Here is a 72089-nt window from a genome sequence, read left to right on the forward strand (position 1 = left end):
ATAATCAAGTACGATGAGTTGTGCAGTAATGTAATTACTAACCAATATCCACTATGTGTTAACTCATACTTCATTTAAAAAAGGTTTGCAATTGAGAATACTACTTTTTAATTTGAAAAGATAGCACAAAAATGTTATTTTGAAAGGTGTATTGATATTCATATCTCTAAACTGAGAATTATTGTATTGAAAAGATTCTCGAATTCAATGCAATTTTTACATCAAATTTATCTAACGCACACAAAAAATGTTTAAAGCGTATGATCACTTATAGTAAGATTGCTAAATTTGAAGATTAAAGTATATTTAAGAGCTATAGAATATTGGAATCATTCATAATTGGAAAATAAGTGTTTTATGAAATATAGAGGACAAATTGATAATCATAATTTTTTTGAAATTAATATAACTTAATTTTTGATCGGCTCTGATTGAGGCCAAATTTTTACACTGTTAAAACATAAATTTTGGGGATTATTTTTGTTTTACTAACAAATAACTGCTTAAATGCTTTAAAAGATATATGATATCGTTCATTCTTGGTCCCCATAATTAGCCAATTTTTAAAGTGTTTCATGTTTATTAGATTGTTTTTTTTATATTTTAGAAGATTTTATATAGCACATAATTATAACCTAATTATTTTAAAATTAAATTTGAAAAATATAGCGACACTTTGAAAAAGGAAAATAGTTGTGTTCCTTATTTGTCCTAAATAGATAAATCTCTGGCGAAAATTTATTGTTTGTTCATGCATGCGTGCAATATTTTACTGAAATAAAAAAAAATGTCTAATAACTAGCCGTTTTATGCTAAAAATGGGAAAATGGCAGGAATAGGTTAACTTTGTGATGCCATATTTCTAAAATGTGGGCATTTGGATCAAAAGGAAAAAAAACACAACTTTACATATGTATGATTTTCATTTTACATTATAGCTCATATCACATATAGTCTTTTGACTTAATTGCAGATCTATAGCAGTGTTTTACCTTTATACCAGTTAAATTTCAATAATTTTTTTTAAAATCAGAAAGTGGAAGAGCTTCATTCAAATGTTCAATTATGTTATATTTACATGCATGATATATTATACATTTTGTTTGCATTTAATTTGGAAATTTCCAGAAATCACACTTCGCATTGCCACGGCGGAAGAGCTCAAATTTAAATGCATCGCAAGTTTTAAAAATACGAATTAATTACATTCTAAGATTAAATGAAACGTTTAAAATAACCTAGCCAATTTGAAATGAATTTTTAGTTGGGGGCGAAATAAATAAACAATAGATGTTAATAATATGGCTAGTTCATATATGTTTGACATCCCTGACGAAGAACTATATAATGGTTTTACAGCGGCGATACACAAATATTTCATACATTACACATTTCACATTAAGAGCAGTGTGAGGTGCAATTTTCATGTAAAAAATTATTTTTTGCAAAATGTTATTTTCTATTTAAATGACAACAAATTTCATGGTTTTGAATTTTGGTAGCCATATTTTGTGAGGAAAAGTCGTTAAATATCGTTAATTAAAGCGAAATTGAATTATTGTCGTCCTGTACAAATATTGATATGGTGTACATTTCTTAGAAGAGAATTGTTTTAAAAATTATGGATTTGTTTAAATCTTATTGATCATAAAAGTTTAAGCTACATGCATACTTGTTATTCTAGCAGGTTTTTGCAGCAAAATAAAATTCTAAAAATTACAGCTCATATTGCTTTAACTTAATATAAATCTAAGCATTTAATACTTATTTTGGATATATCGTCGGTCCTATTACACACAAGACATTGCATTTAAATTGAAAACCATTAGCATTCACTGTTTATATATACAATTACCTCTAGTGTCGTCAATAACAGAGCGAACAAAATAAATATGTAGCAAGATTGATAGTACTATGGGCAAAATCTGACATATACAGATAAATAGAATTTGTTCCTGGTAAATTTGCTTTATACAAACAGTACATTTATAATGAATTAATTTGTTTTTAAATATGTCATTTATTTTTCTGTATTGCATCTCAAAGATCACCAAATACGCTTTGTTGCTACAACCAATACCTGAACAATGTTACCAACACCTGTACAGGTAAGGAGACTTAAAGCCAATGTTTATCTTTTTGTATTTGAAGGAACATACGTTTGCCCTATTATACATTTAATTTTTTCTGACAATTGATAATTCCATATTTTAGGCATAGAACATATCTATAAAGTAATCGCAAAATGAAAAGATTGTTTGAAGTTATCAAGGTCAGCTTGGTTATTAAATTAAATTTTCACACAGGTGATTGGCGGTTAGCCAGATTGTGTTACGAAGACTGAACATATACATTAAGGAAGTCCTATACTCGGCACTAAATGGGCTCAATCATTAAAAGCTTAGCTTTAAATGATAAATATACATTCTAACAATACATATACAAAAGAAAATATGTATGTTTACATGCTAGTTTGTTTGTTATCACCTCTCAGACGGGTGTACCCCCTTGCGAAAATTATTGACAATTATGAAATTTGCCAGACGTCCGTTTTTCCTAAAAATAATTAACCAATTTTGGGAAAATTAGAACTGAACATACAAAATAGAGTATAAATATATATGTAAGCCATATCTCATTAATAATTTTGCGCAAATTCTTGTAAGTAGGTACGCTTTATGGACCTGATGTATCAAAATAGAATACAAAAAATGCAATGCTAGTATCGCGTTTGGTAATTTTTTTTTACTATTTTATGGACTCAAACTTACATTCATTGTGTTTATTCTATAGATTGACATCTTAGAAAAAAGATTTGGTAAAATTAGTTATATGTTGACGGATTACTTTTTACGCTATAAGCTCTAAACTAAGTAGACCCTGACGAAACAATCTGTAAAAATCACATTTTGCTACAGTTTTCTGCCTAGATCTGTCCAGAATGTGATATATCATTTAAACATTAATTAATTGACGATTGATTAAATTCGAAATAGCTTCTGTCTCTAAATTTAAACCGGTTTTAGTAAAAGAAAAAGAAAAATTCGGGAGGGGGGGGGGCAAAACAAAGAAGATATAAGCATACCTGAGATTCTGGTTAATCCTTATTATTGCCATTGTTTACAACAGCGATGTAGAGCAAAATCAATACCGGGTTTCAAAAACGCTTTGTAAAAGTCGAACCAATATTGTAAAATCCGTATTATGACGTAGTGCGATACTCGGACTACTTTAAATACAAATGATAGCATTATTTTGCTTATATAGCTAAAAATAATGTTTCAGTTTTTTTAATCGAAACTAATGAAAATGAATTGATCAGTACACACGTTCAGCAAATGCAATTAAACACTGTATCCAGTCACAGGTTAACGTTTCTATCACTTATTTGTTGATTTATTTTTAAAATAAATATTCATACTTGTCAGTAAAAACAATATAAATCAATACATTGCTTAATTTCAAAGACTGTTGCCTGGTTTTACAGGGATAAATTCACAGGAAAGAAAATACGTTTTAAGGGCGTTGATAATAAGGGATTCTGACTTTTTTATTCGGAAATTCTCGGGACTCACTCCAAAATTTTCAACAGTATTATGTAACTACTTTTCATGTCATATTCATGCAAAATCTACGTAGATTTTTTCTTGGTTGTGTACTGAAATTTGAAGTGGTAGATGAGCCTTTTCAAAATTAGAAGAAAAAAAACTTTTCAATTGAAGTAAATGATTGTTGCTAGGGTTCACAGGTATTTATAATTATTAAAATATAAGATAGATAGTGCGGAAACAAAACCTAGGACATAGTATTAATAACATTGTCTACACTTTGACATAATGCTTAATATTCTTTGTTTCGCTTCAATAAGAATGTTCACGCGGACGCATAGGCTGGAATTGCAAATTAGTTTGTCCATCCGGATTTTACGGACAGATTTGTCGTTTCCCTTGTGAATGCGACGCTGTGGAGTGTCATCGCGTGACAGTATGTGAAAGGACACGTGGTACTCTATGTTTTTGTTTACTTTCAATTTTATATTAATTCAATAAGACAATGTTATACCTGTGTCAAGCATTTCATATTTTTACATATTATATTTGGACTTCAAAATCTCTGTAACATGTTTATTTTTATTTATTTAATGTTTTTCATTTCACATTGATTAACATTGATTATTTGTGAAAATAAGATCATTCACAATCTTTTCTCTTACAATGTTAACCTCTAAAAATTCATTATATACCTGACTGTGTAATTTTCCATGTAGCATAAATATGCTGTTTGCTACTTTAAAAACGTAGTTGGACTTTTCTTCAAGTTGTAGAATCCGGTTCTGTGCCGAACAAACGAAGTACACTCTTTTATAAAAAGCGAAAGATTTTCTTTGATTGGAAAGTCTTTTGGCTTCCTTTTATTGGTGCAATTTTCTGCTTTGTTTCCGTCGGTTTGCTGCTTCTCATCACCTTGCGGTTAGTATAAAAGATCTACATTTTGTTTGTGTAAAGATAAACCTTAAAGATCAAACGAAAAATATATACTTTGAAATTATCATTGTTCGTGGGGACCAATGTTTGTGGCTTTCGTTGATAACCATTGCCCACAAATGTATATTCCCACGAACGTATAAACAAGCATTTGTTTTATTCTTAGTATTATCCCGAACTTTTTATCAACAAAATTACGTCCCCACGATCCAGGACAGCTTGACTACCCGCAAACATTAAACACTACGAATAAAAACGATTCCAAAGTAAATGAACTATTTTTTTTAGGAAGATGAATTTAAACTTTTGTTTTCCTTACATATCGCTTCTACGAGGGGTATTCGTGCCATGCTTTAACGCAAGTAAGTTAATCGTAATACATTTTTTTAAATAAACGTTGTTGTCAAAAATATAATGTCACTTTTAAAATTTTACTATTACATTTCGCCACAGTAAAAGGGGAGAAATAAAACCTAACAATAAAATTCGATTTTTAAAACAACAAAACAGAAGTATTCTGTGACTGAAAGCGCATACAACACGTGTAATTAATTCGTATAGCTACAAACACAAGTAAAGGACAAAATGTGAAGAAAATGTAAATAATCATATTTCCTTCTTTGTATAGTTTTCCTGAATTAATTATTTTATATTATATACTGCTGATAATCATAATTCAGATAATCAGAGACAGACGACTCAAGAAGATATTGAACTAGCTACCATCAGCTCAACATCACAATGTCCAAATGAAGAATCAATATCGGAAGAAAACAGAACTGAAATAAAATGTTCTCGACCTCATACCTTACGTGACGTTTGTTTCGGAACAAATGCTATGCTTACATGTTATTCAGATGAAGCCCATATAGTTTCAAACAGAAACCATGTTTCTCAATTATATAATAATGAAAACGAATACGATCATGTCAACCTCCGAATACCAAATTGTGTGTTAGATAGTTCTTTGTTATACAGCAAACCATTTAAAAGAGATGCACGATCCCAAATTAATGTACGTTCTTGGAATCTGACTCTTCATAGAAACTCAAAAAACGAGTGCAACAAAATTGAACCATTGATCAGTAATCTAAATTTTTCGCTCCCTGACATCAGACTTCTTGAACGCTTCAAAACAGGACATTTTAAAGAAAAGGAAAAATATCATTGTGTATAAAGTTTTAAAAAAACAAGAACAACTAGACAATTTACATTTTAAATATTTTTCTGTTTTATTTTATTTTCTGTTTTATTTTATTTCAATAATGGGAAGTTATTGAAAAACGCTTACTAGATATATTTTTATAAATATTTCTGACCAAAAGTCGCCTTTCTATGAATCGTCTTATTCACCTTTCTTTGAATCGTCTAATACCGTTTTTTTTGTTTTTTGTTTTTCTTCACGTATTTTTAAACTGTTTACATTATTAAGTTAGTAGAGAGTGCTAATTATCTAGTCCTTCTGTTATAATCCTACTTAAAATAATGAGTAAAATACGATACAGTTAAGTTCTTGAGCCCTTTACATTCTACAGATTTTTTTTATGTAATTACTTGGCCTGAAAATGTCTTCTCCCGACATATATATATTAGCTGCACTGCATTAAGGAAAATTTAAAATAAAAACGCCGTGGACAGATTTCTATTGCTTGGTAAATATACTTGTTATCTCCATATTCCAAATCAAACACCAGTGAAACTTGCACAGATATAAATTGCAATGAATAGCAAAATGATCATATATTTAATTGATTTCCTTTTTATCAATTGTTGGTCTAACAAACCTTAGTAAATAGATGTTTAAGTTTTTTAATCTTTTTTAATTATATTTTGATAAATTGCAAAAATGTGAATCTTTTGAATGATTGCATCATGCTCCAGTTCCAGGTAAAGTATATTGGCTTCGTGTATACAATTATGTTTAATGCTAACTAGTGTTATATAAAGCGTGTTTATTTGAGCCAGACAATAAAAGAAGTATGAGTTGCAAACAATAAAATTGTATTTAAGTTCATCTTTATCTATTTAATGTTTACTATTTTTGTGAATAGTTCAATGCTTTTAAACATGTCTCAAGTCCATTTGAAATTCAAAACATAAGTCGATTGTTATAATATTAGTTATCTAAGTCTAATCAAGAGTATGCGGTCCCAGGGTGTATGGAATACAACTCGGGGTACACCCTTGATTGGACCTGGATAATGAATTTATTTCCAATGTTTATACAAATTTTGAAATTGTTTTACTAGTACTTTGCAACTTGAAAATCAATAAATATTAATAGAAATTGTGCTGAAAATCATTTATTCGTACCAATACGGCTATAGAGTGTTAAGGTATAGGGATTTTGTCAAATTATTTATTTATTTACTTCACTGAACCTTACATTATTTTGGGCAAAGATCTATAGGTGCACTTGTTTAAAACAAGAATTGCATTGTGACGTCACATTTTATTTACATCCGGTTTCAGCAGGTGGTATAGAATTTCCACACGACTTGTTAACCAATCAGATCTCGCGTTACAAGAGACATAGGAAATATTGTGTATGATGCATATGTGTATAATACTTTGTGTTGTTCTTTAAGTGCTCATTCAAGCATTAGCAAACTTGGTATATGGTTAATATCATCTTTATCACAATTTGGGATTGCAAATTGTACCCCTAAAGTAATAAAAAATATGCATAGCAATCCAAGCAGGTATGTATTCAGAAAACACCTGATTAAAAACAATTCCAACTTAAGATTTGTTATTTCCTACACGACATCATACAATTTATGATCAGTTCTTTCACATGCACTGAAATAGATGTGCAAAGATAAAGATTTGACACCCTTGCTTATTAAATACTGTTAACATTAATAGACTATCAATCGATCGTAGTATTCGCTTTTTAAGCCATTAAACAATCTGAGGAATATTTTCTAATGGTATATATGTTGTCAATATCCGTGTAATGAAGTTGGTTTATAAGACCCTAATCAAATATACAAATCACTAGAGTGTAAAAAAAAATAGTTTTTATTTTCCAAAATGGTTCAACATATTGCTAAATAAAACAACATAAATCAATGCATTCATAAGATATGCTGACAAGTGATATTGGAATTAGAAAAACATATACTGTAGTACCTTCATAATTGGTTAACACAAGGAAAAGTTAAACTTCTTAAAGCAAAGCAGTTGTTACAGCAAAAAATAGTTAAAATGTTACAGTAACATATAAAACATATAAAATGCACATCACTGGTACAACTTATGCATGTATGTGCACTGTAAATGTAAGGGAGGTCAGTCAAAACAGTTATATCAAAGGACTATATATGATTTGAGCCTAAAATGGTCACCTTAAATGAACATTGTCATTTTACTATAATTTTTTGTTTTATTTGAATAATATACATTTGAGGGTTTTTTTCATAATTTTCATTTTGATTTTAGTGCCCATAATTTAAAAATATGTCATCATAAAGTTGACCTTTTCCCGCCATTTTCGCATTTTTATCATAAAACGGCTTGTTTTGAAGCAGTTTTTCTTTAAGTAAACATTGAGCGACTGCTTGAACAAACAAAATATTTTCACCAAAGATGTATTTTTCCAGTACGTATAAGTGACAAAAAATTCGTTCTTGTTCAAAGAGTCGCTCTATATTTCCGATTCGAAAAAAGATAAGAAAAATTTTAATTTTGGACTGGTTTTGAATTATAAAAATAGCGTCACTTCTGACGTCTTATACTGCCAGTGAGTGCATAAAAATCAAAGAAATAGGTAAAACACATATTTTCTGTCAACTCTTTCATTAAATAACACAACAAATTAATGTACCTGAATCACTTTAAAATTAGCGAATTATGGGGGCCAAATTTGACAAATATCATATATAGTTCTTTGGATTTATAATTTACGTTGTACGAATATTGTTATGATCATACAATTTCATCAACCCAAAGTTATCACTCTACTATTCCACTTTAATTTATTCATAAGAACACATATAAGAAAGAAAAATGAATTATCAATAAAAAAATAAGCCAATTGATACGTTACGGATGATTACTGTTTACTTTAATTATATTTAATTGCGTTTAATTATTGATGTGCTTCTAGTTGCATGACAGTCGTTATTATTATGCCTCAATATGATTATTTTATATATCGCGACATCTGATTGGTTCTAGGCAATCTCGTGACTGGGCTACAATACGTCGTGTCTACCCGGGAATAAATATTATATCTTATCTCTTCGGAAATCTCGGGTTTTTTCATCCTAAAGTATGAAAAAGCCAATATGAGCATACAATATTGACAGATATGATAAACTTAACAATATCTTAATATCTAAATTCTCTTTTTGCTGCAAAAATATTTTTTTTAAAATTTGATTCGAATGTATGAATGTTCGGAAAATATGAAGATTTATTCCCCCTGGATAAATCATATCTTCATATTTCACCCACCATCATGCAATAAATTTATAATATACTGAGCAAGAAAGCTATAGTCAGTAAAAACAATATATGGTAATAATTATAATTTTAATTTTAAAAAGCTGGTTTTTGAACAGTTCTCTGAACTACCCTGGGATTTCTTTTTGATTTCAAGAGTAAGTGCAGTGGATGACCGCCGCCATATTAAGTAATACAACACATCCGCGACGCGTAGAGGTGCCATATTGTTGACGTGGTATTCCATGCCTCTTCTAGTATTGTCCCTAGTTGCAAGACATGTTGTTGGTGCCCGCCTTTTTAATCCGAAAATTTCAAGGGGTACACCAGAATATCTACCTCATTTTTTATTCAGGAAATCTCTCGTTCTTGTCGTGTGTGTTGTTTTGTTGTCCCATTGGAATATGGAAGGTGCATATAAAAGAATTTGGTCAATATTTATTTTTTGTTTACATTACTTCGGTATGGCATATCTAAAAGCTCATGAACATTTGAGTGCAAGTCATTGGATTATAAGCTACATTGTAGATACAGAGCTGTCACATCTTTGCAATGAATGAAATGTGGCGATGACGAGCAGGGTTCTAAATAATATAGGAAAAGTACAAGATAGGAGCAGGCCAAACACGGACCTCTGCAAATATTAGAGGCATGATCATGTGCCATTGTATTTAAACAAATCTCATTTCATACAATATCGGTGTCAAAAACTTAATTCAAAATAAAAAGAGTTTGGAACTGTTTATTTATAATCAAATCTTTTTAGCAGATAGAATATCAATTTAAAAGAACACTTACTAATAAATTGAACTTATAAAACAAGATCAATCGTTTTAAAATCATTAAAAAGCAATCGAAAATTCATTTGATTTTAATTGACATTCTAAAAGAGACATAACTAATACTTTCTACTTTCCGTGTACGATATCTAAAGTACAAGGACTAATCATCCAATGCAATATTAATTAGGCTGTCTGTTCATAGGCAATTAAGAATTAAGACACGATTAATCGTTTAATATAGTTGATCTTTACGGATATGAAGGTAGAGGATGTTCTTTTTTACTATTTTCTATTTTTAATTCAGAAAGATGTGTTTTACATTAGTTGGAATAGCTAAAGTTATATCAAAACCAATCATTAAATAACATCTAAATCGAATTACATTTTCTATAGGAACTAATTCAAAAATTGTTTGTATTAGCCCTCTTTTTCAACTAAACTTTATGGAGAAAAGCGTTCACGCGAGAGAGAAAAAAATTATAATTCCAAAACATATATTCTATCCGAATTGAACTATGATACTTATATGAATATTCTTAATTAATATTTAATAAAAATGGTTATGTCATTGACCTTGATTTACGGGGCGCATGTCAAACTACAGTATGTCGTTACTAGTATTCGTTTTCAAATTTTCCTAAAAAGCACTGCGCAAACTTTAATAAAATTGTTATGTTCATTATTTCTACGAAACAACATTTGGAGTGTACTCATTATTTTCAAATGAAAATTGTTCAAAAATTAAGCAGAGGGACAGGTTTTTTCCTATTTTTAATACAAGCATTGTAGCAAAGCGGTATGTAAATGATTTGTTCACTTGCTAAAACTCTGTGGACCAGTCTTTTTTTTTTGTAGATAATTATAAATAATTTGAGATAGTGTAAAACTAACTACAGTACTTTGACATACCCTGAAAAAGTGTGAATGTTTAATCAGGTTGTAAAGCGTATTTTACATTTTTTAATTATAGCCAGTTCAGCCACTACTTGTACTCTATAAAAAGTGTATTGATGTCGAACAGCTATATATAGCGTCAAAAGCGATTTTGAACTGTGCTTTAGTGATTGTGACGTAACATTGAAAATTCGATGTTCGTAATAATAACTCTGTTTTGATGAGCAATACATCTGCGCAAAGCAAATTGGGTCCCTGTAACTAATATGACTCTAAAATTCAAATTTAAAAACTTAAATTTAAATATATTTTTTAATTTACTTTTCCTATCACAAAGTATGATTTGCATTATATTATTAATATATAAGGCAAACCCAGGACAAAATTGAATGCGGAAATATTAAGTTTATCAAAATATCAATTGTGGACGACTCTTGTAACGTTTCTTGGTTTAGGTATTCGGCTGCTCTGCCGGAGCAATTTAAAAATATATATAAATTAAGTATAAAGTATCATTCAAATATTTTTATTAATAATATTTACAACATCCCATTCTATTATGGAGCTGTCTTACAACCCTAACAGCAATCACAAGCTATTACAATAACAAATCAAGTCTCGAAAGCCTTATTCGGGCATAGAAGACTTATCCTGTTACCTAGGGGTTTTCCTCACCTATTACAAATTGAACGTCTTCAACTTCAGACTGCAACGGACTAACAACCTCCGTTGTAGCCGCTTATATACCATTACAACCCACGTGATTAACGAAGATCAAAAGGGAGTGATATCGGATGCGCTTTTTACTCAGCTCTGGTAAACAGAATGGGATAAATGATCTCGATTCAGACAATTCTTTCACTATTAACATAAGTCTGATATGTGCACTTGAAATTGATATTCAGACATTTTAAATACCTTGTTTCCTTTTAAAAGCGTTTTTCAGTAGTAAAAATCGTCATATGTAGCAACAAAAACATTCAAAATTGAATGATAAAAGAAGAAGGTACAGTTTCTTTCAATATTTGCCCTAAAATTCAAAAGTTGTTTAAATCTCATGAAATACACATTGACCAATTTGAACATGTGTTAATATAAAGTACCAATTTATATTCTTTAATCTTGTTTCAACGAATAGCTATAAACATTTTGGAATATTTCTAAGATTTGGTAAAAACTGATGAAAATGGCACATTTTCTCACAGTGTTTTGAAGAGAAAAATGTGTCTACAGCTGCGACAGAAATTGATATATTTTATTTGATATAACACGATAAAGTTTTAATGTGAGTTTCATCGTAGGCGACGGCTGCGGACATATTTTTATATTCAAAAAACCACTTAGGAATTGGTGTATTCTGCTCAGTTTTATGAAAATTACGGGAAAATGCACTGTTTGTGACGTCACAATTAAACTCGTAGAAGTCTAATCAAGTAACTATATATAGACTGTTAATCTATGTGAATTTTTGTGTAAATAAACGTTGCTGTTCAATTTTTTGTGATATCTTTAAAAATCACCCTAAAACAAGGCAAAATATGATGGAAACTGTACTTAGTTCTTTATGATATGCATAATTTTTTAAAATATATATCTCATTTTTTGTACTCGTGTACACACTTAAAAATGAAAAGTAGAAAGACTTTATATAGATAACTGTGTTCATTGTCCATCATTTAATTTGATTATTTTCATATTGCATTCTTGCAACAGTTGTTCATCCTATATTTTGCTTATGATTCTTCATTTTTCAATCGTAAAGTATTAGATAGAAGAATTCCTTCAAATGGATGACAAGAATCATTCGCGAAATAACTTTAATGATATTTTATGTAGATATTTTACTAGAAAAAGACGTTAATGTTATCCTAACTACACAACTTTATCAGAAACGTGAGAACTTTAATTTTTATAACGTTAACTCTTTTCACTTATGTACCAATATGCCTTCATCACCTGCAAGGTAAGTTTTTGTCTTGCAGTTGATACGATCTCTGTATGTTCAATTTCTAAAACGAAGCAAGCTGCTGACAAACAAGATATTCATAAAGATTATCAACAATCTCGATTGAAGTCATCTTTTTGTCCCATGGTCGATACAACGACCTCGTGAGCAAATACAATTTTCTGCTAGTACAATTGCTGGCTGACATTTTCTGTACTCGTCTTATTTTAGGCCAATATTATTCACCGATTAGTTGACAATTTTTTTCGCGATTTTATTATTTGCGATTACGACAAAGAACACATGGCGGGTACGATCGGTCAGCTGAAGATGCTCACTTCTCCATGGCACCTGATCTACCTCCTATTTTTTAGAGGTCCGTGTTTGCTCTGCTTCTATTTTGTATTTTTCCTATGGACTTTTGATTTTTAATACTGTACGTTATCACCACATTTTATGCACCAGAGGTTTTTTTTAATATGCAAAAAAAGCGTCCCATTATCACGATGTTTGCAACTAAAATTTCAAATGAAAATTACTTTTTTAGGATGAAAACATTGGTTTTATTCCTTCCGTTACTTTGTGTTATTCATCAGTCTACAGCAATATCTGATTGCCGGAGGTACTAGAGAACTTATCAAGTTTAACTTTATCTTAATTCAAATGGGAGATAAAAGTTGTTTCTAGGAAATGAGGGTTACTTAATAAAAGTATATCTTTTCTTATATTTGTATTCTAATTTATCTTTACATTTTAAAGATTATCATCTAACCCTTGTTGCTTTAACCAGTATATGAACAACGATACTTTCAATTGCATAGGTAGGTTTTTCACAACATTTTTTTTAAATATATGTACAATGCAAAGTTTAGCAAAACAATATATTGTACGAGTTCGTTTTTTTTTCTTCAACTCGATCCTATTATTTATATATTATTTGCTTAAATATCAATTTTGTTGATTATATTTATAAGATATAACAAAGAATTGAGGTTATACAAGTTTATTGGAGCTTATTGCATTCTGGCCTCCAAATATTGGCTGGTCATATCGTAAAATTAAGATACACAGTTAAAAGTCAATTTAAGAGGATTGTCAAGATCCTTAGTACAAAGATTTACACATAAAACATGTATAACAAAGCCAACGAATCGCAGAACCCCTAAAGGTGACATGTATTGTATAATTATAAAGATGAGTCAATTTTACGCCTTGTTATTTAAGAAGTTAATTGACACCATTTTCAGTAAATCAGCGGATTTTACCTTAAGTTTTTTTTATTATCGAGAGCTTTAAGCATCGATCAATTATGATGCCGGATGAAAATCCAGGTGATAATATATATACTTCAACTTTTTATTCTAACAGCTAGTGCAAATTGTTAAAAAAAGTTTATAGGATAAAGAAATAAATAACTTCAGTATATACACACACAAGGAATGAGAGAAGAAAATATGCTCAGGATGTTTACTGGCTTTACTAATTTCATCTTACTATTTTCTGTTTCTTAATCTTCGTATCTATATGATGTAGATTGTCCTCGTGGAAATTTTGGCTGGAATTGTAAATCAACTTGTCCTTTTGGATTTTATGGTCAGTTCTGTAAATCTTCATGCATGTGCAACGCATCAGAGTGTCATCACGTAACTGGGTGTGAAATGACAACAGGTACAATTCAATGTGTGACAAAACCATTCCTGTTTTTGTGATTTTTTATATATACGAATAAAAAAGTATCATATTCAGCGTTAACGAAATTTCTGAAAAATGTTATTCTTGCACAGGTTAGCTTATACTGATTTAGTTTTTCAATCTACTTATTGATAAACATATATACCATATTGGTAATGTACTTGACTTAGTGTGAGCGATTTGAACACAGAGCCATCATGAATTAATATTTACGTAATGAAACGTAAAGAGAAAAATCACAAAAAATTTCTTCTTGCTCGTGTTATAATACTTATGTATTCAAATAAATGTAAATGCACGTATTATGTAAAGACAATCATTGGGAAAATAAGCAATATCCAATGTATGTATGGAAAGGTAAAAAGAACATTATGCCCATCTATTGATCTTAACAATTACTAATAAATCCTATTAAAAATACTATAAAAATCTCAAATATTTTGTTCCATATATGAGCTACAGCTTGTTAACCTTTTCACTTTAAAAATAACTAAATAGTCATTGACGAAATAGTGTCTTTTATTAGTGTCGAATGAAAAACTTACACAAAAAAGTACATCACAAGCAGGGAGATCCTTAACCAAGTCAATACTTAAACTTATTAAAATGACTGATTGAACAGATACTGCGGGATCGCCCTTTTCAGTTAAAAGCACCTGAACAAATTTTAAGGTCACCAGGTAAAATAAAAATGCAAAAAATAGTAAACAACAATGACAGTGTGATATCCCTTAATATAAGCATGTAATGATTAAGGTGGCATATACAAAGTTCTGACAACCTGATAAACAACCTGATAAACGCAATATAAAAAGAAGCAATGATTTCAGATTGTTGCACATTGTATTATGACTTTTTAAAAGTATAAACGTAAGATATTTTTGACAGTTAGATGGGGATAAGATAATAAGTGCATCATATGATGAAATATTCTATTCTAAAGACTTTGCTTTCTCTCATCGGAAATCTTAAACATGCACACTCTGTCCACAGCTACAAGCCATGAACCAACCAAGGTACGAGAAACGCTTCACCAAATAGAATCATCGCCGCATCCGGTTAAGGGTATGTTTTGTTAATAGTTTACGTAATATCCTTTGCTTTTATTAATTTAAGAAATAAATGTACAATATTATCATTTAACATATAACGATTCTATATATAGAAATATCTTAAATTTACAAATTAAATGGGAAGCGGCATACTTTCGAGTTCTAATCTTTCCCTTATACATGCATTTCTTATTAACAATGACATAGTCAATACGAAAATAGATCATAAGTTTTCAAACTATATTTGTATATATTCCGTCGATATCTAGAGAGGTGGAAACCAACAGTAATACCCGGTGCCCCAGGGTCGCTTCTAACATTGGCTGTGGTCGCTCTGTCTTTGGTGGTTCTAGGACTGGTTTTCATCATTATACTAATGTCGTAAGCTAATACAGGATATTTTGCTTATATTGATCCTAAACTATAACTATTGTGCAACATTCTTTCTTAAAATACAATTGATGCAACACTATATGTATTCTATTTTTATTTTACAAAATTAATGAACAAAAAAAGACTGCTCAACAGGAAATAACATTTAGTTTTTTTGAAAAATTCTTATGAGCCATTGAATATCATTAAATTTCCTTGATTTAGGTTGTACATTTGGAAACAGACAAGATCAGTTTTAGTCGTGAAAGGTAATTATTTCATAGAAAAACGAATTAAATTTAAACCACACCACTTTAGAAAAGTATACTCAAATGCAATATTTACAATTTAAGGGAGACGCTTTGTTCCAAATACGGATGTGATGGATTATAACCAACTGCAGTCAAGTTTGGATCGCGAGGATCCAGGGTACACGTCTCCTGGAAGTGAGGAACAACAGAGAGCGATTGGACACAGGTCTGAATACATGACGACTCGTAGCCTAGAGATTGCAGAGATGAGCACGGTGTATGTCACATCATTAAATTAATAAGAAATATATAGACTTTTTTTGCAATTAAAACGAGTTATCGTTTAAACTTTAAATAAATGTGCTTAGTTTTTATGAAAACTGATTGAGTTTATTGCTTACAATAATGTACAAGACTTTCAATGAAACATTAAAATATTTTCCAAGGAAACATCTTTTCTTTTCGTATTTTTTCTATGCGTGAGTTCAATGTTATAAAAACATCTATAGCATTCCAAAAATAACCTTACCGTTTAACATCAATAAAAAATTACGTTAAAGAAGGAAACAATGAAATAATTATTATGCTTGTACAGTTTAAAGATGCCCCGCGTAGGTTCCTTCTAAAAATATTGTTTTTCATTTAGTAATGTTATATGATTATGTTGTCTGGTTTTATGTGGTTTTACTGCAAAAGGGGCATTGATGGTAACCTAACCTTTAAACTTTATCATTAACGTAATTGCTTTCATTTTTCTTTAGTCAATTTTCCTTATTTATGTAACAATATACATTCATCACCTGCATATGGAGTGTTTATCTCTTAGTTGATTCGATACGCAAGGGCAAGCTCTACCACTGAACAGTTTTTACGGCGAGGCAAGTTACTGACAAACAAGTTGATAAAACGGGATTATCAACAGTCTTGATTAAAGTAATAATTACTGTGGTAAATTCTATAGTCAATACAACGACCATGTCAACAAATACAATAATCCACTGGGTCGCATGCTTGCTGACGTTTGTCATACTTATAGTTAGAGCATATATAATTGTCTACGGTTTTTATCCATTTTCCCGATTACGACAAAGATCTCACTCCTCCATGACACCTGATCCTACCTCCAAGAGGTCCATGTTTGCTTTGCTCCTGTTCTGTATTTTTGGATTTTGATTACGAACACTGTCATTACAAAATGTAACAAAATGCATTTTATTACTAACTTCATATAAATTGTTAGGTATCAACTAAAATACATATACATGGTACTCTATAGTTTGCTTTATACAAAATATACAAATGTTTTGCAAATACGATGTTTTTGAAATGAAGACAAAAAAGCAATTCGTATTGATAACTTGAAATAAATGGTGAAAATGCAGTGTTGTATATACTGTCATCACTTGATATAGTTAATATCAATAAACATATTTTAAAATGGTGCATGTCAGGACCATTCAACAAAGTACTAGTTACATTATTTTCATCAGAAAGAATCTTTGTGTTAGTCATGAGCTATGGATAAAGTTAACGACCTTAATCTGATAAATTATACCCAATTCGGAAAATTCATTAACTTATTTTACATTCTTATATATTGCTAAAAACACAAACAAGAAAGCTATCTATGAACGAAAACGACAGTTGCTCTTTATTTGTCATTGTGCACAAAAAGTTGCTTTAGGAATACGTTTTCCATCACTCAGAAGTGTTTTAAATAAATACTTTACAATCACAAATGTATGGAACTTTTTTTCAAATCAAATTCTTGAGTATGTGTAATAAGAACCTTATATAGAGTAATTATAATTACCCAAAAAGGCATTATTTACAAAAATATTTGTATTTGCTTATTTTGTTCGAATGAGAGGTAATCAATACCTTTTTGCAAACCGTATCGTCAAAAGAAGGGATACAGCTTACAACAAATGTTATTTGAAATGGCAGTCAAAATCAATTTTTAAGAAAAGACCAAACGTCAATCTGAAGGCATCGCCAAGCAGATTAGTTGCCCTCTACATAACGACAGACCATACAACATGGCTGGAGGTTTGTCAGAGAACGACATGAGTTGAATACTGTAAACGTGGAAATTTTAACAATGTGTTAATTTTGACGATGTTGGCGATTTTTTATTCTTGTCATAATTTCCAGTCGCCAAACTTCACATCATATATATAGCATATTAATACCAGAATGGTTTATCGGCATTAGCCCGTTAGGACTAGATCAAAGTTAATGACTCATTTATGTAAATAGCTATAAAAACACGTAATTAGCATTTGCGGCTATGTTAAGGCTGTCCGAAGCTAAATATATATCGAAAAATGATACTATTTCAATTATCGAAAAATACTTTAACCAAGCGAGTTTCTTTAAACTTTTATTACATACTGGTACTGTACCAGTTATCGGCTAAGACCAGTTATCGGCTAAACTTAGAGTTCAGGTTTAAAGCACGCAACAATCCAAGAATTTTTAATTCAGTCGTCTTTTTCGAATAAAGAAAAGTAAGTTTGCTTGAAAACTTTCCTGAATATGTTTTATACATGAGCCGAAACGATCATTGTTTACCGCTGATTTTATATCTTTGCATGTTCAGCAGTGGGGGAAGTGACGTAATAAGTTAAAAATAGAATATAACTTCTTTGTGGTACGTTTTTATATCCCTTCTTTGATTTGACATATAAATTCAATACATTTAACATGTATAAACAAAAGGAATTCACGAATTTCCAAGAGATTCGTAGCGCAATTGAACGCCTGATTGCACAATTATGTATTAAATAGTAAACAATTTGGTGTATTACCGTATGATAATAAACAAATTATTTAATGACTTTTGTTTACAATGTATCATGACCCCGAATACTTTAACCTGACCTCACAAGGGGCATAATTCAAACTACATTTAGCAGAGTATAAAATCAACATGAACACGGATTTTTACTATGTTATTATCACGAAGCCGATAACTGGTACAGTAAATCGTAAGAACTCGGCAAATTCGGGGCGTGCTTAAAAGCACAAAACAAGATGTTTTGGGTTCTAAATAATGATATAAACTAACAGATTGATAAATAAGGATGTCACTTTTTAAAGTATATCAAGTTTTATCAAAACATATCAAGATATAAGGAATTACGAAAAGAAAACGTTAAATTTTAGCCGATAACTGGTACAGTGCCAGTAAATTAACAGTGATATCCAACACTATGTTTGAGGTATTTTTGTGACGTCATATATTTTTCTTAAGCATGTGACTGGTGTATTCTAACACAATAAATAATCTATAAAACTCGCATCGGCGCAAGTGAATAATGACATTAAATCAAAAATATTTTTATGAAAAATCCTTTGATAAGTAATGTATTTTGCAGTTCTTGCTGGGGTTCATATAAATATTTCGTTTATTTGAAATATTTTCAAAACATTTCGCACCGCCATCGAAATTAGGCTCATTTTTACATTTTAGACTCGATTTACACAAACAATCGGTAGGTTTTCCCCAGCAAGATTCATACTGGTACTTATTTTCTCTCCCGATTTCACGTAGAATATACTAAGATTGTTTTTATCTTTCACTTGCGCCAAGCCGTTTTTTATAAGCATATACATATCACCATTCATTAGATTACACGTAGCAGGGGGAGTCTCAAAACCATTAGTTTATGAATAGTTATTTACCTATTACGAAGCTTCAAAACTGTTGATTCCTTATACTCCATATTGGTGATATTGAATTTAGTATCACTAGTATTTATAACTGTGTCTATGTAAAAGGAATGAAGCGGTTTTATTATGCACAATGAGTATCACTTATTACGTTACGATACATTCCCTAAGTACGATCGAAAGGAATGCAGATCGTGACGTCAAAGTTAACTATGACGTCATATCTTATGAAGTACAGACAAGTGAATTTCTACATATCGCTGCATAATCGGGCAGCCTTAACATAGCCGCGTTGAAAAAACCAATAAAATCTAAACAAGCATGTTTTAAATGCAAGTATCACTCAATCGTCACAACATTCTATAATAACTTTCCGTGCGTAATAATCATGCCGTGTTTGACCTACTTTGTTACATCGTATAGTGAATAAAAACAAAATACAAAGAACAATTTAATTCCATCAAATCTGTACAGACTTTTTTCTCAATCAAAGTTAAATTTTACTAATACCAACGCTTGTAAAAGAGTTCACAAGAAAGTCGCAATCCTTGCTGATTACACCATGAACTTTCTGCACTCATTTTGCATGAAGCGGCTTAATTGTCGACGTTCTCATGTCTATGTCAACTACGCCGATGTTATCCCCCGGTTTTTGATTTTCTAGTTTCTGGCGAACTTTCTCAGAGTACCAGTTTTGAAATTCGGTTTTGAGAAGTTCTTTGTATTACGTATGAACTGTTTAGTCTAGCGGCTGTATTTCGTCAGTGCAACCCGCCGGTACGAACACATATGGAATGTTAGCTTTTTTCAATGATGTTAAAACTTTTTCGCTTCTATGCGCTGCAAACACATCGAAAATAGCTAATGTCGGTTGATTTATTTGTACCACGGGTAGGTTTTTGCAAATAGCCTCAACATACGGGACGATAACCCCCTCAATGTACTCTAACGGTGTTTCCTCGGTAGACCAGTGATTAGGCGAGTGGGTAATTGCACATAGATGTAGTTCCCTGGTATATGAGTTGTGGGGGTAATAAGTGACCATCCAGAGTCACACAAAACAAAGCAGTGATTTTTCGCTTATCCCCCAACCCGGCGACGTTGACTTGTCTCGCGTCTAATTGTTCCATTGTCCAGGAACACTGAGGGATCATATGTAGACCAGTCTGGTCCGAATTGAACACTAAATTGTTTGAAATATTGTACTCACTTCTTTGTTTTTCAATCATATTTTGTTTTATCGAAATCGTCAGGCTTGTGCTTTATTCCCTTTGTCGCCTTTCTCTTGCTGAAGTTCATACGTATAAGAACTGAGCGTGCCCACTCTTTGCTAAGACATACCTGCCCACCAAACTCCTCCAGTTGAATTTTGTCTTTATGAAGCAAAACGCCACGGCCAATACAGCTAACGATGTTGGTATTTATAATCCCTCCTGAAATGCGAATCAAATCTTAAATATAATCCTGAACATCTTCATCCAGGTTTCCCAGAAGTGGTGGCCTCTCGCGTTACTGGGGTGTAAGAGCGGTTATGGGCGAACCATTATTTTTTTTGGATTCTAACAGATATGTCGTTTTAAAACGTCGAACTGTGCTTTCCTGGACTTTTTTATTTAGCGTCGTTGAATAATATATCGCAGCTTTTGATGCTCCGTGGATAATGGCATAGCGCGCTATTTTAGCTTTAGTTTCAGGTGAAAATCGTTCGTAATTACCAAGTTTACGTTTTCTCCTACCACTTGGGCTAGATGGACTACACGTAAACATCTCCTTTTCCACACTTTCATTCATATTTTCAATTTTATTTTTTTCTTGGGCGTGTTTGCTTTTTGTGGATCAGGCAAACCTTGTTTTACCGCAGCCGTTTTCAACCAACGCAACATTGTGAATGAGATTAGTTTGTTCAATTAAGCAAAACATAATTTGAGATGTGTTTAACTTTAAACATTAAAAAAATAGCCAAAGGCATGCAGTGGTCGCTAATTATTGCAATTTAAGAGAGATGACTCATTAACCTTAGAATACAATTTAATCAAAGAAAGATAACTCTAACCCTGGCATTATAAGAAATCAAAGATAGATAACTTTTACTCTTATTCAAAAAATCGTCAAAATTAAAACTCGCCAATTGTCTCTTAAGTAGAAGAACCTTTTAATCTACTGAACATCAATATTTTTGAAGGGAAAAAATTGTTTGAAAAGGATTAAAGTGAAGCAGTTGAGAAATCTGTAAATCCAGAAGACTTTAAAAGAAAACATAAGTAAATGGGAAAACAATATACAAATAACAGTACTGCAAAAATACCAGAGTTCTAACTATAAGACATTATATTTACGATTTTTATTAACAAAAAATGGTAAACTGTACTCCAAATGTTCATGAAAAAGACTCACGATGATAAACTTGTTGTAAAGCCTGTTACGTTGAGAAACGTTTGGTTTGTTGTTGATTTTTAAAAACGTGTAAAAGAGTTCTTGTAGACCTGCAATAAATGCATTTAATACAAAGTATTAAGAAAAGACCATTGATGTTTCTTGATGAATTATTTGTAATATATCATATATGTATAAGCTACATTCCAGCATATCAAACATAATATTACATTGCACAACACTTCCATATATTAGTGGTTTATTCTTGCAAGTTATAAACATTGAGTTTAGATATTACTTTCTATGTAATATATAGTTCATGCTTATTCAAAACATAGTTATATAAGAATAATGAGCTATTCTAGTTCAATTTAGTATTAATAAAAAAAATTGGAATCAAGCTTAGTCCTTATCTTTGTCCTTTATATAAAGTGGGTTAACGTTCAGCTGACACTCACACCTGTAAAATAAGTGAAGTGAAAAAAAATGATAAAATCTAGATGGTAGCATCCATGTAATGAAAGTTTGTTTAAAAAAAAGAAATCAACTCTGCGAAGATAGGTAGAGTGCTGTACAATATTTCCAAAATTTTTATTTGAAATATATTTGTTCTACCTGCCAATAACATAAATGTAACATTACAATAATCAGAGAATGGATTTATAAAATAAAAAATGACAAATGTATTATAATATATCGTAGCAAATTTGTGTTGCTCCTTATAACGCTGCAATAGAAACAATATCGTATGTTAATAATGATCTCTTTTAAACTAAAAAACCCGGACTAACTAGAGTGTACGAATATATTACTCATATCTAAACCCACAAGATTTACATACACATGAAAATAGATATTCTTAAACAATTAATGAGCATTCAAGGGTAAACGGAAATTTAATCTTGAATAAGTCAAGGTTGTGATATCTAATTGAAAGCAATTATCTTAGTCCTTACAATGTTAATTTCCTTCTTTCTTAGATTAAAGTTGTTCTGTGTGATTTACTTCAATTCGTTTACCATGCAACAAGCAAACGATAAAAATAGATTAGTCTCCACTAAGTATAAAAGATATTAATAACAAAAACCTTGTTTTATTACATTAACATTGTGTTTTATGAAGTATTATTAAAATCTAAGAATACACACATTTTTATTACTTCATTTTATATTTCACCATTTATCATACAAAAAAAAGGAATACAATTTATCATACTTAAAAAAACAACCGGAATACAACAGGTAAGAATTCAGTTATCAATTCAGAGATAACATCTGAACGGCGTTCAGTATTACTGGCTTTTTATAATATCTTTCACATACTTATATCATAAAGATTGCCACATTATCCTCGCTGCTAAAACCAGTACCTGAAAAGTTATTACCACTTGTACATGTACAGGTGCGTTTATAATTATTGGTTACTCATGCAGCAGGCTTTGCTCTATAGAATAAAAAATAGATTTTTTCACAGTTATTGACAGAAACAAATAAAAAGTTAATAATTGGAAAGGCATTATTGCGTTTTAAATTTAAACTTACGTAATAAGCAATGACATGACATTCGTCATAAATATATTTAATAATCATTCTTGTTCATGTAGTGTCCTTATTTATAAATTATGATACAACATATTGTTTGTAGACATAAAAAGGGGATGAACATAAATTGACTTAACAATACCGATATTTTTAAAGTACTTAAATGACTGCAATTGCATGCATTGTGATAGAAAGCATTTTCTTCTTTAGCGGCATGTACAAGTATCAATGTCATGTTTTGTTTTCTTTGGTACCGTTTAATAAGAAATAAAGATTTCTGTTGATATTGATCGAATATCCCATAACGTTACGACGAGATATTGTGCAAAATTAGTCTTTTTTATTATCAGACGCATTTGTTTGAATATGTTTGAAAACTTTCCAAACTTTATTTAAATCGCAATGTGTCCCTACGGAAGCTTTGTTTGGAATTGTAAATCTACCTGTCCCTCTGGATATTATGGACGTCTGTGTAGATCTCCCTGTGAGTGTTCTTGTTAGGTTTCTGTGATGTTCCCTTCCAGTAAAATATTTTTTCTTTTTTGTTTGTTTCCATTTTATTCTTCAACTCAACATTCAGGTATATCGACAACGTATTATCAATTAACAATTGTTATTTCCCTACTCACGTCGACACGATATATCCCAGTGAACTTGAAATAAAAGATACCACAGAGTCTGCGTCATCTGTTTCATAATTGGATATTTTACTGGACGTGGACGTTGATGGTAACTTTAAATAAAAACTGTATGATAAACGCAACGACTTCAAATTTTCTATAGTCAACTTTCTTTACTTATGTAGCAATATACCTTCATCACCTGCATATGGTGTTTTTTTTGCTTTCAGTTGATTCGATACTCATGGGCATGTTCTTTGTATGAACAGTTTTTTAGACGAAGCAAGCTACTGATAAACAAGTTGCTAAAACACAACTATCAACAGTGTTGCTTGAAGTCATCTTTTCGTAAGTTCTATGGTCGATATAGCAACATTGTCAGCAAATACAATCTTCCACTAGGACGCATGCTGACTTGCGTTTTTCATTCTAATTGTATGACCATAATTAATCACCTAATTGTCTACGTACTTTTCCGATTTTTTTACTGATTACGACAAAGAGCACACGGCGGGTGTGACCGGTCAGCAGAGGATGCTCCTTCCTCGTAGGCACCTGATCCTACCTCTATTCATTTGGAGGTCTGTGTTGCTCTGCTTTGAAATTATATTTCGTTTTATGGGTTTTTGAGATGGTTCACGGTTTATTATTGTCATTTTTTTCTTTATCGATTCTATATCCAACGAAAGATCATAGAGCCTAATTTGGTTGATAATTATACCCGCACTTTCTAAAGAAAGTTCGGGTATATTGTTGTTACCCTGTTCCGCCCGTCCGTCTGTCACGTTTTACTTTCTCAAACTGCTCTTACATCTTATAAACCAGCAAACTCAACTCTTGTAGTTTGGTTTGGGGTATCATGTTGTTTTGTAAAATGGTTTTAGAAATGCTCTGTTAGTCCTGGGGGTCAAATAATTGGTAAAAAATGACGTTTTTCACAAAACACCTTCTTCCTCGAACTCCTCCTACATTTTCAACAGTAGACAATCATCTTTTGGAATATGTTTTAGGGTATACTATAGATGCGCAATAAGGTTTCGGAATTTTCAATTTTGTCCTGGGGGTCATTTAATGGCTGAAAAATGACTTTTTTTTTAACAAAAAAACTGGTTTCAAAAACGTCATTTTTTTGGCAGTAGCCAAATGATCTTCTAGAATATGATTGGGGTGTCATAATGAAGTGTGATCAGGTTCCAATTTTTTTTTCTATTAAGGGGATCAGTGGGCAGTGGTTTTGCAAAAAAATAAGGTTCCCTGAACTCCTCTTACAACTTTTGGAGTAGCTACGTCATCTCTTAGGATATAATTTGGGCTGTCCAATAGATGTGCAATAAGGTTTTAAAAAGTTAAATTTCATCCAGGGAGTCAAATAGTAGCAGAAAGTTGACGTTTATTACAAAAAAAAACCCATAGATCCAAGAGCTCCTCCTATGATTTAATGGATAGACACATCATATCTTTAGATATAATAGGGGGTGTTCTATAGATGTACAGTAAGGTTTTTAAAATTTAAATTCCATCCAGGGAGTCAAAAAGTAGCAGAAAATTGACGTTTATCACTTCAAAAAACAAAGATCCTAGAACTCCTTTTATGAATTAATGGATAGACACATCATATCTTGGGATATGATAGGAAGTGTTCCAAAGATGTGCATTACAGTTTTGAAAAATTAAATTTATCTCTGAGGCCCATTACCTACATACCTTTTGATGCCCTTTAAGGATCAAGAATATATATGGTTAAGGGGTGGGGATCTCAACCGTTTTCGAGATATTCGTGCACTTCCTGTTCGAGAGGGGGGGGGGGGGGGTCAGGACCACCCACAGGGCCCATAACCTTCATAACATTTGATGCCCCATGACATCAGAAACATGAATATATATGGTTTAGGGGTCATGATTACAACAGTTTCTTAGATATATGGTAATTTCAAATTCCTGGGGGGGGGGGGATGACCCCAGAAGTCAGATATAATAAACCCTATATATTGCCAGTAACAGTTAATATATGATTATGAATATCCTATATTATTATCTTTGTCCGTTTTCAAGTTACCATTTACAATAGAGTCTACGATTCTTCCTATAAGGTTCAATGTTAGACCCCCCCCCCCCCCGAAAAGTGGTTGTCTAACCTCAAATGAGTAAAATCAAACCAGGGTGCACAACTAGATATGCAGGCCTATCATATCCTAGAGTTTTGTACAATTCTGCTCAGCCATCTCTGAGAAACAAGTTCAGAGCTGGAAAGAAGAAAAAGAAGAAGACGAAGAATAATAATAAATGTATTAAGAACCGTACAAAAACTATAAGTCTCCAAATTTCATTCGGGAGACTTAATAATAAAGGTTAAATAGAAACATCAATAATTTAAAGATAATTGACAATTTCTGATTCTAAGGGGGTCAGGATGACTCATTAGGGTCATGACTTACATGCCATAATGATCTGATGCGACATGACCTCAGGAGAAATAATATCTTAGGATTAAGGTAGGGATCTCAATGGTTTTTATGATATTTGTTAATTTCAGGAAAAGCACTTGGGATCATGACCTACATACCATCTGAAATGTCTTGAACAAAAAAACAATAATATAATATGTACATGATATATGATTCAATTTAAGAACCCAGATATAGATCAATCATATATGTTTTGTAATACTTCCTATGTATATATACATGTATTAGTTTGTGTTTTGTTCTATACTATTCATGACTGTAGTATGGCTTAGTCTTATTTTAAATTACATCAGAAATTGTCAAATATATGACTTGGAACCCCCAACCCCAAACAAACTCAAATATAAACTGTTCTCCCCCCTTAATTGTCGAATGATCTATTAAAATCAAAATATAATTTGGGTGTTTAAAAACTTTTATAAACTGGTAAAAAATGTTATTCTTAAAAAAAATTACATTACACCTTGCATATTTGACAAATGATCTATTGAGATATGATCAGAGGTCATATTTCTACCTTGGGATCAATAAATAGTATTCATTGACAAGTTTAAATTAACAATAAATGATTCAAATTATAAATGTTTATACTCCACATTCACCCCCCCCCATCTAACCTGGTTCTAAAGATTCAGTCTTCTTAATACATTCTTACATGTGTACAGTAGCACATTTTAAATCATTTCTTGATTGCTTTTTCTCACCTGATGCACATTAACATTTTGGAAATTGCTTAATTCAATTTTTAAAGATTTATAAAAAAAATGTTATATGCATGTGTATTCGCCTATTTGGGGCAATTGTAAAGTCTCCTAAACAAAGCCGTGTTATCATTAGTCTAGGAATTACCCACATGGATCAAACACTACATATGAATAAGATAAAATACTTTATTATTTCTAGTTCTAGAATGGCAGAGTGTCTCCATGGGGGCATAATCTATATACAATTTTTTATTCTAAAATAATAATATCATCAGAATTTACATACAAAAATTTCATTCAAAAATCTAGGGCAGACCAACTTAGGTCCAGCCTTGTTAAAGACCAAAACTTAAAAATACCTAATTCTAAAGCTATATACGCCATAGAAACACAAATTGTTTAGCATGTATATAATTGAAAAATGACTAGTGGTATAATTATTTTTAGAATTTTAAATTGCCAATTACGTTTGCCAATTACGATACCCTTACTCTTGTCTGTTTCAAATAGGATAACACTTGAACGAACTAAAATAATAAGTAATTCTTTCCCTGGCACAAACGTAGATAATACAAACGTTATATCCATGTAACGCAATTGAACTCATAATTTCAATTTACAACATGAAAGTTGCTTTTATAAGTTTTCAATAACATACATTTTTATTTAAAACTTTTCATTTTAATTTCACTTTAAAATTTGACGTAAATTTAAGCGTGTATAGATGTAATAATAAGAAACGACATGCAGTATTCCTTGCAGAATTCAACATTCACTTGATCAATGTCCTTAGTTTTTTATATGATAACTTTTTATTTTTGATAAACAACAAAAACTTTGAATGTGATGCAGAGCGAATTTTCATTTGTATTTATTTGTTGTATTAAAAGTGATTTGTACAATACCATGTTTCTTGAAAAGAGAGGCCATTGCTCACATTTTAAGACCCTCTGCGAATCTGAGACGAAATCAACATTTTATGCATCAAATAGTTATAGACGTTTCCTTTATAGATTAAAGTTTTTAAAGTACTGAGATATGTACAAACTGTCATATACAATCTTCCTAGTTTCTCACATTTTTATTTTGGATTTTCAAACTTCAGATTCGTCTATTTATGCTGATAAAATAAACAGATACCATATCAAAAATAGAATCGTAGGATAGCCGTTTCCTAATCTGTCATAATAGAACACCATTTTAGATGTTCTTATGTACTGTTAGATAAAACACAGCAAAAGATAAAGGCTAAGTGCGGAATTATGCATTTTTCGCCACCAAATGTTTTTTGAAGAGCTTTAATTATCACCACAGTGACGTCATGATATAGAAATAATGTCATACAAATTGTCTTTTTAAAGTTGTGTGACAACATATGAATGTTTTTCGATAGGGACCTCTGTACACTGGTTTATGGAGGTTTGATTTTTCTAAAACACTATTTAAAAATTGGCTAAAAGAGGGGGCCGATATTAAACAATACCAAATATTGTCCTTTTGGAGACTTTTCAACGAATATTACATCGAAACAATAGTTCACAATTGTGATAAAAAATCAGTTTGGAAAAAAAATCAATATGTTACAAAATATCAAAAACTGAACTTTAAGCTCGGTTATGTATTACTAATTGAGTTTCTATTTTCACAGTCATGAGGTTTTTCATTTTCTTCCTGTTCGGCATATCGTTTGCCATGCTTTAGTTAAATTCGATTCACTGCGTCCAGCGGATCGATATATGAAACAATGTGTGTCGTGCTTAAAAGGAATGTGATGTTTAGAAGTTTGTTTTAGAGACATATATTTCAAAACAATTAAAGTTTAAATTTTCTGTAGGATGACTCTATGTTACGTCATTTTGTTTTTGTTCATCCGAAATACTAAGGGAAACTTGGAGTGCAACAAGTATGTATCAGGTATCATATCTAGTGAATAATTTTTATATGACTTTTGGAATAGCTTGCATTTAAAATATTAACTACCTTCACAAGTCTAACATATTAATTTTACCATAAAGGTTAACGTCCTATCCGTGCTGCGTCGACCAATACCTCAATAAAGTTAACAACAGCTGTACTGGTAAGTAGTTTTTGTTGGTAACTCATACTTGGCAGTTTATTATATTTGTCACGCAGTCGACTCTTTCACATGTATCTGCATTAATTATTTGTCAATGACAATATGATTAATTATTTATCAGTAACAATATGATCTTTACACAGTAAAACAGTACAAAACGAAAATGTAAGAAAGAGGAGGATAATTCAAAAACAGAAGTAAACTTTTTCAAATAACAGAGGATGAGTGTAGACATTAGCAAAATACATATTTCGTGAACAATTCATTAAAATCAATTAAAACATTAATGAGAAATTACGGGTGGATACCAAAAAATGTAATAATGAACAAAAAGATTCAATAGAAAAACAATAAGGAATTTCGCTAAAGGTGGCAAATCCCGATAGAACTGGTGTAAATAGCTAAATAATGAAGTCCCTTTTAAAAGAAAGTATCTTTACTTTGATGCAATTATGCATATTTTGATACCAGGTTTGTCATATATTTTGTAGTGAAAAAAAAAACAAGATCAATAAAACTTTGTTAACTACATTTTTTCCATTTTCTTAACTTTGAGTGTAACATGAATAATTATGAACTTATAAGTAGTTAGAAAGTACATGGATTGCTATTATTTCCTCAAATGCCGTGTTGCAGTGAAGGCCATATTGTTTTTTCATAACTTTATTTCTAAGTTTTGGTTTTGTCATACATGCCTAGTCCTAATTACATTCACACCATATTTGAAATATTCTAAAGATGTTAGATTTTGATAATGTGTCCGCAAACTTCCTTATAGTTTGATTTTTCTGCGCTGAATTTACTATAATTAAATTCTCTCTTTTATCTAATTATTTAACTTCACAGAGTGTCCCTTCGGAACCTTTGGCATTAACTGTAAACTATCCTGTCCCTCTGGATATTATGGACGTCTGTGTAGATCTATCTGTGAGTGTGACGTCTCGGAGTGCCATCACGTGACTGGCTGTATAACGACACACGGTACATCTTCACCATTTTAATTGGTGATGGTATTCTTTAAAAATTATTTCACAATTGGTCTAACATTACAAACAATAGACTTATTGGACAGATGTTTTTCCTATGTGCGGATATTTGTTTATTATCTTATTTGATTTATAGCTAGAATAAATTGATACAATCTTAATATTAACAAAAACAACATCAAGCTATATTGGACATTTAATCAAATGTAACTTCTCAGGACTTTTGGAAAGCTTCAAAAATGCATCTCGAATACTTGAACTTCACGTTTAATGTTTTTGTACCAAAAGTCCATTTGCAGAGTGATTTTGAATAGGGAGGTTTCATTAACGCCTTCTCGTTACATTTGAATTTTTTTTCTGTTTGTCGTTAAGACGAACTTTTTTCAATTACACAAGGAACAACAAGTGTTCAACCAGGAGAAAGATTAAAAACAGAGCCAGAGGTTAACCTCTCCATGAATATACTGACTAAGAATGTTGAACAAAAGCATATGCAAGGTAAACGTAACGACTAGTTCATGTCATAAAGTGAAGCTTTTAGTTTGTATGCTGTGAAGATATATACATGTCGTTAACAAGATTGAATGCGCAAGGTGCTAACATGTGCACAATGAGACAGTAATAATACACACCAGTATATAAACAACAAGATAAATCTCGCTCTGTTATAAGAATATACCTCATCAAAACTATTTTACCAGATATGTACTATAAAGAGTGAAATTGATTATTTTAAACATGTGCATTTTATTTAATTTATTTAATTTCTTTAGACTGACCGGCTTCACACTCAAGTTTCAACTTAATTTTCGATTGAGAAAAACAGCAATTTAAATCGTTATCCAATTAAACTATCGAGATTCGAATACACAATACACTGTTAATTCACGTAATGAATTGATGTTACTTCGATTATAGACAAGTTAACCAGAGAAAATATTTTCATTGAAAAGGTGATTTAAAAAAAAAACGGGAATCATTTTGCCAATTATCACCTAGTAAAAAACTGAAAGCATTTTATTATTTGATACATATGAAGCCATGATAATCAGGTTTTTTAGTGACAGCGTATGTATTTAACTTCAAGCAAATAATTAAACACAAAAATACACAATCTAACATTTCTATCTTAGGAAAGTGAATGAAATAATTTGTTTAGTTAGCCTCAATTTTTTTAATACATCTAGAAAGTCTAACAAGGTTGTGTGGACGGATGAGCATGATAGAGCATTTAGACAATTGAAGTCAGACTTAGTTAGTGCTCCGGTTCTGTGGAATCAGGATTTCACATTAACATTTACTTTGCAAACAGACGCAAGTGACAGAGGTCTGGGGGCGTTATTATTGCAGGAGAAAAGTTGTGAGTATCATCAGAACTTTGCTACGGTTGAGAAAGAGTGCTACGCATTTATGTGGGCGGTGCAGCGTCTGCAAAATTATCTGTATGGGAGAGAATTTATCATAGAGACAGACCATCGTGCGTTACAGTGGCTTAAGACTATGAAAACACAATCCAAGACTCATACGTTGGAGTTTGGTATTGCAGGAATATAGGTTTACTGTTAAGCATAGCCCTGGGGCAAACAACAAGATGGCAGATCTCTTGTCGCGGTCGACATATAAGTCTTGTCAACTTTATCTGTTATTTATTTACAATGGACATTGGTAAATAAATAAGGGCGTTTGTGATCAGTTGATTTAGATTTGTATATAATGGTGTTTATATTTGTGTTTTTGTTATAAACGGGTTACCGTTTGTGAGTGACGGGTGTCGGGTGAATGTGCTATTTTTAGAGCGAGTATTTAAAGTTACCAGTTTGTGCGTAGTGGTCAGAAGAGGGTCCGGTAACGACATTAGCTGAGTGCTACGTTTTGCAATTCCTGATTTAAGATATGATGAATATCTTCAATTAGTTATAATACTGGCGAGAAACGGGTAGCCATTGAATTCTAGATTCTGTTAGCCGGGCACATGTTTTCCTAGCCGGTAAGCTAGGTCGTTTTGTTATTATTTTATAAATGTTGCTGGTAATTTAGTTCTTAGTGTAATTGTCGTATGTTTGTTTGTTTTTTGGGACTTTATTAGTCACAGTGTGTTATTTTAAGTGCATAAGGGAGTTTGATGCTAATTCCTGTACTACAGACTGTGGGCGCTAGAGGAAAATTTTCCTCTGGACGGTCATGTGTGTAACAGACGAATTTTTAGTAATTTTCGGTCCAAGAAGTGATCGTAGACTGGAAGCGAGAGACCTGTGAGTCCGGGGCTTCCAGTCAGGATAGCAATACTCGAGAGACAGGCAATTTGACGATGGCAGGAGGGTCTTGGGTGTGTGGTGTCCTTGAATTGACTGAGTTTCTTTTCGGGGAGAGTCTTTTGTTTATTTTTTTTGGTTGATTAGCATTGGTTGCTTATAAATTGATGATATTAAAAAACATAATTTGACATTAACACACAAAAACACAATTTAAATTAACAGATGTTAAACCTGGTCGTCATTTATAAATCATCTGATAACTGGTCTTTCAGTCGGTATTTGTCAATTCAACAAATGTTATTCGTATAAACAAAAAGTTTAAAAGTTCCGTTTAATGTTACAATGGATGAAAATCTATTCTTTTTAAGAGTTGAATTACATTTCGCTGCCTTCAAACAATATCGCAAAGTCAATTCAGGTGGCGAGAGAAAACACATGATGTGTTTGATATAATTTAAAAAAAACGATGTTTGTATTACCGCGTGTTTTAGATAATATAATTTGTCTAAATGATGTTGATACATTTTCAGTACCGGACATTATTCTTAGATATATCTTGAACCTCATAATTCAAAAATTCGAGAAACTGTAAAGGAGCCGTTTATTTGGCAATATTCACATTCTACTGTGTATTTCCATTAAATTCCGTGATGTTTAAATGCCTCTAAATGCAACATCTATTCACCGCGTATGAATTTACGAGTAATTTACATAAGTAGTTCTCAAACAGTGATTTCTATGTTATCGGTTAAAAAATGCATTTCATGAATGTTGTCAAAACATCATGTTTTATAATTATTCAACAAAAAAGTTGACTTTATTGTTAAAAGCAACATTTCAAGAGTTATTTATCATGGATTATATTTTCATGCTCGTCTATCTCATCTCAACAGTCTATGTGAAAACCAGTTGAAACCGGTTTTACAAAACAGCTGTTCTTGCTGTTACTTATTCACTCCCTCCGTGCTCTGCACTTTATATCGCTTTATATAAGTAAACAATTGATTTCTTCAGTAAGAGAATGTAAATATAAGCATTAAATGATTTATTTTTGACGTCGTCGTGTCAATAACTGCCGTCAGGTGAGCAGACAAATTATCATAACGCGCTAACGCGCGTTATTCAATTTGTCTGCTCACCTGACGGCAGTTATTGACACGACGACGTCAAAATTAATCATTCAATGCTATAATAACTTTTCTAAAGAGAATAAAAATATTAAAATCGTGATTATGCCATACACTTTTCATGGGTCATGTGACTGTATAATAGGGCTGTAATAAGTATTGTTTGATTTTATACAATTACACAATCATATATACTACTAACAGAAACTGAAATAGCATTGTCCTATAATTTTTGCATAATTTTTTTCACACTTAATAATTTAAGGTGTATAAATATACAGGTTACTTATATTATAACTAGAGCATTTAAAACACACTAATAGAAGTATAATGTAAAACACTTGTGATTTCGTCATTATAGTGAAATAAAATCTAGCGAATCAAAATCTCAAAAACGACAGTGTTAATATTATATGAAGCCAAAGACAAATAAAACATGATGTCATAAAAATATTTAATGGAAGACGATTTACTTAGCACCTTAGCTACAGTAAATTGTTTTGAGACAAATGTATAGACACCAATGTAACTTTTCTTTCATCTCATACTAGTTACTAGTAGCTATTTTTTGATCACTTCGTAGCCAGTTACTAGTAGCTAACAATCCTTATTTAGAACTAGCATAGAACGAAACTGATAAAAAATAAAGTTTTAGATTAGTATTTGTATCGAGACAAGTCTTAAAAATATGTTTAAATACCCCAACTAGAAATGTTAGCTTAATAGGAAAGCACTCGAACGAACTTACACATATTTTGGGAAAACAGAAACATCATTCTAGATAGATATTTAAAAATTCATAATTGTTATTTACAACATTAAAATTTACTTTTATCAAGCTTAAACCTGAATTTTCACTGACGTAAATTATAGTATGCGTAGATTTAACCTTAAGAATAACAAAAACAATTCAATATAAAGTACCTTGCATAATCAGGGATTTACTTAACAATGTATTTAATTTTAAGTGGAGACTACAAAAGATATGAATTTTTAGAAAAGTAAATTTATTCGTATTCCCTTTGTTTAATTCAAAAGGAAAAAGTGAATAAAAAAGTATTAACTTTTAAAAATGGCATTGGGAATATATAGATAAAAAAATTAAGTTATCGGGTGTATTTGTGCGTTATCTCCTTAAAATTCGTAGAAATTCATCCGGGTTCAAAAAAACATTCACTGTCTAGTACATCAAAAATTTTCTTAAAAAGGAAGGATGCTGCTAAACTTGTATGACATTCTTGTGTGAATGAGACTAAATCAATGCTCTGTGCATTACAAATTCATGACGTTTATGTATTGACCAAACAATTTGAAAATACTAACATATATTCAAAATTTCATAACCATCCTAGTTTCTCTTGTTTAATGTAAAAAAAATTAAAACAGCTGGGACAAATTATATCTTTATGACGATAAAACATGCTAATATCATATCAAAGTTATTTTAGTACCCTAGCAGTCCATTAGATTTATAGATACTAGAACGCTGTTCTGGAATCATTCCGGAATTGTTTATTATGTTAAGTTATAATCCGGATTTTTATGTACATAACCGGTTCAGAGTTTATTATAGTACCTCCGCTCCACGAGCGCCATGCACAAATCGTCGGAACCACGTTCCATCAGGTTTTTGGTGACATAGAGACCCCACAGTGTATGTATTTTTGTATTTGTTATATAACATATAGAGTTAAGAACAGTTTTTTTCTTTCTTATGCACTTTGAGTATATTTTACTATTTGAATGGGCTATGTGTACTTCGTGCAGTAAACAAACATGTTTTTCATATCTACGATATGTATTGGAACTTTTACTAGATTTGATTTCAGTTAATTTACATGAAGTTCAGTGCATACTTGTTTACTTTCATTCTTACGGGTTTATATGTATTGTGACAAGAAAATGAATAGAGTTAAATTAGATAGACCTTTTTACATATGTGTAACGGTCTCCCCAACCTATATTATGTAATGACAAGTTCATGCAATTGTGTAATAAGTGATTTTGTTTATATTGTAGTATCTACAGTTTATTCCTAGTGAATAAATGATGTTTACTAGCTGTCTGTGACTCGTTTCTGAACATGGAACAGCATAGTAGATAACTGGTACTCAGCCTTCACCAATCCTAAGATGTCTACACATGAAAGGGAGAAGGATAAGCAAGGACACTTGGATGATCAAGGAAACATGGAAATGGAGGAGAAAGATCCAAAAACTTCAGGTCGTTTACATGAGAAAACACAGAAAGGAAATGAACTATATTTAGAAAATCTCAACAAGCAGAAAAGCAAGTTGGCTAAATTAGAAAAAAAGAATTAATTCTGACATTCTTGAATCTACTTCAACATCCGATTCAGCAGTTCTTGTTAAAGTGTGTGATAGGAGTGAAGCTAATTTGAAAAATTATGAGAATACATACCATGAGTGTTGTGAATATTTGAAAAGACAGAAGAATGAAGAAAGTTTCAAAGAACTAGATTTGATGAACCAGTGTTTTACTCCATTTCATGACAATGTTATTCAGTGTTTACAAAAATTGAAACCTTCACAAACAAGGAAGAAAACAGATGAAGAGTCAACGTCAAGTAGATTAAGCATTAAATCCCTTCAGAAATAAGAAGAAGCTAAAACAAAGTTGAAAATAACAGAGAGAGAGCTATTGAATTAAAGCGTCAAAGTCCAAATTGATCATGGAAGAAAACTTGAATGTTGCTAAATACAAACAAGCACAAGAAGATTTAGAAAATGAGTTAGAATTGTTGAAGTGTCAGGGAGAACTGGGGCTTGCAGAGTCGAAGGTAAAATTTGAAATGATGGAAGATGAAGGACTTGTATGTGATTTGGGGTTACCGAGGATAAACAGTGTCGATAAATCCAGAGAGTATGTAGAAAAAATAACTTTGGGTCCGAAACAAGTAAAACCTGAATCACAGAAAGAAGAACAAGACAGGTATATTGGACAAGCATCTAAGCATATTGTAAACCAGCAACTACCAAGACAAGTTCCTGCTCCAGCAGTGCCGCACTTCGGAAGTCGTCGACTTCAACGCCGCAGCATTCAGTTTCTCAACCTGTGATGGCTATGTATCCTCCGAGACCTATGCAATATCCTGGACAGGCATACTTGCCACAATTGATGCAGCCGAGGTATACACCTCAACCGTTACCACCTAGGTTCCCTCCTCAGGTTATGCAACCTAGGTTTACACCAACTTCACAGTCGTACAGACCGCCTCCTATAGCACAACCGCACTTGGATTCTACGTTTACACCGCGGCATCAATATCAACCTATTTCGTCTAGTGTTATTGACAGTGCGGTGACTAGTGATACTATTAACTGTTTTTTATTGAAAAAAGACTTAGTTTCACAACGACTTAGAAGATATGATGATGACCCTTCCTCATACAACGTATGGAAAGGGACATTCAAGACTATTGTATCTGAAGCCACCTTAAGTGATTTAGAAGAAATAGACTTGCTGTTACGATGGCTCGGACCTGAATCTACAGTTCAAGTAACCAGTAAATAGCTCTTTAGAAGATATGGGAGAGATTGGATAAATGTTATGGATCCCCCGAATTGATAGAATCAAAACTGCGCATTCAAGTACAGAAATTTCCAGTGATTACCTTACCAAAGGACAACACACAGTTATATAACCTTGCAGATCTATTGGCAGAAATAGAGTGTCATAAAAACAATGATAGATATGCCATGCTTTTGTCGTATTATGATACCCCAATTGGTGTCAATCCAATCGTGTGCAAGCTGCCTGAAAACTTACAAAACAAATGGAGGGATCGTGCTGTTATATATAAGATTCAAAACATTGTTCCATATCTACCTTTCCAGGAGTTTGTAAAATTCATTCATGAACTTAGCATATCTTTGAATGACCCAAGCTTTTCATTTGAATCTTCATCACCCGTAGGAATGGATAAACAAAGATTCACCAGGAGACCAGCAACAGTAATGTCAAGAAAAACTGAAGTGCAGGAAGAAAAAGAAAACATCAGAAAAGAAATGTGTTCTTTACATCCACATGCAATTTCGCATAATCTTGATGAATGTCAACTCTTCATGAGGAAACCTATGGAAGAACGTCGCAGATATGTAGCAGAAAATAAACTCTGTTTCCGGTGTTTACGTACAAAATTTCATAATAAAAAACACTGCCGAGCTTACATTAAGTGTAAAGAATGTGGCAGCGGCAATCATGTGACTGCTATGCATATAAAGCCTAGAAATCAAGATATTCCTCAATCGGTGCAAGGTGGGGAGAGTGAAGCATTCATTGTTGATTCAAAGTGTACTTCTATATGTGATGGTTTCCATGGACGCTCTTGTGTTAGTCCAAGTGTACCCAGAAAATCACCCAGAATTATCTGTGACTGTGTATGCAATTTTAGATGGACATTGTAATAGAACATTAGCAACTACAGAGTTAATGGACTCTCTTGGTATGAAAGGAAACGAATTAATGTATAATTTAATGTCATGTTCTGGAAGAGGACAAACTCTTGGTCGTCAAGCTCATGGATTTATTGTACAGTCTCTTGACTCATCGACAGTGTTGAAACTACCAACCCTCATTGAATGTCGAAGTATTCCACAAGACGTCTAAGAAATTCCTACCCCAGAGATCGCATATCATTACCCGCACCTTCGTTCTATTGCTTCGGAAATTCCGAAATATGATCTAAATCATCAAATTGGACTTCTTATTGGAAGAGATTTAACAGACGCACATTATGTTTATCAGCAGATAACAGGACCAAAAAACCATCAATTTGCTCAGAAGACATGTTTTGGTTGGGTCATCATTGGTGACGTCTGTTTGAATGGTAAACTCCTACCTGAAGTCAGTGTGAGGGATCTCAGTGTAACAAGTTTCAAAACTAACATTTTACCAAACGGTCGACCTACAATATTTCAACCATGTGACAAAGACCTTCAAATTCACATCCAGTCAGTAGATGGGGAGCTAGATATATTCAGAAAACACAAAGATGATGAGGAAATTAGCCTCTCGGTCGACGATCGTGAGTTTATTCATATTATGGAAAATGAAATGAAACTAGAAGAAGGAAACTGGACAGCACCTCTGCCGTTCAAGAGGGATAAGCCAGCAATACCAAGTAACAAAGTTATGGCCCTCAAGAGAGCTATAGTTTTAGATAACAGTCTTTATAAAAACTGTGAGAAAAGACAGCACTTTTTTACATTCATGGAAAAAGTTATTCAGAGTGGCGCTGCAGAAATTGCCCCAGAACTTGAAGTTGGACAAGAAGTGTGGTATCTCCCATTATTCGGAGTTTACCATCCTAAGAAACCAGACCAAATACGTGGAGTCTTTGACTCATCTGCAACATACAAAGGAACATCACTCAATAGTGTTCTACTTACAGGACCCAATTTGACTAACAACTTAGTTGGTGTTCTGCTGCGTTTCCGAAAAGATTCCATTGCAATATCAGCAGATATTGAACAGATGTTTTACTCATTTCTTGTACGGGAAGACCACAGGGATTATTGATGCTTCATGTGGTACCAGAACAATGATCCAAGTAAGCATCTTGTGGAATATTGCATGCGTGCACATGTTTTTGGAAATTGTCCATCGCCGGCTGTGGCTATCTTTGGATTAAGCAAAAGTGTGGAGAATTCCGAGCAAGATATCAAAGACTTTGTGAATAACAACTTCTATGTAGATGATGCCTTAACATCTGTTCCAAATGCTTCGCAAGCGATCGACCTATTGAAAAGAACTCGGACTGCGTTGAAAACCAATGGTAACATCAATCTCCACAAAGTTGCATCAAACAATACAGAAGTGATGTTAGCTTTCTCCAAAGAAGACCTGAGTAAAGAAATCAAACAACTGGATTTAGAGAAAGACCTTCTTCCTGTACACCATAGTCTTGGTCTATTATGGGATTTATCAACTGATAGTTTCCTGTTTGATGTCAACTTCCCAGAGAAACCAAACACTAGACGTGGCTATCTGTCTATGTTGCACAGCATATATGATCCTCTTGGATTCATTGGACCACTCGTCATTTGTGGAAAAATCATCCTTCGCGAAATTACGACAAAATGTGATTGGGATGATGATGTCGATAGTTCATATGTACATCGATGGGAATCTTGGAAAAGGTCCATATCATCACTTCAGAACATTTCCATTCCTCGAATGTATATCACAAAATCTTTGAGCCTTTGTGACCATGTAGAGCTTTATGTATTTTGTGATGCCTCCGAACAAGCAGTGTCAGCAGTGTCATACATCAAAGTTCCAGATGAGAAGGAGTGAAGTATCAATTGTGTTTGGCAAAGTGAAATTGGCCCCTTTACGTGGACATTCAATGCCAAGATTAGAACTTTGCGCTGCTCTTATGGCATTTGAAATAGCAGAAACTGTTAAGAGACATTTAAACATTACATTTGTCAACACATGGTTTTATTCCGACAGCAAGATTGTGCTAGGTTACATCAGTAATCATACCAAACGTTTTTACAACTACGTGGCCAATCGTGTGGAACGCATTTTACGATCATCTAGCCCTTCCCAGTGGAATTATGTAAAATCTGAGGAAAACCCAGCTGATGTAGGAACACGGGGATTAAGTACAGCTGAAGACTTGAGCTGTAAGTGGCTTAAAGGACCTGAATTTCTGCATATCAGCAAAGACCTTGTAAAAGAATACTTTCCACTCGTGAACCCTCGTTAAGATAAAGAAATCCGCATAAATGCTAACAAGATAGTGTTGAAGACCGCGGACCTCACAAATCGTTTTGAGAGATTTTCTACATGGAATTCCCTAATATCTGCAGTTACAGTGCTAAAAACAGTTGCTAGAAAATGGAAGCATATGACATTCGATTCTTTAGCCATAAAACAAGAAAGTGAACTATTTGTTGTGAAAGAAACACAGAAAACGTTTTTCTTAGAAGAACTCTTGTGTTTACAAGACCAGAAACCATTGCCTCGAGACAGCTCAATAAGGAATCTATGCCCATATTTGGATCAGGACGGTATTATGAGAAAAGGAGGCAGATTAAACCTTAGTGTACTTCCAATGGAGCAAAAGAACCCAATTATCCTTCCTAGGAAATCGCATGTTGCAAAATTGATTGTGCTACATTTCCATGAAAAAACAGGTGCTCATCAGGGAAGGCACATTACGGAGGGTGTCATAAGGAATAATGGCTACTGGGTGATTGGTGCAAGTAAACTGATTTCATCAGTGATTCATAAGTGTGTTGTGTGTAAAAGATTACGTGGAAACTTGATGTCTCAGAAGATGGCAGATTTACCATCATCTAGAGTAACTCCATGACCTCCGTTTAGTGCTGTAGGTGTGGATACCTTTGGCCCCTGGTCGATTGTGACACGTAAAACTAGAGGAGGTGTTGCTGAAAGCAAGCGATGGGCTATTATGTTTACGTGTCTGACGACAAGAGCTGTTCATATCGAGCTGGTGGAATCCATGTCAAGCTCATCATTCATCAATGTATTACGAAGATTTATTGCCCTCCGTGGAAACGTTTGTGAACTGCGATCTGACCGTGGGACAAATTTCATTGGAGCTACCGGAGATCTTAACATAGACGTGATACAAGGTCCAGTAAAGCACTTCTTAGACCAGTCAAAGATAAAGTGGATTTTTAACGCCCCTCACTCTTCCCACATGGGAGGAAAGGATGATAGGGGTAACGCGACGTATCTTAGATGCTCTACTATTAGGACCAAAGGGAAAGAATCTCACTCATGAGGTTCTTAGTACATTGATGGCCGAAGTGAGAGCAATCATGAACTCTAAACCGATTACTACGATATCAAGCGATCCAGATATGCCTTTTGTGTTGAGCTGCAATACTATTGAATCAGAAAATATCGGGACATTTCTCTACCTGTGTGAATGTTAGCATTCGTGACCTGTATAAAGAACAGTGGAAACAAGTACACGTTCTTTCCGATTTCTTCTGGAAGCAGTGGAATGATCAATATCTTCATACCTTACAGTCTCGCCGTTAGTGGACCACTGAAACACCAAACCTTAAACCTGGGGATGTTGTGATCGTTAGAGATAAAGATATAGCGCGATGCCAGTGGCCTGTGGGACTTGTGGAGGAAGTTATCCAAAGTGCTGATGAACTTGTGCGAAAAGTCCGCGTACGCCTTATTGTGAATTGGAAACCATGTACTTATATGAGACCTATCAGTGAACTAATTCGCCTCATTGAACAGATGTTTATTGTTGAACATTTACTGTACTCTCATATTCAGTTTTAATGTGACATTGTGAAGAACAATTGAATTAGGCATAAAATGATGATCAATGTTATGACAATCATTCTTTTTCACATTTTATGGTGATGTTATCCTTGTCACTGCACCATTTGATTTTGGCTGAAAATTGATCACATGTATTTTCTATGTAAATTGTATTATTGTAGATGAAATTAAATATATAAAGTCAGAGTAACAACAAAGACGACAATACTGGAGATGAGTTTATTGGCGATAATGGCAATGGCTGCTTAAGTTATAAAAAGTATATGTAGGTATGAAAATAATTGTCACTAGGTGTACCCTGGGAACAGACGTACACATTGGTGGCAAATCTTTAAACATAGCCTTACTAAAATTAAACCGTCCATATATTTAATCTGAAATGAGCACTACTGGTAAGCCAAAATCCGCAATCGGCAAACAGCTTGAAAGGCAGTAGACGTCCAAGAATAGCAGCCATGACGGTTTGTTGTGAAGTGGGGGTACCTGAAATGAAATCCAAGAGCAGAAGCGCAGAAAAACCAGTACAACATAAAAAATAGATCAACATTCATAAGTAACAATTTTATCTAAAATGGCTCTTTCTTAAATACAAAAGTTGATTAGAGTTGAAATTTGGGTGTGGAGGGAGGGTGAATTGTTTCTGGAAAACTGGGATGACGTCATATATGGTATGACTAATAACCATACCTGATGAAGATGCAGCGTAGTGATAATAAGCGGAAACCGCCGAGGACCTAAGGTGCTATCTATCAAGCGCGTAAATTGAGAAAAAGGAAGTTGAATTCCACTTCAATAAATGTATTTAATCCTTAATGCTTAAATACTATTATTGTAGATGAAATTAAATATATAAAGTCAGAGTAACAACCAAGACAACAATACTGGAGATGAGTTTATTGGCGATAATGGCAATGGCTGCTTAAGTTATAAAAAGTATATGTAGGTATGAAAATAATTGTCACTAGGTGTACCCTGGGAACAGACGTACACCTTGGTGGCAAATCTTTAAACATAGCCTTACTAAAATTAAACCGTCCATATATTTAATCTGAAATGAGCACTACTGGTAAGCCAAATTCCGCCACGAGACTATGCTACAGCCACCAGTAGGGCAGAATGTGGAGTGTAATTTAGACCAATAATAATCTTGACCATATAATTGAAGAAAACAAAACACACAAAAGTGATTGCGCTTAAGTATTACAGGAGCTAGGAGCGAGAGATGCCTGAATAATCAAATTTCCAAACAAACAAGCTAAGTACTTTACCATAGTAAAGGGAGGACAAATTGTATCCCCAAATCAAAGAGGAGGCCAGTCACGTCTGTTAAGAAAAATGTACCGTGAATTTGGAACATAGAGGAAATAAATGAAAAATATCAATAAATTGAGGGAGCCTAGATTGGCATCCTTACATAAAAGTTGAGGGAGTCGAAATCAGATATCCCCATCAAACAAGGGGGGAGCCAGACATTCAAACTAAATGCCTTGTAAATGGGCATCCCTGAATAAAATTTCAATAAATGAGGGAGCCTAGGCTGGCATCCCTAAATAAAAATTGAGGGAGTCTAAATCAGACATCCCCATCAAACAAGGGGGGAGCCAGACATTCAAACTAAATGCCTTGTAAATGGGCATCTCTGAATAAAATTTCAATTAATGAGGGAGCCTTAAAATTGGGCATCCCCAAGAAAGTAAATTAAAAAATGAGGGAATCCAAACCCTCCAAAATACGAATTTGAGGTAAAATGAGGGACCCCAAATGGCGTCCCTAAATCAGAGATCTACAAATTAACATAAACATTGCCACCAGATAGCTCACTAAGCTGAAGAAAAATCATTAAATTTGCTGGCAAGTTAGATGGGTGGGTGTGGTTGACTGAAGGTGTGCAAGGTGAAGCCACGCACATAACACTTATAAGCGCGCAACTACTACATGATCAGCCATGGCCCGTGTTCATTCCATCTTGGTGATACATTTAAGCACTTATCTTCTAAAAAAAAGATTGCAAGCCCTGTTGTAACCTATTAATAAATAGGTCATTGCCTAAATGGTTAAGGTGAACACCATCCTTGTACAGCGTAGGGTCCTCAATGTCAAGCTCAGGGTATCTTATGTACTTCCCCCCAATTTACGTTAAATATGTGGCTATATGGCTATTGATACGCACTCTAACCTTTTCTAGGGCTTGATGGTCAATCTCCCCCCGCCAGTGAAGCCGTGGTAGGATCTGTGACCAGACTAATACGGTGTTTGGCAAGAGCACAAGAAGCTTATCCAATATTCTCTTAATAGTGGCTCTTAGTTCAACAGATTTAAGAATTTGACCAATGTCATTCCCTCCGCAGTGGATGACCAGTATGTAAGGTGCTTCCTCATATGTCAAGAGGGTCCTTACCTTGCGGATTAACTGATGTGATCTCATTTCCCCCATTCCCTGCCACAACACTGAAGCATTGTGTCTATGAAGCTGGAGGTTACTTCCAATGTGGGAATTTTTAACATGGACAAAAGCATGCTTTATGATAGATGAGCCTAAAATCCATATTCTTCTAGGTTCTGCAAAAGATCTTAGGTTGAGACATACAATTTCTACAATGGGTTTACAGAGTTAAGGTACATGTTAACCAACACAGAAAGAGAGGTTTATTTGCGGATATACCTAAAAAGACAATTTGAGGTCCATCTACCATCTTGAGCAATCTGCTCCTTACCCTTACCAGTGGACCATGCATGTGTGGCCGCTCCTATACGAAATGAGTGCAGTTTGTAAATTTGTGTATCTAACCCTAACCTTACTAGGGACTGGTTGAAAACTGAAGCTGTTTGGTAACGCGTTACTGGTGCCCCATTGACATGACAAAATAGGGAACCCATGGCTTTTGGTCTTAATCTTAAGAATTTGCGTAGAGACAACACTGGACATAGATGTTTGTCGACAGATTTAATATTAACTACAGCACCCCTCCCCTCCTGGTCTGTCTTAGAATGCTTTAAGTTAATGGTTACTGACTTGTTATCAGTGCCGAATGTAATATCCTGCAACTGGACGGCATGACCAATGTCAGTGATTGAATTCTGAACCAATTCCCCAATCCTAAAGTAACTATAGAAAGCTGTCACAAAGATGGCTGTAAACAAGGTTGCTTCATAAAGTGAGCGGCAGACTAATGCCAAGACTTGAACTAACGCCTTCAAAATATCAAGGGTAATTGGCATACGATTGTCTTTGCGCTGATCCAGGCGCCTTAACATTATGTACACCTGGAATGTGCACCCCTTTTAACTGTATGTTATAGATCTCTGCAAGATTAGAGGTCTAAGCAGGTGCATGACCAGTTTTGATTTAGATGTTTTGGTGTTCAAGATGATGGCCAATGCTTGATTATCGGTATGAAGGATTACCTTTTTCCCAAGAAGTTCCCTTCCCCACACTGCAAATGCCATTGCTATTGGTACAAGCTCCAAAAAAGTTATGTCTGAGAAAATATTAAGAGACTTCCATTTTTGAGGCCACAACAAGTACACCCAGTGAGACCCAAATGCTGCACCACAACCTAAATCAGGGTTACCTGCGCTATCAGTAAACAATTCTAAATCACAGTCATTGGCCCAGTCAACTTGTCTGTATGAAGTTATTCCATTGAATCGATTAAGGAAAAATAACCAAGTATATATATCCTCCTTCATTTCATTATTGACACGCCGTCTATGGTGTGGCTTTTTCAAGCCACATGATGCGTCATATACTCGCCTAATAAATGCTCGACCAGCGGGGATAGCCCTAACACTAAATTAAGGAGGCCTGTTAACTCTTGCAACTGCTTTAAAGTTACCTTTGTTTGGATAGCAATGCTCTGTAACTGGGACCTTAGCGAGATAAGTTTTTCTTTGGGTATCTTGACAGTCATATTTTGAGTATCAATTTCAAGGCCTTAATAAATTAAAAGGGTTGTGGGCCCAACAATTTTTGGGAGTTGATTTTTAATCAACTCTCCTATGCAGTCACGCGGACAAACCGAAAGTGAAACAGTGTTTGGACCTCAGCACAAATCATTGCTCCTGACAAGACTTAGTTCTTAAAAATAATTGATGAATTCGATGTAATGTATGCTAAAGCATTTTTTTAAACGAAAATTATTTACAAATACCTTAAAAATAGTCATATTTTAAATGGTACAAACAATTTAAATATTTTTTGTAGTCGTATGTATTCCTACGCCAGAGTTCAATATAGTCTCGTTCAACTCGACGCTCGGCTGTCTCCGTAAACCCTTGTCGGAGATTAATGGTGTCAGCCGAGCGTTTGGTTGAACGAGACTAGAGTTCAATATAAAATAATTGCTTGGATCCATACAATTTTCGAGAAATATTTCTACCACTGATACATAGTTTGATTGAATTAATTTTATCTTTAAATATTATTTAACATGATTCATATGGAAGTTTCTCGACATTCTAGTCGAAAAAGTTCAAAAATTCATATTATAAAAATATGCGTAATTCAAATTAGAAACTACGTATACATGTACTTGTCATGCCAAATAACATATCATTGATTTTAAAATAAATAAACATCGACAAAATCAACTCCCGTCAGTTCTTCAGTACTTTGATTTCTTTAGTTAACAGGACCCCTAAGTCTGAACAAATTTCAAGAAAATCAGCCATCAACAGTGAACATTCTTGTGTACCAGATCTACCAGCAAGCAGGAAATCATCTAAATAGTGTACAACATTAGTACTTTGAGATTTTTCTTTCAAGGCCCATTCTAAAAATGTTGAGAATTTTTCAAACTTCGAACAACTTACAGAGCAGCCAAATGGGAGGCATTTATCAATAAAAATACTGCCTTGAACCTTGTAACCAAGCAAACTGAAATCTGAGGTATGAACAGGTAATAACCGAAAAGCACTTTTGATATTTAAACGAGAAACAAATGCCCCCTGTCCTAAACTAGCCAACATATTGAGAGCCTCATCAAATGATGTATACTTCACAGAGCTAAATGACTGGTCTATGAAATCATTTACACTAGATCCCTGTGGATATGACAAATGATGGATTAACCTAAATGAACCATCTTTTTTTGACACCAAGCCAACGGGCGACAGCCTAAGGTTGGTGAATGGTGATTTAAAAAATGGACCAGCGACCCTACCTAACGAGACTTCCTTATTAATCAACTTCATTGCTTCATGTTCAAGACCATTTAGGGATTTGAGATTATGACAAGTTGTAGAAATTCTAGGACCCTCATAACACAGTTTGAACCCTGTAGAAAAACCCTGAATTAATTCATGTGCAGCCAGTGTATTGGGGTATGTTAGTAAAAGTTCTCGTAATTTATTAACGTCTATTGGGGTAGCAGCAATATTAAGGGTGTCTAATTGACTTGGTGGTTGTGGCTGGCATGCGACTGGGGGCTGTTCCCGGTGCTTGTGGTCGCAGTGCCTGCTGGATGCCTGCAGATCTAAAGTTTAAACGATTTTTATTAGCAAAGCATTTTGTAGCGGGGTGATTCTTGTCACAATGGAGGCATTGGTGCTTGTAAAAGCAATTGTTTCTCTGACATAACCCCTTGTAATTGAAATCATAGCACTTAAATGGTCTTGGTTCTGACGCCCTAGAGGAGGATTGGATTTGAAGTAACTGATGCATGTAAATAAGCCATAATTCACTATCCACCGAGGCAAATGAAATAGAAGGGTTGCGTTCCTTTTTAAGTCGGAACTGGACATCATATTCCCTCCACCCCAAATGGTTTGTCCCAGATGCCCCCAAGCGGACAGTGTGCATATATTTAAAAAGGGCGGTGGCACAATCTGGGTGAGCGGTTACATATATACTGGCAAAGATTAAAAAGGCGTCTACCCACGTTTGAATAGAAGTTATTGGTTTCGCCTTTGACTTTTGAGACATCGAGACAGTGCCATTACTACATGTCAAGAATTGAACATCATCATTGGGGTCTTGGTTGTTGATCAATAATTTGCCTAAATTGACATACTGATCGTTTGCAATTTGCACTTTAAGATTGTTAGGAACATTATAGCCTAAATGGTCATCAATGCTCGAAATGCCCTTTGCAGGTTGTGGCAAATGCTCTAAATTCATTATATCAACGAACGAATTACCTGGCTCTGGCTCAAAGGGGTCACTTAGGTTTGCGGGGATGTTATCCATTGTGGGGATGTTAACCATCGAGGGGGTGTTGCCTGCTGAGGGGGCGCCGATTCTTGGCTCAATCCTCGAGGCAACTTCCTCAGCTAAATGACGAAGTTGTTCGTCGGTGAGGCCGAGCGCTGGGACCGGAGGCTCTGCTGGTGCCGGCGTTGTCGCCTGCTTCCGCTTGGGCCTATCGCCACGTGCTGGGCCAACATGTGCATGTGTTGCTTTTCTTTTAGGCATGGCTCTCACAAATGAAACAGAAATGAAAATTAATTAATCTGGTTAAGTTGAGATTATGATATAATAGTGTCAATTCCAGCAAAAAGTTGGGGTTTATCCGATCTGCCATTGCTCTTGCACGAGCTTAACGACGGAATTAAATCCACCCAGCATCCACCGATAAATCGTGCATCGAGTAAAACAAATATCATAGGGAATTAAACCTGTCCTTAAAGTTTACTATTAAAGCACTATAGAAAAAATTATTCGAAAAATAAGTCCTTATGTCATTAAAACCCCCGAGAGAAAAAGCCCATCCACCTACCTGAATTGTTTCTGGAAAACTGGGATGACGTCATATATGGTATGACTAATAACCATACCCGATGAAGATGCAGCGTAGTGATAATAAGCGGAAACCGCCGAGGACCTAAGGTGCTATCTATCAAGCGCGTAAATTGAAAAAAGAAAGTTGAATTCCACTTCAATAAATGTATTTAATCCTTAATGCTTAAATACTATTATTTTATCTTGTCTTAAATTGTTACAATTTTTTATATAAAGGGTAATATTGTGACAATATTAGGTGGGGAGTGTTCTGGAATCATTCCGGAATTGTTTATTATGTTCATTTATAATCCGGATTTATATGTACATAACCGGTTCAGAGTTCATTATAGTACCTCCGCTCCACAAGCGCCATGCACAAATTGTCGGAACCACGTTCCATCAGGTTTTTGGTGACATAGAGACCCCACAGTGTATGTATTTTTGTATTTTTTAAAATAACATATAGAGTTAAGAACAGTTTATTTCTTTCTTATGCACTTTAACTTGTATAAAATTCCATTAAGGTATATTTTACTATTTAAATGGGCTATGTGTACTTCGTGCAGTAAACAAACATGTTTTTCATATCTACGATATGTATTGGAGCTTTTACTAGATTTAATATCAGTTAATTTACATGAAGTTCAGTGCATACTTGTTTACTTTCATACTTACGGGTTTATATGTATTGTGACAAGAAAATGAATAGAGTTAAATTAGATAGACCTTTTAACATATGTGTAACGGTCTCCCCAACCTATATTATGTAATGACAAGTTCATTCAATTGTGTAATAAGTGATTTTGTTTATATTGTAGTATCTACAGTTTATTCCTAGTGAATAAATGATGTTTACTAGCTGTCTGTGTCTCGTTTATGAACATGGGACAGCTTAACGCTTACACACCAATTAATGTTCATGTAGACTGTTGGAAAAAACAGCAAAAAATAACTTTTCTAACTCATCAACTTACAGCATGAATGTGACCCAAGAGTTCAAAAATTGGATACAAATCAATTTTTCTAATTACTAACAGTATGAAGTAATAGATTATATTGTAAAAATATCAAAAACTAAATGGACACGTATACTTCAAATTTAATTAGCTAATTTATTATATCACTAACTGATTTTGTCTATCTATTTCCCCAGTCAAAAAAGCTTTCATTTTCTTCCTGTTCAGCCTAATGTTTGGTGTATTTTAGTTTAATTCGATTCATAGCATCTAGCTGATTGACATAGGAAAAAGTGTACACTATGTGTAAAAGGTATTTGATGTTTAGAACCTTGTTTTTAAACTACAAAGTATGTCTACCAGAACAATGAAAGCTAAAAATTTAATTTTCTGTAGGATGATCTTGTGCTTCGTCAATTTGTTCTTGTTCATCCGATATACTGAGGAACATTTGGAGTGCAACAAGTAAGCATCAGCTATTTCTATCTTGTTAATATTTTTTAATTACTTTTAAAATAATTTGCAGTGAAAATATTAACTACTTTCACAAGTGTAACATATTAATTTTACAATAAAGCTTATCGTCCAATTCGTGTTGCGTCAACCAATACCTCAATGAAGTTAACAACAGCTGTATTGGTAAGTAGATTGTGATAGTTATTTAAACAATTTTTTTTATTATATCATTGCAATATGACGTTTAGATCTTTAAACCGCATCAGATTATTAAGGTATAAATTCAAACTGTTCAAACCTGTTTATGAGAGAATAAATCATGTAGACATTAAATTTAATTATCGTTAGAATCAATTCTCCATCACCAAGAACACAAATTAGGACGAATTTGCCTCATGCCTATAAACAGCAAAAATATGTACAAAAATTAAATGTAAAGACAAGCGTATTGAAATACTGGAAAATCATTTAAATTTGTAGTGGCCAATTTTCGTGGATTGTGGTTTTTTTTATCTATTAGTGGGGATGTTATTTCGTGGATCCCTCGGTTTTTAAATTCATTCAAAAAATATCTATTTCTAAATTTGTTTTTTCGCGGATGTAAATTCGTTAGGGAAAGTTACCCACAAATACAATGAAACTTGAATCATCAGGAATTCTAATGAATTCAGAATTTAACGCAAGCTATTATGACTCTATCAAAGAAAAAGTTTAAATCTTGTTAATTCAGTCAATGAGATGGCCCATTACAAACGAAAATAGAAAAATAATATTTTATAATCTTAAATTTTAGTCAACACGAATAAATCTATCAAACTTTTCCTGATTTGTATTATCATTGATGTTTGAAGTTGTTGCAGACAATTGATAAAAACATAACTAACATAGTCTCCTTATCATAATATTAAAACCAGTACGAACAAGTTTTTTTACTTTTTTAGATGATAGAGGGAATAAATGAAAGTGTTTTTAACTAAGCTGCGTTGCTGCAATTATTATTTTTATATTTAACTCGCATTTATCATTTAACTTTGTTTGATATTTTACAGAATGTCCACAACAATCCTGTCCCACTGGATATTATGGGCGTCTGTGATCTATCTGTAAGTGTAAAGCAACGGAGTGTCATAACGAGACGGGCTGTGAAACGACCAATGGTACTTTTTCACTTTTGTTTATTTATCACTTTCTTTACTTTATGCAATCATTTGTGGTGTGATGTATGAAAACATTACATCAATCGCAAGGAATTTGTTCAGTCGCAAATCATTAAAAATATGTTTTTAATAAACAATTCTAATTGATTAGGCAATTACTTGAAATCTTACATAAAAGAATTATTAACATGCTTTTTTGTGACGAAGGCAAGTCATTCATTTAAAATAGAATATTAAAAAGAAGTTATCTGATCGTAGATTTAATTAAATTCATTTAAAAGGAGCATGATCTAATTTTGAGCAAACAGTTGTAAAATTATATCTGTAATATTTATTCGTTTGATGAAATAACGGCGCTTCTGGTTGGTCGAACATATCTTTGATACCTGCATCAATAAAATTTTTACCGGATCTACTTTTCTCAACTGTTCTGATCTTACACTATTTATAGAACGGGAATTTCCAAAATAAACACTGTCAACAAAATGTAAAGTTGTGCCTGTTTATTGTCAACAAACAAAATACAACTTCATAAACATAAATACTAGAAATTTAAACCTCAAAAATACACAAAACATATTTTTTGATTCACGAAATAGAAAATGAAGCGTTTTCTCACGATTTCGTCTGCTTGAGATCAATCAACATTACTTCGAAACGGACTGTTCCTTTTCCAGAATAATCATAACGAACATATAGGCCTATACACTTTTACGGTAACTCTGCTGTTAAAATTTGGTAACGATGATTTTTATTTTTTTTTAAATTTACACACGTGCATGATCAGTCATCAGAATAAGCATCGTAAAGGAAGCTATGAGTAATGCAATAATTCCTTCAGCGCATTCCAAGCGGCAGCTATACTATATAAGTACATCACTGGCTATATAGTTACCACAACGTTTACAAAAGTCGCTTATACCGGTATATACTATTCTTTGTCGACATATCAATTACTTTCGTCCACGATCGCCTTTTCTTGGGTGACTATGTCCAGTTGCTAATTCCAGCGATCTCATACAAAACGAGTTTTATTACTGTGGTAGTATTTATTAATACTATAAAATCAATACATGGATTACCAGGTTTCCGGCTTAAGTGGATCAGTTCTCTCGTCTGCTCTGTACGTCTCGATCTCTCCGGCTCCGTACTCAACTGGTTCCCTCTCTATCCCGAATTACCTCTATGTGCTGCTTTGTTAGGTCGTACGTCGGTCTAGTCGGTCGAATAGCTTATACACTACACTCTCCCCCCTTTAAAAAAATGCGGATGCCCCTGCATCCCTAGTCTATTTTGAGGAGAACTTATATAAAAGAGTTTTCAACATGATAATATATATATAACAATATCCCCGCGTAACCGGGAAACTACACAAAGGAAAAACAAGTATTAAAGAACTAGGCACCATTCCCTATGAGTACCTCCATAAACTGGTTAACAAAAAATACATTCTGTCATATCTATGAATGACGGGGCACTTCGCGAGGTGGTTCCTTACCACTTCCCCCTGCCAGGGTCCTAGCGTTGCTGGAATGCAACAGGGCATAAGGAAAGACCGAGCTCTGGACATTGCCTAAATTAGACATAAATGCATGCCCAAAGTGGAGGAACTCCAACCTTTGGGCAGGCTCCTGGTTTTCTGCCATCAATACCTGGTATCTCCAATGAATAAGGACGCTAGGAGAATTAATAGGTCTTAATTGGAACTGTCCTGGGTCCACCCATCGCATCCATCTTGATAGGGTCCTCATCTGTTGTTGTGACTGGTCCAGGATTTGAGACTGGACGGGCACACGGGGAGATAATCCTTCCTCTGCCCACCGAACGAGATCCTCCACCCTTTCTGATCCAACTAACGCTCTTGAGAGGAAAAGCAGGAGTTGGTACCTCCCCTCTGTCCATTCCCCTAACTTTTCCTCCTTTATGGGCGGCTGGGGGTTATCCCATACGATTCGAGGCAGGTGTTCGCTTTGGACGTGGAACTTTAACTTCCGGCCCACAAAAGGGCACTCCCTGACTGGGCATCCGGAATCTCTTGAGCGTGCACCGGGAGCCCTACTAATCCTGCTACTACACTGTTGTTCGATTGTTGGCTCTGGGCTCGAACGAATCGGTTTCTGTGGAGAGGAGTGGTGGGACCAATCAGACTCTGATGTGATGTCTTCTGCGTCTGCCAGAAGTTCCTCCATACCTGCCCGCTCTTCACGATGAAAAACAAGCTCCCCATTGTCACCATACTGCACAAAGGTATCGTCCTCCTCCAACACATCACTGTCACTTGATATTCTTAACCAAATACACAATACACCGTAAACACGCTTATCACAAGTCAGACCTTGACCTGCAAATGAAAAAAAAAGAAAAAGAATCACTATACATCCCTATACATCTAATACACTGCTTTTTGGGTTTTTTTCTTTTATGAATTACACTGATTTTCTCTGGCAGGCTGGACAGAAATACTCTGTCCACTTATCTGCTAGCTCTGCATTCACACCCACACAATCACCATGATACCACTCATCACACCTGTCACACTGTATCATGAACGATCCATTATCCCCTTTTCGACAGAAACAGAATATTTCCAAATCACCAGTATCCAGATTTGCCGGGACACCATCAATCACCTCCTTCTGTTTCTTTTTTACCCAATTGGGTGTCTCGAGGTCACAACATCTTTTCATTCGGTCGTGATTAATGACAGTTGTCATTTTCTCTAGCTGCACTTTGTAAACATATGATGTTATTTTCGCTAGGACTACTCCCGGCCCTTTCCACGGAGATTCTAACTTTTTACTTTTGCCTTTCCGATTTGCCATATTCAAAATATAGACTAAATCTCCTGGCTTATATTCCACCTGGTGTATGCGAACGTCGTAGTCCCTTTTCATATAAGAATGAGAGGTTTTCAACTTTTGTCTTGCAATCTCGTGAGCACGAATGATAGCTTCCTTTAGTTTGCAGACATATTCTGCCTCATCTGTAGTGGTATCGGAGGCTGGAGGCTGAAAAACCAAGTCAGCTGGCATGTTAACCTCTCGTCCATACATCATCATATTGGGTGTTAGGCCCGTCATCCTGTTCACTGACGATCTGATTGCCCCTGCCAGTTGAGGAAGGTACTCATCCCAATCTGTCTGAGAGTTGCTAACAAAACAGCGGACAGCATCCATAATAGTGCGATTGAATCTCTCCACTTGCCCGTTCGCACAGGGCCTGTATGGTGTGGTTCTAGTCTTATGGACGTGAAAAGCTTCACAAATGGATTTAAACAAAGAGCTTTCAAAATTCCTCCCTTGATCACTATGAATAGTTAGAGGACATCCAATTCTAGTAAACACTTGATCCACCATAGCCCTTGCTGTTTCTTCGGCTGTCTGAGACGGCAGTGGTATGATTTCAACCCACTTTGTAAATTGGTCTACCATCACCAGAATATTCGTGTTCCCTTTAGGTGTTTCAGGGAGGGGTCCCATAAAATCAATATGCACCCGTTCCAACGGGACGCCTGCATGATACTGAGATAATGGACATTTTGCTTTCCTCGTTGGTTTCTTGTTCTTGTTGCATATTGCACATGCTTGAACATATGCTTTGATTGTTTCATTCATTTTGTACCAATAGAATTTCTCTTTTATTCTTGCCCTTGTCCTATTAACCCCCTGGTGGCCTGTCATTGGTAAGTCATGGTTCAGTGAGAGAACTTCCTGTATGTATGGTTTTGGCACAACTAACCTGGTCAGGTTGTTCTTTGACCTATTACGAAGAACTCCATCACTATCCAAGAAAAATTGCTCTCTATTGATGTGGTATTTCTTGGCAGCTTGATCTGCTAGAAACAGGTCCGTCTCTGCTGGTTCTTCCTGGTTCTTCAGCCAATGTAATACCAGATGCAGATCTTTGTCCTTAGCTTGTTCAGCAGACAACTGCTCAGTTGTATACTGGATACCATAACTTGTCGCAACTGTGTTTACGCTTACTGCCTCCTCGGTTTTGATTGTCTCTGTGTTTGTGGCATTTGGTACATGAATAACAATTTCCTGTACAACAGTAGTGTTTTGACCCGCCTCTTCTGTTATTCCCCTTTTCTTTTTTTCGGCTAGTGGGATAACGTTATCAATTTTTATAAAATCTTGCCACTTCTCATGAACTTTCACACAATATTTACATCCCCCGCATGGAAGAGATGAAGGTGGGTTAAAAATGGACATCTCCTTGCAAGGTTCATTGTCGTCCGGCCTAGATAAAACATCTGCGTTCACATGTTTTTTCCAAGAACGATGTTGAATTTGCATATGATATTAGCTGAGGACCTCCAACCATCTCGCAAGTTGCCCTTGTGGCTCCTTAAAGTTCATCAGCCACTGTAGACTGCTATGATCTGTGCGCACCAGGAATTCACGACCCAGGAGATAATGTCTAAAATGCTGTGTGAAGCGCACTACTGCCAACAATTCTTTCCTAGTGGTACAATACCTCCTCTGTGCTGCAGATAAGGTGAAACTACCATATGCAACAACCCTCTCTTGTCCATCTTGTACCTGTAAGAGCTCCGCGCCAATGGCATTGTTCGAGGCATCGGTGTCCAAAATAAACTTGTCAGTTGAATTTGGCAATGTCAACACTGGAGTTGTTTGAAGCGCACCCTTTAAGGTATCGTATGCTTTTTGTTGTTCCTGGCCCCAGTCAAAAGGTTTCTTTCCTGTGATTAATGTCAGGGGTTTCGCAATGGCTGAATACCCTTTGATAAAGTTTCGATGGTAGTTCACGAATCCCAAGAACTGTTCCACCTCCTTGGTACATGTTGGTACTTTCCAAGTCCTAATAGCCTCCACATATTCTTCACCTATGGCCATACCACACTTGTTCACAGTTCGTCCAAGAAAACTAACTTCCTGTTTGCATAGATCACATTTGCGGGGTTTAAGTTTGATTCCGTACTGACGGAAACGTTCAAACACTGCTCTTAAGTTACACAAGTGATCACAAAAGTTTTTCCCCATAACAAGTATATCATCCAGAAAACAAAGGACAATTTGCCAATTAAGTCCACGCAAGACTAAATTCATGGCACGTGCATACGTAGATGGCGCATTGCATAACCCGAAACTCATCCGCGTGAATTGGTATAAACCATATTTTGTAATGAATGCAGTTTTCGGTTGGTCCTCCTCTTTCACTCTTACTTGCCAGTAGGCACTGTTTGCATCTAGTTTGGAGAACCATTCATTCCCCACCAATGTATCCAAGCACTCCTCAATTAGGGGTAAGGGATATACATCCTTTCTTGTCACTGTGTTCAACTTACGGTAGTCTATGGCATATCGCACTTTACCATCCGATTTTCTGATTAGGACGGGAGCCGATGCCCATTCCGAGACACTCGGTTCAATCACACCCGCTGCCAACATCCGTGACAATTGCTGTTTTTCCTCTTCTACAAACTGTAACGGCGTTCTTCTCATTCACTGTTTGATTGGCTGCGCTGCCCCTGTATCAATACTATGCTCAACTTTCTTAAATGTACCAATGTCAAACTCATCTGTGGAGAATATGTCCCGGAATTCTAGCAGCAAAGTTCTGAGCTCTTGTTTTTCCTTACTCGATAGCTTAGTTGTGATGTTGTTAATCAGTTGGGTGAGCTCCTCAGGAACAGGACTTTCCCCACCACTTGCTTCTGTTACACATGTAGCTCTTACAAACTGTTCTGTATCTTGTACATCTTCTGCTCTCCCTACTACTGTATTACTTTTAATAGTGAAGTACCTATCTGATGCATTCACTAAACACACCACTGGCTTGTTTTGATTCTTGTACAGACACCTTGGTATCAAAATTGGCAAGTCCTCATTACATGGTTCTATCACATTATGTTTCATTTCTCTTTCTAGCTGAGCAGGAACGTGCACCACTGAGTGGGGTGGAACCACTGTGCGCTTGGAAACCACCACGTTAGAAACTACAGGAATAATTCCCTTAGGTCCCGAGGTTAAATCCAGTCGTTCACCTCCAACACTGAGAGTATGACTTTTCAGATCCAACACTACTCCATAAGTCACCATAAAGTTTAGCCCTAACAACATATCATCCTTGATTGGGGCTAGTTATACCTCCGTGGCATACGACCTAGACCCAATCTTCAAATACACTGGACCAACCACCACAGTCTTCATAACCATACCCCGACCTGCTGCATGCATCATGGTTTCTTTCAGCACCCGTGGTCTTGGCTCCAGTGTGGCATAAACATTGTCTGATATAATGGTAACTTCTGCTGCCGTGTCCACAGCCGCTTCCACCAACGTCTCATCTAACTTTAACTTCACTCTCAGAATTGAGGAATTGCAAATCTGCATTGCGGTAAATACTCTCTCGGAACCATTTTTACCCGGCACACTATGCGAATCAGCCTCCTCTCTAACAGTCGTTTCAGTCGGAATGACCGTGGTAAACGGTGATTCCACTACTGCCTCGGTCTGCTGATTACCATGCACCTTGTCCTGGTTAACTTCCTGTTGGCTACCACTCGTCTCACTGGAGGTCTGTTCCTGTTCAGGTTTTCCCCTCTTTACTTCCTCAGATAGACCCACTGTAGGAATAACTTCTTTATTTCTCAGGTCAGTATCCTTGCCACCTTTAATACCATCCGCGCCTGTACACCTGTACTGCGGGGCTCCGCCAACAACAGTTGTTTGTTCAGTTGCCATGTGGTCACAGGGAACTAATGTGTTTTGGCGATTTTCCGCAATTCGGGTCGACATTACGCCTACGTGGCCGACCCCTTTTCGTTTAAATCTTGTGTAAACCGAAGTGATGTGCTCGACTGGACTTTCTTTGGCTGTCTGCAAGCCCTCGCCAAGTGTCCGAACTCTCCACAATTGTAGCAATTATATCCACTTTTGAGATCTCTCCGTGGTGATCCCATTTTTGCCAATCCTTGGTTTTCACCTATTGATTTCTTCACCTCTGTCCCTTTTCCTTGGATTTCTGCTAATTCTCGTTGCCATCTTTTTTCCATACTATTCATTTCTTCCTGCACCGCCTTCAGTTTACTGTCCACATTATCCTGCATTTTACTGATGTTAGCCTGAATGGCTTGTGTATTCTGGTCCATGCTTTCTGTAATTTTGTTCATACACTTCATCAGCTGCTCATTAGGACCTACTTGTACGGTGTTCACTGTTGGTTCCTCATTATCTGAAAAATTTGTTGATTCTGGCGTTCCCCGTACATTGCGGGTATGCACACCATTGCCAAACACAGCTTTGTCACTATACTGCTGCCACTTTATTCTTTCTAGAGCCTCATCCACGGTTCTTGGTCGAAAGGACGCAGCCATACTCCCTGCATGTTTGTCTACACATCCTTGACATAACTTATTAATGACCTCACTTGTAACATACTCTTCTGGCAAATCGCCAAATGCCTTATCTGCCAAACTAAGAAGCCTCTCTGCCCACTCATCGAGATCCTCTCCTGGGGCTTGTCTCGCACTCTGAAATTGTATTCTAACAGTCTCAGTTAATTTCCTTAGATTAAATCTTTTCTCCATGCACTGTATGAGCTCATCATAGCTGATTTCTTTGTTTCTTCTTACTCGTCCCAAACAAAAGCGTGCTGCACTGCCCGTCATTGACCAACATAAGTGTGCACGTTTCTTAGGCTCCAGCAAACCATGCATTTCAGCATACATCTCAAATTTGCCAAGAAATGATACCCAATCATCCCCTTTGTCGGAACCGTCAAACTTCAAAGATTTCAGGGTGACTGCACTGGTTACTCTATGTTGTGTGGGCTGACTTGGAAGGTATTGTTCCTGCCTCTGATGCTCCTGTTCTGGCACCGCTGTGTGCAGTGGATGACTTGGCCTGCCAAGTAGATCACCCTCGGTATACTTTCTTGCTGGTTCAGATCTCTGTAAAAGTTGTGTTTTTTTACTTACAACTGTTGGTTTCCTGGCTACAGGGGTGTACAATCCTGGCTCTGGTTTACAAGTGTATGGGTCAACATTGGGCACGGACTCCCGTACAGACGGGAAAATGCCTGCTTCCTGTTTAGTTGTTTGGGGTGGGAAGCTGAACTTTACACTTTCCTGTGCCGGTCTTGGTTTTCGTACAGTTGTTACACTTTTCGCTGAAGGTAATTGAAGGATGGATGCTTTCCGAGGTGTGCCCTGCCAATCTTGTCGAGGCTTCTTAAGGTCTGCCTTAATAGACATAGCACTCACACTTTTAAAGTCTGCTTGTGTGCTAGGTGCCGTTTCCCTTAGCCTTGACTCACTGCTCACCTCATCTCCTGCGGGTGGGGGAATAAAACTGCATGCCAGTCTCCGAGGACCGGTGGATTGCCCCTCAAATACACTTGGAGTCATCAGATGGCTGGTATTCTCAACAACAGTGTCCTCTGCCGCACTATACTCATCCAATGTACATCTGTCCTCCAAGTCCTCATCTAACTTGTCCCAGAACATATAATCATCTAGTGTGCAGAAGTCTACATACCCTAGGATTTTATGCATTCTGATGTGTGGTATCGTTGCAAGAATCTCTGGGGTGACATCACCTTCTTTTCTCAATTCCCAGATGCGATTTGCTGTCGTCTACCCCACAGTTTGGATTGATAACACCTCTCAAAACTGCAGAAATTGATGTACACTTTTTCCTTGTCCATATGATCCATAACTGTTTCACTGGCTGCCATCTTATAATTGATTTGATAAATCTCTCACAATATTCTTGAACAGCAAGAACTCAGACACATTACTTTACACAATGTATTATATACTATATAGAGATGTTATTGCGTGAATACCCGTACTGACCGCTTAAACGGTGGGGTATACTATGTCACGTTTTCCCGCCATACTTCAGTTTATATTATTCAGATTCATTCACACAAAACCTAATATTTCAAAATTTTAAGCTACAAACACATAGAATTCTACACTTACAACTCCCAAATTTTAATCGATAATCTTAAAAAACTTATTAAATTCCTACGCAACCTACTCAATTTACCATGCGGTGTTCACATTCCACGAGCACGTGATCGTCAGACGCGCGAAGCAAACTTCCAAAAACTTTGACTTTCTCAAACAAAAAGTAAACAATTTACACCTTACCGATAATCACCTAAACCGTAGCTCGCAGCGCCATTTGTGGTAGTATTTATTAATACTATAAAATCAATACATGGATAATCAGGTTTCCGGCTTAAGTGGATCAGTTCTCTCGTCTGCTCTGTACGTCTCGATCTCTCCGGCTCCGTACTCAACTGGTTCCCTCTCTATCCCGAATTACCTCTATATGCTGCTTTGTTAGGTCGTACGTCGGTCTAGTCGGTCGAATAGCTTAATACACTACATTACGAACATTTCTGAACAATGAATAATATCACAAGCTATCGCATGTATTTTCTTTTCGTTTGCATTTCAGCCGGTTCAGATTTTAACTCACTATTTGTGTTTAATCCATTAAATTCAGCTCAGCTGAAGGCGCATCCATTTTGAATATTGTTGCTGTTGTTGTTTTGTATCCATACGCGCCGCTTCATTTACATTATTTACATTTTTTATCAATGACACTTCCACATTTTCTGATTTGAAAATGTTTTATTAAATGATAAGAAATAAAATCATAATTTTTCTATTGATCGACGTATCAAAGAAAAAATTGAACGGAAAACTTCATCAATGCGACATTCGAATGACTTGATAACACGTTAAAAATATTTCGTTTTTTATATTCAAGTATTGTAAGTCATTAAAAAGGAAAAAAAATGTGGTTATTTTCTATCTCAAATTCTGATCACACCCTTAGTTTAAAATAATTTGTACCAATAATTAGCATAGTATTTCGGAATTTTTTTCTGAAAGTAATTTCACATTGTATTGAAAAGAACAAGAAATAAAAATGATTTAAATTTTTGACTCAATATTCGTTTATATTACCGGCGCTTCGTACATGTGTAACGGCGTACAGTGTATATATTATTATAATCTGTTCGAATTAAGTACCATGCGTAAAGATTCTCATAATAATTACTAGTAATTGCATGACTGTGTACATTGTAGTCAAATCCCTGTGTGTTAATTACTTCTAAGACTCTTTGTTTTCCATTAACAGTGGTTTAAATAATTTTCAGATAATTAATAAAAATTTTGTCATATGAATTGTATGCTTCATCAAATACTGATTCCGATTACCTTGAAGTCATTAATTTTCCATTCGCTATTGACAAAAAAAGAGACGCTTGACCATCCAATGAAAACAAATACACAGAGGTTGATTGACAGGTTCAGCCGGGTGCAGGAGACACCCGATGTCCGAGGTTATGTGTGCTGCTTGTACAAAGTCGAATGGTCTCAGTAAGAGTTATCGATGTAAATAAATAAAAAAACATATATGCTTATCAAAACATGATCGTTTAAGTTACAGCGAATTACATTGAAGCGTTTAATAGGGGTTTATTCCAGAAAAGTTTCTACCTAATGTTTTCACTGACCTTTGTCCAATCAGATCGTAGCTGGGCGGAGTTAAGACATTGCCGCTCGTGACTTGAATGAGAGAAAGAAGAGAGAGAGAGAGAGAAAGAGAGAGAGAGTTGAGTTAATTATAAGTGGTGCCGATAAAGGAATAATCATTAGTTATTAACTTGCAAACAAATTAATTAAGGTCTGTATATAAAAATTACATGTATATCCTATATTGTATAACTTTAAAGCTTTTTAAAGAACGATTGTGAAAATTTCTTTGGCCGCGCGCCGTCGACAACATGTACATGGATAAGAATGACGTAGCTTATATTCAACTAAATTTCCTAGCATGGAGTCCGAGAATACGGACATTAAATATTTCAAAATGCGAACGAAAAATCACTTATGAACATGATGAATTTAGATGTAGTGTAAAGGAAAGGCAACGAAGGCGAATGCTTAGTGGAAAAGTAAAACGTCTAAGGTAAAGAATGTTTCACACTGAGTAACCATGAAGAAAGTTTTTATGCAAAGTAAATTTACAACCTATGTTTAATTCCAGGAAGACTCGGCAAACTTTGATTTAATTATTAACGGTAACACTTGTCATAGGCGTCGGAACCGGGGGTTTTTGCAAAGTTATACCTAACCATTAGAAACATAGCTCGATAGAGGGTTCAGCCCCCCCCCCCCACTTTTTCTCGCAGGAAAGATTATTGTTCCTAAATTTACCTTGAAAGATTGAGAAGTTGGATTCAGAAGCATACTAACCCCCCCCCCCCCCCCCCCCCGGATTAGGAATTTCATGATTTTGAAGAAAAAAAGCTTGGGTAAGAATTTTTTTTTTTAAGGAAGGATAGGTATACCCCCCCCCCCCCTTCACGGATTAGGATTTCCATGATTTTGGGAATTACTTCTTTCTCAATATTTCTGAGGATTAGTCTAGCCCCCCCCCCCCCACACTTTCAATTTGCTTCCGACGCCAGTGCTTGTAATAAAAACAGTTTCTTAATTATTCGTACGGTACAGTCTTCGATGTTTGACATTACCTTATCCTATTACTGATCTATATATAGACATCGTTGTTCCCTGGTTAACGAATTTCAAAACACTTCAAAGTTTCATAAATTTATAAGATATACTATGTCCCGAGTTTTTTCTTCCACCACTTTTTGCTTGATATTTCAATAATAGTAAATACCTTTGTGCTCAAACTACGTTCATCCACTTATATGAAAAATGTCCAGATTATATGTGTTGAAACGCCCCCTCTACCGCTTCAGGTTTCAATACACATCCCAATATTGAAAGTCTACGGGGATTTTGCATTGCATCAGCCATTAATAAGCCCGGATGATAACGTTTAAAAATTGCGCAAGGTATCCCGAGTACTTCCGAATGGAGAAAAGATGTAAACATTTCCCATTATAAATCTTCGTAAGAAAATTGTTTTCGTTCCCGTGAAATTTTATGAGTGAAAATTGTTCAATAAAGATATCTTGGACATATTCCCTTTCATCAATTGAAAGTGAATTGAAGTGTCAGTGAGTTCCGAATGAAATCTGATGAATGTTTCACGCAGTTCTCGCACGCTTTCCCGAAACGATTTACACGCTTTGCCCGAAACGCTAAACGGTTTACACGAAACGCTTCACAATCACACGAAACGCTAAACGGTTTACACGAAACGTTTCTTGCACGTAAGTCGCACGTTTTATGGTGTAGTAGTACGTTGCAGGGTCTGTAAATTTTGTCATCATGCAACAATTCTAAACTTGCACATAGTTTTAAAAAAATTAGAAATATTTTTAAATAAAGAAATTATCTTAGAGAAAAGGTTACGTGTTTTGTAGGCGGGTTCGGTTTTTAAATCAAAGTACTGATGTACTGACGAGAGTTGATTTTATCGAATATTATTTATTTTAAAATCAACGATATGCTAGTTTGCTTGGCAAGTAGTTTATAATCTGCATTTGAATTATGCACATTTTTATAATATGAATTCTCTGACTTTTCCGACTAGAATTTCGAGAAAACCTCTAATGAATCATGTTGTGTAATATTTTAAAATAGAATTGATTTCATCAAACTATGTTTTGGTATTCCAAATATTTCAAAAATTGTATGGATCCAACCAATAATGAACTCTAGTCTCGTTCAACCAGATGCTTGGCTGTCTCCGTTAATCTCCGACAAGTAAGAGATACCAGGTCACGTGATAGCTTGATGATGCGACCTCTAAATATAGACTGACTCTCTACTTGCCGGAGATGTAAGGAGACAGCCGATGGTTGAACGAGACTATATATTGAACTCTGGCGTAGGAATACACACGACTAAAAAAACTTCAAATTGTTTGTACCATTTAAAATCTGACTATTTCCAAGGTATTTATAAAAAAGTTTCCTTAAAAAAAAATGCTTCATTATTTTCAAGAACTAAGTCTTGTCAGCGGCGATGATTTGTGCTTAGATGCAAACACAGTTTCAGTTTCGGTATGCTAGAGTAACTGCATAGGAGAGTTGATTAAAATCAACTTCCAAAAAACACAATTCCTCACATAAATCATGAGTACATACTGTTTATAACAATGCTTGCTACCCTCTGAAAATTTAACTCGCCATTAAACATCTCATTTTTTAAAGAATGTTTGAAACAATTACATAAACTGTGTTCGACAGATAGTTTTCCTAAAATATTTTCTTTCTTTCTTTTTCAAAACACGTTTTATATACAGGCTTTCAATCACAACACATTTTTATAACAAAAGCAGAACTGAAAGTTTAGTCATTATAAATTATTGACACCATATCACATACATTTTCAACTCGCAGCAACAACGGAAGACCTACTCGTGGCTTTGCCACGAGCTCTGCTCTAGTTCTGTTACTCTTTGTAACACATTGGTTATCCAATTAAAATGCGAAATTAAAATCTAAATATCGAATAAGCGGCATTAATCATAATTAGAGTCTTAATATGAAATTATGCAACATATTAGCAAAATATGAATTTTGATATATAATTTCCTTGTAAAATAGGTTCAATACAAGGAAATATAATCATAACAACCTAACGCTTCGATAGTAAATTGTTGATGCCGCCCTTCTTTGGATTAATTAAGGAAAAGTCAGCCGTGAGTTTTTAATATGTTTTATCATACTTTCTATCTGTTGATAAAACGCTGCTGTTTGCATTTGGCAGCAGGATCCATCATCACCAGCACAATAAAGTAACCATCTCATGAATGAAAAAAAAAACAACAGAAAATTAAACAGGTAAATATCTATCAATTTGGTAGTATTATTAGCTTATATAGTTTTGTGATAGTTGTTTTATGTACACAAAACTTGTTTTACCATATGTTTTGCTTAGGATTATATTGACGCTATTACATTGGAAAGGATGCATCACGAAAATGCCGTGACGGTCTTAATGCATTTAGAAGGCAGCGTAAAAAAGAGGGTAACATGGACAAGGGCGACGTAACGTCTTTTTTGACTGAATATTGACTCAAACGGTCTATCGTACAAAACATTTCCAAGTTATTTAATATCGACACTACTGGCTCTAAAAATTACTGAAAGTGCCTTTTTTAATGATAATTTCTAATATTTACTGACATTGTACTGTTATTGCTGAGAATTGTTGATAATTACTGATCATTTTACTGTTGTTACTGATAGTTGCTGTTGGTTTTGATATTTATTGATATTTATTGGTGCTTTTGCTGAGAGTTCTGATAATTACTGATATTAACTGAGATTTACTGTTGGTACTGATAACTGCTGTCATTTACCGAGACTATTTTAAGGCCCAAAACATTTTCTTTTAATTATTAAATAAAACATTTTTCAGATTCAACAAAATTTATTTTGAGTTTTATATATTTATATTATAATATATTCTTTTTATTTATTTGATAAATAGCTTCTGTTGAATTTAGGAAGCACAAAGATCACATTTTAGACTTAATGATAGAAAGCCGGTCAAAAATTGGTAACTAAAGATGACAGGAATTTTTATCATTAAATGCGGTGGACAATTTTTTTTTCAACGGTAATAAACCCTACATTTCTTAACATGAATATTTTAGAAGATACCCGGTCAGAACTTCAAAATGTCTTTGAGTTTTTACTTTACAGAAAAATTAACAAGGCAGTATCTATGTATAATAGTATAAATACTTTCAGCAGATCATATAGCATTGAATGATTTATTTTTGACGTTGTCGTGTCAATAACTGCCGTCAGGTGAGCAGACAAATTGAATAACGCGCGTTATCTCTCTCTCTCTCTCACTCTCTCTCTCCCATATATATATTCTAGTCCAAAAATTTGAATTTTCGAGTCAGAATGGCATAATGGTTTTAGCATGATAAAGTTCCATTACAGCATCACAACCGCCATTTCAAACACAGTTTTCGAGTGTTAACTTTTCTTAGACTACGAAGAACACCAACACAATATAGTAAAAAAAAGTGTTACGGCTTATCATGCTAATAATTCTCACGAAACACATTTGAAAAACCGCTTTGCCTTCTGTGAGCTGTTTACGATCGACTAATTTTCGTAAACACTTTCAAAATTCGTAAGTAATCTTTTTTAACATGACCTAAATTTACTAAGCCGTTCAAATCAGATTAATACCATACCTTAATGATATGCTTCGTTGAATCTTTATATGCATCCAATATGAGTAAACATTCATTCTAGTATTTTTTTGGACATAAATATATTAAATACTAATTTTTCAATCATCTGAGATATATCACTGTCAATCAATACCTGTAAATATCTCCTTGAAAATGTAGTGCAAATGTGACACAGGTGTTTCATAACCCAAAGAAACGAAATGACATTGGCTTATCTTATAAATATGTAAATGAACTACTAAAATTGTGTCAGTTATTTTTTTTTATTGTTTGGCTATTTACTCATATTCAAAAATAAGAAAAAATTAAAAAATTGGGTATAGAGGTGTATGTTGAAAAACCATCTTAATCTGCAATATTCCGTGATTGAGTCTAAGAACTTCGCAGTGCGATAACATTAAATTATTAGCTCCTTTAATTCAATTATCTTGACTTTAACAACACCAAAACCATACTGAAACTGAATCATTAACCCTTAATATTAAAATGGATCCATTTAGAACCAAAACTGACTAAAATGCATGTAGTCTGTGATGATCACTTCACTTCACGCGAAAAATATATAAAATTTAAATCATAGGTAAGTTATAGCGAGCGCAGCTCCATAGACAACGTGTACGAACGGAGGAAATTCGAGTTGAAATCTGCACATTGTTCAAAGAAAATTTTGTGGACCCGCGTGAAAAGGTTCCACATATCCCAATAATCATTTGCGGTGTATAGCAACAAGGTGGAACAGGAAGCGTTTCTACGGGAAATTCTTACCTTTAAATCGCATACATCATTTTCATTTAACAATAAAAAATCCTTTTAAAACATCAAAGAAACCAACACATATGCCTACGTGAAAAACTGTACCTATCTGAACTTTTGCTGACATATGACGTCATTTCTTTCCCCGAATTTGACCGACATTTTACGAAAACTGACTAGCGCAAAAGAAAGTTAAGTATGACGTCATAGTGATCTCGCGTTTTAATTTCCTGCGATACATTTAAAAAAAAAAAGAGGTGGATCAAGCATCTGTACTGGATGTAACTTGTAGGAAGTACTCAGTATCAGTGTTAACGGTGACTCTTTTGGCTGATCAGTTTTGTTTTGATACTTTCTTTTGCTTAGTAAATACACATGCATGTTCCATGCTAAATTAATTGTCATATTGATCCAATCATATATGTGTGACGAATCAGGTCATACCAATAAAGAAAATAGGGTAGTACAGGGTATTTCCATGGTAATAGCCTGTTTCCCCTTGGAAGTAAAAATGGAATGTCTCGAGGCTATATAAACAGCGGTAGTCGGCAGAAGCAGAGAGTGTGATCACTGCAGCCAGACTGCGAACATCTCTAGGAGAGTAGAGTATGTGTACAGGCTAATATAAGGCTGAATAAACCTTATTTGCATAGTAAAGGCTATATAATAAGGCTAAATAGGCCTTATTAGATTAAAGGCTACGTAGGGCTGAAGAAGCCTTATTGTATAGGTTGCGCCAGTTGACCAACCACCGTAGCTTTGACACTTGGCAATAAAGGCTGAATAAGACTGTACACCAGTGTCATAGGGAGCTGGGGAAATCAACTGGTTAGAGACCTCAGGTCAGTAGCCTGAACCCTTGGTTATGCCAATTGTCTGGGGGCATTGGTAAAGGGGTAGTTTAGTAGCCTGGGCTAGTGGTCGGGGACATTGGTTAAGTATAACAAGGGGAAACTTGTGGTTGATTTGGGCTTAGGTAAATCCCTGTGAAATTAATATTTGATTAAGTGCCAATCGTCGTAAATATCTTGATTAAGTAAATTTATTAAAGTAATCAACGTAAATATATTGATTCAGTTCGTTTTTAGCCTGAAAGACAACAGGCCAATTTATAATAAAATGCTCTGCAGAATCCCGGGTGTAACCGGGTACGTGTCCAAATAAATAAAAGCAACCGCTCGGCTGGACACACGTTATATATGAATACGTTAGGTAGGTGACAAAAAATTATTAAAAAGAAAATTCCAATCATTATTAGATCTACGTGCAACCATGTCATTCTGTAATTAATAAATAAAAGAAAAAAAATTAAACTGTTAAAATATCTACATGTATTTGTTATAGTTGCATATGTGGTCTAACCTTTCAATAATATTGAATATCACACACTACAAAAGGGTGAGGGCACATGTCTTCAACGCTTATATAGCGAACAAAAATTAAAAAGATTAAAAACAAAATTGATGTCACAGAGGAAAATAATTAAAACACAGGTAACAACAAGGAACAAAATTAAAAATGACACAGACACACAATTTATTGATTACTGATCATTATTAAAAGGTAAAGGGGTGATAAAACATAACTGTATTTACATAAAAAAAACCAAACGGCTTTGTGTTTATCAAAATATTTTAATAAGTCTGTTTAACATTTTATTAAATAAATGCTCAGTGGTAGTTTGTTTAAGTGTATAAGCCTAGGAAGGGGCCATTGGAATCAAAGTTTGATAACGGGTTCCTTGCGTTGGTAAAAGTTTTCGAGACAAAGCCAGAGTTTTTGGGTTTGGGCAAGTCCAAGGGTTGCATTTAACAATGATGAGAGATGTGTGGTTCCTTCTGCGCTCGCCCCAACGGTCACACCGTAAAACATTTGCGCGCCGGCGAGCGAAGCGAGCTCTAAAAACCAGTGTGCGCGGGAAAAAATACGAGCTAAACCTACAGTTCATCAAACAAAATTGTTTGTCTACGTCCGATAATGCTCTCTAATGTTTTCACCCGTGGTGCTATGCCAAAAATGGCCGACTTTTAACTCGTAATTTACGGTGACTTAAGGTTTGAAGACACGTTTAGAGTACTGCATATGCTTGGGCGAGACTCAAGAGATTTGTTAGTTGCTTTCATACCTTCGTATTGAGTTCGATACGTAAACAAAGACGTATGTTATGGATAGTTATGGATAACGTCACAGTGCTCTCGCGCTATATTTCCTGCGATAAATTTAGAGGTGGATCAAACATCTGTTATACGTGTACTATAGCTATTTCAGTATAAACTGCGATACCTGTCTCATTGACATATGATTTTTTTAATATAGAGATTATTTAAATATATACTAGCAAGAGCCATACGTTACTGTCATATCGATTCATTTTTAAGCTAATTGTGCATGCATGTACAGTAGGCAGGTAAGTATATGAGTATATCAGTAGGGAGGAAATAAACAATAGGATATTTTGAACTAAATAAAAAGGAATGAAGAGAAAAAATAAACAGTTAAAAAATTTATGCAGATATTGCATATAGTCAAACAATTTTGAAAAGTGGGAAATTACACACCTACAAACAGGAACCGGACACACACACTCTCTCTCTCTCTCTCTCTCTCTCTCTCTCTCTCTCTCTCTCTCTCTCTCTCTCTCTCGGGACAGGGGTAGGGGGTTGCGCTGTATGTATCATGACCATTGAAATTAGTACATATGCCCCGGCATACTTATTGTAAAGAAATAATCTCTCAAAAATTATTTGACGTTCGTTGATCCCTAAATAACACTAGGTTGACAATGATGCAAGGTATGTGTAATTCTTCTTGCGCCCGCCAGAACGGTAGCACCGTAAAACATATTAACATTTACATTTGCAAATACATTTCCTTATATGAACCTATAGAATAGCGAAATCTTTCAAAACTTTTTCATGACGTAACAATGTTCATAGCACGCGCTTATCGCTTGTCGCTTGGATTATTGCAAACATAAAATCTTGGTTATTTTAACAGTTCTGAATGATTTGTCTTTTTCAAACGCAAATATAAGTAATAAACAGCAATGTTAAAAAGTTCACCAGGATATGAAGTTGGTTGGTTCGTGATCAAATCTACTGAAAAGCCCTTCGGACTTTACAGGATTTGATCGCGTGACCAACCAACTTCATATCCCGGTTAACGTTTTAAATAGCTGTTTATTTCTTAATAAAATCAAATGTATAGTTATCAGTATCTAACAAGAATAAGTTTTTGAATTGAATCATAAATATATAAACGTGGTATTCACCACTTAATAAGTAGTAGATGCACTCCAAACAGAAGCTGGTATTGTTAAATTTGACGTTCATTTTTCAATGTTTAGAGTATACATGTATATGTTGTACAATATATGTACTACAATGCCATCTATGTCTCTAGTGTAATAAACACAGAAACGCAAAGACAATTGGAGCTTAATTGCTCGCTATTAACCGTAAACACAATATTCTAGGATCTCTACAAATAAGAATGGTCTGGTTCTTATGCATAGACTAATAGGTAAATGTAAATTGAACAAAACAGACAATCACTCTCGAGACTTGGCAACACTTCAGGTGTAGTCAGTTTGTTGGTGTTTTTCCTTAATGTTTTCAATTAAATACACTAGAGAGTAGTATAAAAAACAATAGTTTGAATATTTAAAGTTAAACTGTACATTGATCAGATTAAAAACATTGTAGTTGTAATTCATTGTTCTGATTTGAAAAGGATATTTCCGTCCGTTTATTATTGTTTCTAACTTCCTTGTCTACCTGTTATATCTGCATTTATTTCCTAAAATTTAACAATTTCTCCCGATTTTTGGTTTCAGAGCGTCATGAGGCTGTCGATGTGTTTGATTCTTCTATTTCTTTTAAAGGGGTCTGCCAAAACACGTAACAGGTATGTTTATTTTACACTGTGATAGCGGAAGCGTAGATACCAATTTGATGACAAAACAATAAAGAATGCAATTGGATTGAAAATATCTTTTTTAGGATAAATAGCATATGCTGCTACAATGAACAGTTTGATAACAACACTAAAGAATGTGTCGGTATGTACATTTTTTCTTTTCTATCTATCTATCTATCTATCTATCTATCAATCTGTCTGTCTGTCTGTCTGTAAATCCTATTGTGTATGTGTGTATTGGATCTTTATTCACCAAAGTGCTTCAAAATATAGCAAACATTGTTGAAATATGCAAATTAGATGATTGACCGTAACCATTTAATGTTAACTAGGGTAAATTATAGTTTCAAATTTATAACATGGTAAACAAAATAAAACCGCTAAGGTCAGTAACAATATTTTTCGAGGTGCTGTTATTGCTTTTGTTGCACATTCCAATTCCGGTTAAATGACAAGAAGATACATGTTTATGATATAACTTTATATTTGAAGTTTGTAGAAATGGAAGTATTGGATGGAATTGTGAAACACCCTGTATGTCAGGATACTATGGGTATCTCTGTTCAACTCCTTGTGGATGTGAAGCTCACCTGTGTGATATACAAACAGGTTATCCCTCACCACAGAAAGACACATGTTAGTTTTACACCAATCAAATGTAAACTTACGTTATTCTTTTTTTTTGGAGATGTCAACATGATAAACAATTTTAAGAACAAAATCTTTTTTTAAATATGATCAAAGATCATTTAAAAATATTTGAGCTTAAAAAGATATCATTTTTAGCAACAACCCGAACCAACAATCACACACTGACTACTTTGTCAACAATCGTCTTTGAAGGAACTGCAAGTCAAGAAGAGTACACTGGTAAATATCTATTTAACAAAATTTATGTGACTAATTATTGTTCTTAATTATCGATGACCAATGGAAGAAAGCAATATTT

The 72089-nt window shown here is 34.4% G+C and overlaps 3 protein-coding genes, 1 long non-coding RNA gene and 1 pseudogene across 4 annotated transcripts in view; 3 read left to right on the forward strand and 2 right to left on the reverse strand.

Annotated features, from left to right (window-relative positions):
* Positions 1-1980: 1980 nt before the first annotated feature.
* On the forward strand, positions 1981-5667 carry LOC128189738 (uncharacterized). The gene is made up of 5 exons (XR_008244270.1): positions 1981-2108; positions 3869-4003; positions 4319-4469; positions 4773-4846; positions 5165-5667. It is a non-coding gene; the product is annotated as an uncharacterized LOC128189738 (long non-coding RNA).
* Positions 5668-15220: 9553 nt separating this feature from the next.
* LOC128190608 (uncharacterized) lies at positions 15221-30877 on the forward strand. Its single transcript, XM_052862725.1, has 8 exons — positions 15221-15311; positions 15568-15679; positions 15896-15939; positions 16024-16198; positions 29134-29202; positions 29315-29376; positions 30223-30357; positions 30759-30877. The coding sequence occupies exons 1-8, from the start codon at positions 15221-15223 to the stop codon at positions 30875-30877; spliced, it is 807 nt and encodes a 268-aa protein (XP_052718685.1).
* Positions 30878-46700: 15823 nt separating this feature from the next.
* Positions 46701-48888, reverse strand: LOC128189736 (uncharacterized; annotated as a pseudogene).
* A 7918-nt stretch (positions 48889-56806) lies between these two features.
* On the reverse strand, positions 56807-57403 carry LOC128190625 (uncharacterized). Its single transcript, XM_052862743.1, has one exon. The coding sequence runs from the start codon at positions 57401-57403 to the stop codon at positions 56807-56809; it is 597 nt and encodes a 198-aa protein (XP_052718703.1).
* Positions 57404-71924: 14521 nt separating this feature from the next.
* LOC128189735 (uncharacterized) overlaps positions 71925-72089 on the forward strand; it is a 2549-nt gene continuing 2384 nt past the window's right edge. Inside the window, exon 1 of the mRNA XM_052861474.1 lies at positions 71925-72010. The gene's annotated coding sequence lies outside the window, so the exon portion shown is untranslated. The remainder of the gene's footprint in view (positions 72011-72089) is intronic.

This window comes from Crassostrea angulata, chromosome 6 (genome assembly GCF_025612915.1).
Source record: "Crassostrea angulata isolate pt1a10 chromosome 6, ASM2561291v2, whole genome shotgun sequence".
NCBI classification, from domain to species: Eukaryota; Metazoa; Mollusca; class Bivalvia; order Ostreida; family Ostreidae; genus Magallana; species Magallana angulata.

What these genes read in the sequence shown, in the direction of transcription:
- LOC128190608 (XM_052862725.1), top strand. Translation starts at nt 15,221, where the DNA reads ATGCACACTCTGTCCACAGCTACAAGCCATGAACCAACCAAGGTACGA. An exon ending in ATCGCCGCATCCGGTTAAGG is followed by an intron (nt 15,312 to 15,567) that starts GTATGTTTTGTT and finishes GTCGATATCTAG; the next exon opens with AGAGGTGGAAACCAACAGTA. An exon ending in AGTTAACAACAGCTGTACTG is followed by an intron (nt 29,377 to 30,222) that starts GTAAGTAGTTTT and finishes TTAACTTCACAG; the next exon opens with AGTGTCCCTTCGGAACCTTT.
- LOC128190625 (XM_052862743.1), bottom strand. Translation starts at nt 57,403, where the DNA reads ATGGTGACTTATGGAGTAGTGTTGGATCTGAAAAGTCATACTCTCAGT.